The sequence below is a fragment of the Oncorhynchus masou genome, chromosome 7 (genome assembly GCF_036934945.1).
Source record: "Oncorhynchus masou masou isolate Uvic2021 chromosome 7, UVic_Omas_1.1, whole genome shotgun sequence".
NCBI lineage: Eukaryota > Metazoa > Chordata > Actinopteri > Salmoniformes > Salmonidae > Oncorhynchus > Oncorhynchus masou.
In genome coordinates, this window is record NC_088218.1 from 24,445,229 (window position 1) to 24,516,048 (window position 70,820).

At 43.3% G+C, this 70,820-nt stretch overlaps 3 protein-coding genes across 8 annotated transcripts in view; 1 reads left to right on the top strand and 2 right to left on the bottom strand.

Annotated features, from left to right (window-relative positions):
• Positions 1-2,032, top strand: part of LOC135543560 (septin-10-like) — an 8,364-nt gene extending 6,332 nt beyond the window's left edge. For all 3 annotated transcript variants that reach the window (XM_064970931.1, XM_064970928.1, XM_064970929.1), the window contains exons 9-10: positions 102-286; positions 904-2,032. In XM_064970931.1, the coding sequence (XP_064827003.1) occupies positions 102-286; positions 904-919 (201 nt within the window). In that variant the 3' untranslated portion in view covers positions 920-2,032. The remainder of the gene's footprint in view (positions 1-101; positions 287-903) is intronic.
• Positions 1,717-5,421, bottom strand: LOC135543085 (centrosomal protein of 70 kDa-like). The gene is made up of 8 exons (XM_064970170.1): positions 5,368-5,421; positions 4,319-4,485; positions 4,092-4,182; positions 3,818-3,988; positions 3,442-3,591; positions 3,077-3,245; positions 2,491-2,580; positions 1,717-2,434 (listed from the first exon to the last, which is right to left on the bottom strand). The coding sequence occupies exons 1-8, from the start codon at positions 5,419-5,421 to the stop codon at positions 2,355-2,357; spliced, it is 972 nt and encodes a 323-aa protein (XP_064826242.1). The 3' UTR covers positions 1,717-2,354.
• An 8,458-nt stretch (positions 5,422-13,879) lies between these two features.
• LOC135543561 (double-stranded RNA-specific editase 1-like) lies at positions 13,880-47,014 on the bottom strand. 4 transcript variants are annotated; one of them, XM_064970933.1, is made up of 11 exons: positions 46,807-47,014; positions 35,822-35,848; positions 25,144-25,218; positions 22,173-23,146; positions 20,974-21,088; positions 20,501-20,669; positions 20,179-20,333; positions 19,929-20,097; positions 18,836-19,017; positions 15,616-15,794; positions 13,880-15,417 (listed from the first exon to the last, which is right to left on the bottom strand). In XM_064970933.1, the coding sequence occupies exons 1-11, from the start codon at positions 46,913-46,915 to the stop codon at positions 15,241-15,243; spliced, it is 2,331 nt and encodes a 776-aa protein (XP_064827005.1). In that variant the 5' UTR covers positions 46,916-47,014; the 3' UTR covers positions 13,880-15,240. The 4 variants fall into 4 exon arrangements, with proteins under 4 accessions (XP_064827005.1, XP_064827006.1, XP_064827004.1 ...); XM_064970934.1 differs by lacking the exon at positions 35,822-35,848; XM_064970932.1 differs by lacking the exons at positions 25,144-25,218; positions 35,822-35,848; positions 46,807-47,014 and having other exon boundaries at positions 22,173-25,131.
• Between the last annotated feature and the right edge of the window lie 23,806 nt (positions 47,015-70,820).

A 70,820-nucleotide genomic window follows, 5' to 3' on the forward strand; every position in this document is an offset into this window, starting at 1 on the left:
TTTTTGATTGAAGAGATCCTTGTGAGAAGCGTCTTTGGGTTTTAGAAAAGCACTAGAAATTCGAGGTATTAAAAACACTGACGTTTGACGTTTTCCCTCAGTTGCAAGGTAAGTTTGAGCAGCTGAAGAGACTGCACTCGGAGGAGAAGAGCAAGCTGGATGAGAAGAGAAGGTCTCTGGAGGACGAGATCAACACCTTCAGCAAGAAGAAAGCAGCTGCCGAGCTGCTCCAAGGCCAGTCCTTCAACACTAACGCCAACCTCAAGAAGGACAAAGACCGTAAAAAGTAAGATACAAGTTTTGATACTTAATCACACAGGCCTAAATTGTTGCAAAAAGAACAAAGACCGCAAGAAGTATGATATTGTAAAATACGTTTCAGGACGGCTGTTTAATTCCCTTCAAGATGTTTATTCCTGAAATGCTTTGAGACAGCTCAAAGCTCTATTACACATTGTCAATCACATTCAATCCTAAGTTACTTCCCCTATTCAAACTTTATTTCCACTCTCAATTTCATGATGCATTTGCAGACTAACAAAAATGAATATACACCAGAATGATAGTGTGTGGACTGCAGGCGTTATACAGCCATTTTAGTTAATCAGTGTGATTGCATTTCTGATTGACAGGAGTCCAGAAATGGAAGCTAAGGATGTTAACTTGACTTGTGACGAGGCTACTAACCAAAACCACAACTGTTGCTTCAGAAACCTGTGAAGTCAGTGAGATGATAGGGAGGGACATAGGGTATAAAGAAAATGTCAGTATGTGTTTTTAGATAAGAGGAAACTATTGATTTGACAGTTGATAGGAAAGCTTAGTTAAGGAGTATAGATGTGTTGACACATTTTGCCAATTTAGTGATTTTATATTTCCTCTTTCTCGTTGGGTCTCCTTTAGCTCTGGGTTCATGTGAAGAAATAAATGGACAAAGACCCCCTCACATCAGTCAGAAGACAAATAAATACAAAATGGAATACATTCACCGATAGTCATCGTTGTTTGCCTTATTAGTCAAATCACAAAATGTTAGTTAAATTCCAGCCAGAGTATTTGATAAGGCTCTTTAAGACTGGTAACCCTTTTGTATTACTTTACTTTTCACTTCTACAGCTAGAGGGCGCCAAATGATCAAGGTCATCCTTTGAAAATACTGTACTTTACACCAAACAGAAATACAATTTGTTTGACATTCAAGATGTATTTAATTGTCCAATCTCGGAATTTGTTTTCTTACCGGGTTGTCTTGAGTATTCACTTTAAATGTGATATCAGATAATGTTTTGTAAACCTTCACTTAATTCTGCAGATAGCAGAATATATATTTGCATGTCTTTTAAATATGCTATTCACCAGTAGTGTGTGTTTTTATATAGCTTGATATTTATTCGATGCATTATTATTGTAGACTCGTGGGTTTCTGGATGGATTCCATGTTTAGAAATACCTAGCTCTGATCCAGGACATTAGTACACGTTCCTCACCTCATGTTACATTAGTGGAGGAACGCGCACCAACGACCTGGACCAGAGCTAAGTTATACCCACCGCACGTGTTACATTAGTGGAGGAACGCGCACCAACGACCTGGACCAGAGCTAAGTTATACCCACCGCACGTGTTACATTCCAATTACTGAGGTATTATTGATATGACTTTTTATAAACACTTATTTTATGCCTTTATGTGCCTTACTAGTATTTTATTCAAATGCTAAAGAATGAAGCAGCTGCTGACATGGGAATTCATTTTTGAAGAGTGAAACCATGTTTTTTTTGTTGCTCAATGATCTAAATGGAACACTAGGTCAAGTGGTTTTGACTTTGTAAAGAACTGTCGTGCGTGTGGAATGATAATTACCAAACTTTCTCCCCCCCCCTCTCAGAATGGATAGCTTTGAAAATAACTTTTTACCTGCAATATTTTTGTCCACAGCTTTTTTCTTAACTCATATGAACTGAGGTTTGTTCTTAGGTGTGGAGAAAGAAGGGTTTATAATCACTAAAAAATAAAACTTATGTTTTTTCATACATACATGTCATGTTGTTATTTCACTGTACTGAATTGAGATCTTGTTTATGGAAGAGGTATTAATTCATGTTAATTTACACATCAAAAGTAGAACACCATAAAATCACTCCAAATCAAATACACAAAACATAAAGGCATTGTTAATTACAAAGCACCGGTGTTACTCTGCTCTTGACTTTAGTGACCTCAGAACAGGCATGATGTCATCCAGACAGTCAACATCTGTAAGATCAACCAAAATAGATGTACTAATAACCAGATGATCAGTAAACAATTTAAAACAAATGCATTATTGGATGGTAACATTTCCCTACCTAGAGTCTAGAGCAGCTCCTGAACCAAAAAGTGGAATGCAGGGAAGAACACCTCATGTTCCTTTACCTTCAAGATAATACTGACAAACACACATTTAACCCCAGGCAATAGGCACATTTTATGACATTAATAAAACAAATTCTGCTGCTTGTACCTGTGGAGCTTGTGGCCTCTGCGGAGTTGACCAGACTGGTTACCTGGTTTACCACCTCACTAAGGGGTGCTCTGTCATCTGAAATTAAATTGTTAGAAGTGGGAAAGGAATTACATCCCTCAACCATGTATACTGAACAAAAATATAAACGCAATATGTCAAGGGTTGGTTTCATGAGCTGAAATAAAATATCCCAGAAATGTTCCATACACAAAATTCTTATTTCTCTCAAACGTTGTGTGCACATTTGTTTACATCCCTGTTAGTGAGCATTTCTCCTTTGCCAAGATAATCCATTCACCTGACAGGTGTGGCATATCAAGAAGCTGATTAAACTGCATGATCATTATACAGGTGCACCTTAAAATGGGCAGATATGCATCTGGTGGTCACAGATACCTTATCTATATTCCCAGTCATGTGAAATCCAGAGATTAAGGCCTAATTCATTTATTTCAATTGAATAATTTCATTGCATTTTTATTTTTGTTCTGGATAACATGACTTGACCAGTACAGTATGTGCCAATGGTGCTGTAGAATAGCTCATATGAGTTGTAGACAGACAGTCCTACCCAGGGCCAGGATGTCCCTGAGGTTCCTCATAGCGTTGGTCATCTCCCCAAGCCTGGTGTAGACCTTGTTCATACGTGGATACACTCCGCCGAGGGAGGTTATATCAAACAGCTTCTGGAAGTGGGACACCATTGACTGGAGTGTGTTCCTAGTGGGGCTCCTCAGCAACTGGTTAGAGTTGGTTTCACATAGTTCGGCTTTCACATATACACAACTTTTCATACATTTTTTGTAATGAAAAATATCGCTGTATCACAAACACTGTACATGAGAAATGATCTGAGGTATAATGTTTTGCCTCATCTAAAGTTGAGATGTAATTTCCATGGTACTCCATCCACTGCTGTAAGCCAGGACTACCAACCTTATCCTCCCCAGAGTTGGTCTCCTCTAGCAGACTGTCCACCAGTAGCATAAGATCCTCCACTCGAACACTTTCCATAAGACTAGTAGCGCATGCTGGCTGCCATGGTAACAGTCTCAGCATCAACTTACTCAGGGCACAGTGCAAGTCCTAAGCACACAGTGAGAGACAGACAAGTAAAAACTTGGGTCTCTAGACAATGATAAACAGACGTGGTTAAAGAAGCCTATTCTAGCCATACATATCACAGACAACAGATGTTGTTGATATGAAGAGTTCTAAAAGTTTGGCTTTCAATGACAGGGCAAGTTGACACTGGACTATTGGACCTGGCTGCATACATGTTCGATGCGCTTTATAGACAGTCAGCTCTCACCTTCAGTGAAGCCAGTTGGTCAGACCACATCTCCAGAGTGGAGAGGAGTTCGTCAAACTCGACCATCTCTGAGGCCCTGTTGGACAGCGGATGGCTGGTTGATGGCCTCGGTCTATGGAGCCTCAGTGGAGCCCCGGAAGTAGTCAAAACCGCTTTGATGTCATTCAGAACCTGAAAGTCAGGTAAGACAAATAGTCCAGCAAAGTCTGAATCAAAAACGTAAAGTGAGTCGATACTCGCTCCCGCTTTAGACAAGGGGAGATAAACGGAGTACCTTCTCGTGTCTGGCAGCCAAGGCCCTTGCCTTTGCCACCTCCTGGTTACTCAGAGCAGCCCTCCCCTCTTCTTTAAACTCCTGAGCAGACCTGGGGTGGAGGTAAAGGAGATATGACTACCAATAGGACAGGCAGCATTTTAGATTAAGGTGAGGAAGGGGTTAACTAGGAGGTTAAGCTGTGGTGCTCGTCATATCCAAGAAGAATGACAGTCATTTTTCCCCACTTCATGTTACTCTGGTGAATAAGTCTGCCCATGCGTCTCAGTTGTTCTTTGTAGGACTTCAGCTCTTTCACTGTGGGTCCAGATTCCAAGTCTTGCTTCAACTGCTGAATTTCATTCCTAAGCTCCTCCCTCTGAGCTTTGGTGTCCATTAACTGTTCCTGATAGGACTATTAGGGAGAAGTAAGATTCAGAACTAAGATCATGGAATCTTGATCAACTGGGCAATATGAAATATAAAAATCCAACTTTCAATCATATATTGATTCGTCAGATACATCAATAACCTATCCTAGAAAAACATAGTCAAAAACCATCAATTATCTTTCCATGAGAGAAGCTAAAGTGAGGTAGCCTGGAATCCGAACTGATGTTTTGGGAAAAAATACCATATCAGATTGATAAAGAGAGGGTCTCTGACAGACAGGCTTAACATGGTGATAGATTGATGTTCAGGCCAGGTGATCTCCCTCTGTCACGCCCCAATGGTTAACACTTGCTGGCTGACCAGCTGGTGTAAGCCGGCCCCATGTCTACCTCTTACCCCTCTCTGTCTCACTGTATTAGGCTTACTACTCATGTCCACTAAGACTATTGTGTGACAACAGCTGGCAGGTACATGATCATGAGTCTATATTATTGCATATTTCTAATAAATCATATAAGGTGATGGAGGAATGTTTTGAGAGGTTAGAAATAGGATCAAGTAACTGGGGGTTCAAAAATATTAGGCTTCCAAGAAGTGAGATTTCCTACATACTGGAAAAGCAATGTACTGCCTGTACGTGAGTGTCTAAAATTATAAATATAACTAATTAATATTCATTTTATAACTACTTACTCAAGTTGGTTGTTGGACTCGATGAGCTCCTGAATCAAGGTCTGTCTCCTCTCCGAGTCTGTAAGCATCGCCCAGCAATCTAAAGCATTAACACTCCTCCTTATAGACTTGTTCAACATGATCCAAGAAGTGAGTTAAGACATTTAGCTAAGATATGCCAGTTCAGAATGTTACAGCAAGAAGATGATACAAAAACATACTAAACCATTACCTGCAAGGTTCTTATTCGCGACGGGATCAGCAAAGTGAACAGGCTTGAAGCCATGGTGCTGGAGGAGTCTGTTCACAGCATCCCACTCTGTCTGCTCCTGCTGATAGGTCCAAACACACCACATCACACAGTCCATTACAATACAACACACAAAGGATGTAGTATGATGCAGATTGTTCCCAATTATTTAAAAAAATTCATACAATGTTTAATATGAGATCTACCTGAAGGTCCACAGAAACACGCATGTCTTGTCTCTGGAATGAAACACAGCATTTGTGTTCTCCCTATCCATTTCCTCAGTATGTTATACACTTTAGGCTATAATACACACCACCCTGTCTGTTCCTGACGAGATAAAGAAATTCTAAGCGTTCCACTTTCTCCATCTTCTATTTGACAGGAGACTGTCGGTGTGTCAGCCTCCTACTGTACCCTCCCCCCAGTCAACGTTATATGGGGTTATCGAATTACTTGGTCCCCCTTTGAGACCACCATGACAACACACAAACACACATAGTTGTAATACCTGTGCCATCTCTTCTCCACCTGCAGGAGTGAAAATAGGTTAGTTTACTAGCTAGCTGAGATAGCAGTGATGTTGAACACATAGGCTACCTAGATAACTATCTACTGTTAGCTAGCTAGCAATCTACGTTGCTAACTAGTTAGCCAAGTTTAGCATGTTCCACAAAACAAAATATAGATTTCCTACAATAACGTTTGGCCATAACATATGCACCATGTATGTGCTTGTTGTGATGATTGGTTTCTCCCAAAATGTCAGTTCCCAAATTTCAAACCAAACGCGCGGAAGTAAAGTAGTTTATTGTAGACGGTTTCAACCAATAAAATAAAGCAACAAGAAGGGGATAGTTCATGTTGGATTTTGATTGGCGAAGACAGATCTTTCTCAGACATGGGCGAGTTTGGTTTTTGAGTTCCAGTAACCTAACACATCAACCTTAAAAATACGTTCCATATCATTTTATTGCAGTCGAATATGACAAAGAATTGTTTTTGAATTATGATTACTGACCTTTTTACTATTGAAAGCAAGATGCAATGAGCATATTGACCCACGATATGTCAAACTTGCTTCAGTTGAATAAAGCCATCTGCTATAAATCTCAAAATAATGATACACGTTCTATGCAGGATGTTAGTGGCACCTTAATTGGGCAGGACAGGTTTGTGGTAATGACTGGAGCAGTATTATTGGAATGGTATCAACAATATAAATACAACATGCAACAATTTCAAAGATTTTACTGAGTTACAGTTCATATAAGGAAACCAGTCAGTATCTGGTGTGACCACTGTTTTCCTCATGCAGCACGACACATCTCCTTCGCATAGAGTTGATCAGGCTGTTGATTGTGGTCTATGGAATGTTGTCCCACTCCTCTTCAATGGCTGTGCGAATTGGTGGAGATTGGCAGGAACTGGACAATGCTGTCGTACACGTATATCCAGAGCATCCCAAACAAACTCAATCGGTGACATGTCTGGTGAGTATGCAGGTCCTGGAAGAACTGGGACATTTTCAGCTTTCAGGAATTGTGCACATATTGAAACATGAGGTGATGGCAGCTGGTGAATGACAAGACATTCACCAGCTGATGGTGAATGTCTTGAGATAACATGATGTTGTCATGTTATCTCTGCCTTCAAATTGCCATCGATAAAATGCAATTATATTTGTTGTCCGTAGTTTATGCCTGCCCATACCATAACCCCACCATCACCATGGGGCACTCTGTTCACAAAATTGACATCAGCAAACCACTCACTCACACAACGACGTACACGTGGTCTGCGGTTGTGAGGTAGGTTGGACATACTGCCAAATTCTCAAAAATTACATTGGAGGAGGCTTATGGTAGAGAAATTAACATTCAATTACAGTGCATTAGGAAAGTATTCAGACCCCTTCCCTTTTTCCACATTTTGTTATGTTACAGCCTTATTCTAAAATGGATAAAATACATTTCTTCCCTCATCAAACTACACACAATACCCCATAAGGACAAAGCTAAAACAGGTTTTTAGAAATGTTAGCAAATGTATAAAAAATGTAAAACTGAAATTTACAAAATGTATTCAGACCTTTTGCTATGAGACTCGAAATTGAGCTCAGGTGCATCCTGTTTCCATTGATCATCCTTGAGGTTTTTTTACAACTTGATTGGAGTCCACCTGTGGTAAATTCAATTGATTGGACATGATTTGGAAAGGCACACAACTGCCTATATGTAGTCCCATAGTTGACAGTGCATGTCAAAGTAAAAACCAAGCAATGAGGTTGAAATAATTGTCCGTAGAGCTCCGAGATAGGATTGTGTCAAGGCACAGATCTGGGGAAGGGTACCAAAACATGTCTGCAGCATTGAAGGTCCCCAAGAACACAGTGGCCTCCATCATTCTTAAATGGAAAGAAGTTTGGAACCACCAAGACTCTTCCTAGAGCTGGCTGCCTGGCCAAACTGAGCAATCAGGGGAGAATGGCCTCGGTCAGGGAGGAAGCCACTCCTCAATAAAAGGCACACGACAGCCCACTTGGAGTTTGCCAAAAGGCACCTAAAGGACTCTCAGGCCATGAGAAAGAAGATTCTCTGATAAAACGGAGCAAAGTACAGAGAGATCATTGATGAAAACCTGCTCCCAAGTGCTCAGGACCTCAGACTGGGGCGAAGGTTCACCTTCCAACAGGACAATGACCGTTAGGACACAGCCAAGACGATGCAGGAGTGGCTTCGGGACAAGTCTCTGAAGGTCCTTGAGTGGCCCAACCAGAGCCCAGACTTGAACCCGATCTAACATCTCTGGAGAGACCTGAAAATAGCTGTGCACCAACGCTCCCCATCCAACCTGACAGCATTTGAGAGGATCTTCAGAGAAGAATGGGAGAAACTCCCCAAATACAGGTGTGTCATACCCAAGAAGACTTGAGGCTGTAATCGCTGCCAAAGGTTCTCCAACAAAGTACTGAGAAAAGGGTCTGAATACTTTTCTGAAATTTGCTAAAATTTCTAAAAACCTGTTTTAGATTTTGTCATTAAGGGTTACTGTATGTAGATTGATGAGGGGGGAAACGATTTAATCCATTTTAGAATACGGCTGTAACCTAACAAAATGTGGGAAAAGTCAAATACTTTCCAAATGTTTAAAGTGGCATTTTATTGTCCCCAGCACAAGGTGCACCTGTGTAATGGTAATGCTGTTGAATCAGCTTCTTGATATACCACACCTGTCAATTGAATGGATTATCTTGGCAAAGGAGAAGTGCTCACTTACACTGATACAAACCAAATTTGTGCACACAATTTGAGAGAAATAAGCTTTGTATGCGTATGGAACATTTCTGGGATCTTTTATTTCAGCTCATGAAACATGGGACCAACACCTTACATGTTGCATTTATATTTTTGTTCAAACACATGGTTTGATTCCATTCCATTCACTCCTTTCCAGCCATTATTATGAGCCCCCCCCCCCCCCCCAGCAGCCTCCAATGACTTCTAGATATGAATTTTACTCATCATTTCATATACCTAAACACAGTATGGGCATTTGAAAATCACTCTGCCCTAAGATAATAATGTTAGTAAGAAAGAGACTAAAAGGATATCTGTCAACCTCTTACACATGAGCAGGTGCAAGCTGGTGGCATTTGATGTCTTTCTCCCGTCACTGGACAGCCACACTGGAGAAAGGGCAAACCTGTAATTGTCTCAAGAAGGTCAAAATGCAAATCTTAGCCGCCACACTATCACCCACACAGTATACTCGTGAATAAATAGACGGTCTGTTTTTTAATTATTCTGTCTGCTTCTTTTCAGACTTTTGGCCAGGCAAAAAAAAGATGCATATTGTACATTACCTGATGTCTCCCTTATTGGCCAATGTGGTGTTGAAAAAACAGTGTCCAGATACAGTAAACAACCACTTGAGACTATTGGATATAGCCGAACCATCTAAGAAATCACATATGTTATCCCTAGAGTATGTGTGAATGCTGTGAGGCTTTCAAATCCAGCTAGAGAATTTCTGTAGGCCTTATTCATTCTAGGCATCACCTGCCTTCCTGTGGAAGGTAGACTGAAGTTCATACAGGCAGCCCAATCCTGTTGACATAAGGCTGTGTTTACACAGGCAGCCCAATTCTGATATTGTTGGAATAGAACCGAGCTGATCTGATTGATCAAAAGACAAATTAGTGAAAACAAATCTGAATTAGATCCGAATTGGGCTGCCTGTGTAAACGCAGCCTTAGATCAATGATTCATGGTAGATGGGTGGTCCCTATAGAATGATACCTGTGAGCGAAGTGGATACTGGATATTGGATAACCACCATTACCAACAACCGTATAAGAAGACATTGGGCCATATAAATAAATGTCTTCAAATTTCGAGAAAAACAATGTTGTCTCATTAAATAGTGGCTGTTCCACTGATGTCAGAAGGTGAATTCACCAATTTGTAAGTCACTCTGGATAAGAGCGTCTGCTAAATGACTTAAATGTAAAATGTAAGTGTAAGATATTTTGCAAAGAACTAGTTAATTAACCTCATGTTGTTATCTGAAATGTTGTTAAATGCCACGTAATGTCTCCAAACAATTACCTCCTGATTGCAAATGCCAAGAGCTGACATTCACATCACCTCATGCCAAGGTCAGCTCTGCAACGTAGAATTTGGCATCCTTCTTTGTAAAAAAAAAACAACGTACTTGGGGATTGTATAATCTTTTTTTCAATGATGCAGGTTTTTTATTGTATTTTATTGTTTTTATTTATTGTTTATTGTTTTTATTTATTGTTTTTATTTTATTGTTTTTATTTTATTTTATTGCAAGTCGCCTATCTTCAGTTTGTGTCAGTTAATTAATCTAAAGAGCTTTTAATGCTGTCCTTGTATTTTAAATGAAACAGTTTAGTGGCATCTGTTTCTGTGTCCTGATGGTATAAATGTGTTTCTTTCTGCAGCCTCAGCAGAAAGCCTGGCATTGGCTGCGGTTCTTCAAGTCTCAGGAGACTTATTCTATGAAATAAACAACTAAGCAACGTGTAATGTGCCATCTGATATCTATTCTAAGGCTATTTGCATGGCACACTGGTTCATTCTGTTGTAGCTTTCTCTTTTGCTGACCAATGACCAAAGTACTGTATAGAAGTCAGCATTGTATCACCACTATTTGCAGTTGAGAATGAGATGCTCCCAAAACTAACATTAGGCCAACGCAGCAGCATGGTTATAGTTCGGGTGGTATACTGCTGACGAGGATGTCCTTCTGCCCTTAGGAATGCTGCTATAGGAACTGAATGTTGTTAGGAACTCGAGTTTAGTTTTTATTGTGCAGGGCATGGGGCTGGGGCTAGGAAGAGAGGATAAACACTGCTGATGTAGAGTTCTGTCGGTATCCTTACCATCTGTTAAGGACTAGTGCTGGATGTACGTTGGGTCCACCGCTCCATTAGGTGGGTAATGGAGGTTGATCATCATCGTCAGGGCAAATGAGCTGTGATAAATGAAAAAAAGATGTTCAAAAGGATGGACCACTACTGTATCCAAGTCAGGAGGTGGGAAATAAACGGGGGAGGATGTTACAAAAGTATGCACAAGGTATAACAAATATAAATTGAAGCTATATGAACATAAGTTTATGTCCATGTTGTATTATCAATGTCGTGCAATTGAATAGACACAATATTATTGGAAAGCCAAGAAAGTAGCTTCCATTTTGACCGTATTCTACAACCACATAATACTGTATATTTACTGTTTTTAACTTAAGAGCATTGTCTTTTACAATAATATAACTTGATGTATCGTTTTGGACTTTGGAGAAATGTCTCTACAATACCATGAACTGAAATAGACAGGAGAGGGCTACAACAAATCTCCCAGCAGCCACATCTGTCAAGGTCATGGAGGGCGAACCGTTTTATTTTTCACCTTTTAGAGACTTAACTTCCTGAAACATAATTTGCAGATACAACATGAAAGTGGGGAAAGCATGAAGAGCTCTCTCCACTAATCCCACTTCCCCTTGACACAGAGCCACTTCCCAGCATCATTCTTTCATTTGTCAATTTTCATTCATTCATTAATTTACAACTGTAATGGGCAACAAAAAAACAACATATTTGCCACATTTCCATCTAACACACATTTACTTCTGAATTGGCAAGGAAACGGATTCTTGAGAAGGTCTCTCTCACTCTATTTTCTGTTTGTTTTGCTCCCTGTTCAGGCAGAAAGGACAGGTAATCCACGCGGAGATGATCTGGCTCTCATGTAGCACAGGTGCAAGAGGCTGATATGACAGACACAAAGTAGCACCCCAGCACCACCTCACGTGGAGATAGTGTTAGGGATTGTCCAGATAACATTTACAGTCTCTGTCCAGCGTTCCAGATTTCTATGAAATATTTACCTAAAATTAAAGGTCGACTCAATGAAATGACGTTGCCACAAACAGCACTAGAGCTATTGAGATGAGCGAGATGCAACACTTCGCTCTCACACAGTATCTGCGTCTTTGCACGGGTTCGCTTCACACTGTGTAAAGCGTGGTAGCCACAGGACCAAAACAGCGGAGAAATTGAGCCTCGCGCTTCAACGCTCTCAGTTGTTGCAGAAATTGACCCACTATGCAGTTTACTTTCTGCATATATGTCATATCGCCGAGTCCACCTTTAATTAAAATATAAATTAAATAGATGATAAATAAGGATGTTAAAAAAACAGATTGTCTATGTGCCCCTGCTTGGCCTGAGTGGAAACAGAGTGGTTTTGGCAACAACAAAAAGCATACACTTGGATATAAAAGGTAGCTACCAAATCCACATGGGGCAGGGCTGCGCACAGCCTCACTTTACTATAACAGCAATACATGCAGAATGATTATTTTACAAGCGTGAGTCGTTTCCGTCCATTGCTTTCACTATTACTGTATTTTTGTTTGTGGTTTCTAGGCGCTACTGTAAATTAGCTAACTAACTGCTGCTGCTACATATATCAGTCAATCACAGCTACCTAGGTTTCCTCTTGACATCCAACTTTTAACTACAAACCACAGGATTTAAAATAGAAGGGAACGGCGAGATGGTTGTTGTGTGGAGGATCTACTTTGGCGAGCATTCTTGTTGGCTAGACAGCTAGCTAAGTTATTCTCGATAGCTAACGTTAGCATACTCGTTTACCGATTCTAAACAGCCAGCAGGCCAACTCTTACAAACCACAACATTTGAAATAGAAGTGACTGGCGCGATAGTTGTTGTATAGGCGTTTGTCCTGTTTGCTAACACTAGCCGCTTGTGCGCAGTCCCATAGAATTTGGGGGTTAAAAGGAAAAAGCTGCTGGACCAATCACAGACAGGCCTGTCCCGGCCAAGGAGGATGATGTCATTCTCCAAGCAAATTTCAAGCATTTTTTGAGATGGGGTTTAACTGAGTGGGTTTTCTCAAATGTATTATTTGTCCACAACTACAAGGACGAGTCAATAACATTATTTGGGTATGAGCAAACAGAATATAAGCTTTTAAATGTTGATTTTCACTGGACAGTTACTTTAATGCAAACAGAGCAGCTGCCTAGCGTCGTGTTCACACCATTGCTATTACACTATTTTCTATAAAATCATCATAGTGCCACTTTTTACTTTTCATACATTTGTCACATTTTTTAAAAGTAATGTATTGTCAATCTAATTTCTTTTTTTGTATTAAATAAGAAATTACTTTAATGCAGTGAACTTGGCAGAAAATAGTGTATGAAATAAAGGAAGACAACTATATACAACATCTACCTATATTACCATTTATTATATTTCTCATTTATAGGTCTTTTCTCATTTTCTACATGTATCATTTTTGTTTATCTGGTTTGTTTTATTTGATTTTTCCTCATGCTTTATAGCGAGAGCTCATGCATTAGGGCCCTTATTCTAGAGACGACAGTGGACTGGGCACATCAATCAAACGGTGCATGAACCATTACAGGACGGCAAAAGACCCGGTCAAAGTTCACAGTCAACGCTCACAACTTGGTCAGAGAAAGCAAACATAGGTAGAGCAGACCCCTCATAACACCCAAAGGTTGGGAGGGAGTGAGCAAAAGTTCTTCACAATGGTTAACCAGCCATTCACTTCTGATGCAGTTCAAGTTGTTTTTTTTTGTTTTTGTTTTTTTACATCACAAGTTGTGCTTGGTCCCCTTTCAAAAACTGCAATTGCCTTGATTCTTGTGGATTCTTACAACTCTATTCAAAATAAACAAATAAGAAAACATGCCAAGTGCGGATGAGAAGTGTGACAACACAAAAGGGGAAAAAGATTTACAAAATGGCCTTTTTCACGAGAGTTGTCTGATTCCAATGAGTATACTTAGATAAAGTACTGTACATGAACATTTCCGAGCCTGTTAGAAATACATTTTGGGTATATTTTCTTTTTTTGGTAACATGTTAATTGTTAAAAACGACACAGAACAGGTCAAAATGATCTACAGTTTCATACTTTTAAATTGCTACATTAAACACAGGGATCCATTTCAATTCATTCAAAATAAATAGTCCAAAGAGATGACATTGAGCAGTATAAAACACAGGAATCAAAATGAAGTGACCAGAAACTTTGTTCAAACAAACATTACAGATTAAAGAAACAAAAAGCAAATAAAAATCGTCTTTGGTGAGGTAAGGCTCATGATGACAGACAAAGAAAATTAGCTCAAGTTACCTCAACACTCATGGCTAAATATGAGCTAAAATAATTTCAGTCGTTTTTTGTTTTTTTTGTCAAGCTCCCAACAAATGCTACACGGTGATAGCAAAATGTTGTCTGTGTGTTCAAATAAAAAAGCAGTACATAAAGTCCACTGCATCTGTCTGGCAACCACAAGAGTGTGAGCCATTCTGCAATTGCATAGCAAATAACCGCACTGCAAGAATATCCATAGAAATGTACGTTTCAAAAGGCCATATGCACTTTAGTATAATTTACGTCATTCACAGTAAAGGGAAAAAGGAATAAACATTTGTCGGAAGTTAATTAGGCCTACTTCAGATAGACTTAGATAAAAACATGTCATTATCAGAGAGCATTCTCAATCAGATTTTTGGAATCAAAAAACACACGTATCTATCACTATTCAAAAACAAAACGAGCATATCGTCCTCAGACAGTGCAATGCTTTGCATCTCACAGCAGAAACAAAGAAAAGACTGCACATGAAAAGTGCAAGAAAGGACATCAGCCTTCAAGACAAGAGGAAACGGGCACAACACTAATACTTAGGGAAAAGACAGCAAAATAGTTACTGTTATGACCACTACTGGGAGGTAAGCTTGAATGCTTTCTATATATTTGGCATAATCATACAGTGAGTGTAGACAGGGTTTGTCTGTAGATAGCCAACTGATTTCAGTTGATTTTTGCATGTATTGATTTATAAAATGTAATCAACAAAATCCGTTTAAAAAATCCCAGGTTTCCAGTTGTGCAGCTGTCGTATGTCACATGTTAGGTTACTGGTGTAAGTGGAATGAACGACATTAAACTAACAAAACATCAATAACAATCATTCTGTTGACACAAACAATAATGAAAACAAGGCTTTTACAGTAAGTCATTGAGAAAAACAACAAGACAAAATTCAACCAAATTCAATGTCTTAACGGTGAAAAGTGGAGTGATCAGGAGAGGGAACAAGGGTTGGGCGAGTGTCGTCCACACACAGAACAAATAAAGTCGAAACAGCTGGTAGGAGTAGTATCGTCATCTGAGCCTCCCTCTTCCTCCCGTGACAAGAACCATACACATTTTAGAACGACATAGTCATTCTATTTCTATGAAAAAAATCCACTCAGGACTGGAGTGAGAACTGGTCCTGTTCGATAGGCTTCTTGACCCAGGCTCCCAGTCCTGCCTTGTGGAATTCCTTGGTCAGAGTCTGCTTGGCAGCATGGTACTCCAACGCTGCCTGTTTGGCGTCATGGTACAAGCTGGGTTTGGCACCTTTGATTCTCAGAGTCTGTGAAAGCTAAAAGGCAGGAAGAGAGAGGCTTTAATTGGACAAGAATAAAAAACAGTAAGAAATGATTCAACAATCAAGTGAACAAACAGAATGTTAAACCATTTAAATTGAGTGATTGGAACATAATAAGTCTCAACTACCCAGCCATGCACAGCAACAGCTACATGAGAGTATATATGGTGTTGTGCGGGTTAAGTAGCCTACCTTGCAGTATAGGCGCACCCAGCGGCTGTAGAGGGCGTGCTTGCAGAGCCTCGAGGGCCGTCCCAAGTCGTCCTTGCCTGTCATGGCGTTGATAACCTCCAACCCCTGGTCTCCCACAGCCCAGTTCACACTGAAGTTAGGCGCTTTACCTGGTTGCCGTGCTTCTGCGTTGCTTATTCCTGCAGAGAAGAGAAAGTGACATAAAAAGATTCCTTTGTGAGATATACAGTACCTGTCAAAAGTTTGGACACACCTACTCATTCAAGGGTTATTCTTCATTTTTTACATTGTAGAATAATAGTGAAGACATCAAAACTATGAAATAACACATGGAATCATGTAGTAATTTTATATTTGAGATTCTTCAAAGTAGCCACCATGTGCCTTGATGACAGCTTTGCACACTCTTGGCATTCTCTCAACCAGCTTCTTGAGGTAGTCACCAGTAATGCATTTCAATTAACATGTGTGCCTTGGTAAAAGTTATTTTGTGGAATTTCTTTCCTTCTTAATGTGTTTGAACCAAACAGTTGTGTTGTAACAAGGTAGAGGTGGTATACAGAAGATAACCATATTTGGTAAAAGACCAATTCAATATTATGGCAAGAACAGCTCAAATTTATTTATTTATTTATTTCACCTTTATTTAACCAGGTAGGCAAGTTGAGAACAAGTTCTCATTTACAATTGCGACCTGGCCAAGATAAAGCAAAGCAGTTTGACACATACAATGACACAGAGTTACACATGGAGCAAAACAAACATACAGTCAATAATACAGTATAAACAAGTCTATATACGATGTGAGCAAATGAGGTGAGATAAGGGAGGTAAAGGCAAAAAAAAAGGCCATGTTGGCAAAGTAAATACAATATAGCAAGTAAAACACTGGAATGGTAGATTTGCAATGGAAGAATGTGCAAAGTAGAAATAAAAATAATGGGGTGCAAAGGAGCAAAATAAATAAATAAATTAAATACAGTAGGGAAAGAGGTAGTTGTTTGGGCTAAAATATAGGTGGGCGATGTACAGGTGCAGTAATCTGTGAGCTGCTCTGACAGTTGGTGCTTAAAGCTAGTGAGGGAGATAAGTGTTTCCAGTTTCAGTGCTTTTTGTAGTTCGTTCCAGTCATTGGCAGCAGAGAAATGGAAGGAGAGGCGGCCAAAGAAAGAATTGGTTTTGGGGGTGACTAGAGAGATATACCTGCTGGAGCGTGTGATACAGGTGGGAGATGCTATGGTGACCAGCGAGCTGAGATAAGGGGGGACTTTACCTAGCAGGGTCTTGTAGATGACATGGAGCCAGTGGGTTTGGCGACGAGTATGAAGCGAGGGCCAGCCAACGAGAGCGTACAGGTCGCAATGGTGGGTAGTATATGGGGCTTTGGTGACAAAACGGATTGCACTGTGATAGACTGCATCCAATTTGTTGAGTAGGGTATTGGAGGCTATTTTGTAAATGACATCGCCAAAGTCGAGGATTGGTAGGATGGTCAGTTTTACAAGGGTATGTTTGGCAGCATGAGTGAAGGATGCTTTGTTGCGAAATAGGAAGCCAATTCTAGATTTAACTTTGGATTGGAGATATTTGATATGGGTCTGGAAGGAGAGTTTACAGTCTAACCAGACACCTAAGTATTTGTAGTTGTCCACATATTCTAAATCAGAGCCGTCCAGAGTAGTGATGTTGGACAGGCGGGTAGGTGCGGGTAGCGATCGGTTGAAGAGCATGCATTTAGTTTTACTTGTATTTAAGAGCAATTGGAGGCCACGGAAGGAGAGTTGTATGGCATTGAAGCTTACCTGGAGGGTTGTTAACACAGTGTCCAAAGAAGGGCCAGAAGTATACAGAATGGTGTCGTCTGCGTAGAGGTGGATCAGAGACTCACCAGCAGCAAGAGCGACCTCATTGATGTATACAGAGAAGAGAGTCGGTCCAAGAATTGAACCCTGTGGCACCCCCATAGAGACTGCCAGAGGTCTGGACAGCAGACCCTCCGATTTGACACACTGAACTCTATCAGAGAAGTAGTTGGTGAACCAGGCGAGGCAATCATTTGAGAAACCAAGGCTGTCGAGTCTGCCGATGAGGATGTGGTGATTGACAGAGTCGAAAGCCTTGGCCAGATCAATGAACACGGCTGCACAGTAATGTTTCTTATCGATGGCGGTTAAGATATCATTTAGGACCTTGAGTGTGGCTGAGGTGCACCCATGACCAGCTCTGAAACCAGATTGCATAGCAGAGAAGGTATGGTGAGATTCGAAATGGTCGGTAATCTGTTTGTTGACTTGGCTTTCGAAGACCTTAGAAAGGCATGGTAGGATAGATATAGGTCTGTAGCAGTTTGGGTAAATAAACAAAGAGAAACGACAGTCCATCAATACTTTAAGACATGAAGGTCAGTCAATGTGGAACATTTCAGTGCAGTCGCAAAAACCCTCAAGCGCTATGATGAAACTGTCTCTCATGAGGACCGCCACAAGAAAGGAGGACCCAGAGTTACCTCTGCTGCAGAGGATAAGTTCCTTAGAGTTACCAGCCTCAGAAATGGCAGCGCAAATAAATGCTTCACAGACTTTAAGTAACAGACACATCTCAACATCAACTGTTCAGAGGAGACTGCATGAATCAGGCCTTCATAGACGAATTGCTGCCAAGAAACCACTACTAAAGGACACCAAAAAGAAGAAGAGACTTGCTTGGGACAAGAAACACGAGCAATGGACCACCACTTCTTTGTGAGACACAGAGTAGGTGAACGGATGATCTCTGCATGTGTACAGTAGTTCCCACCGTGAAGCATGGAGGAAGAGGTTTGATGGTGCTTTGCTGGTGACACTGTTAGTGATTTATTTAGAACGCAAGACACAATTAACCAGCATGGCTGCCACAGCATTCTGCAGCAATACGCCATCCCATCTGGTTTGCGCTTAGTGGTACTATCATTTGTTTTCCAACAGGACAATGACCCAACACACCTCCAGGCAGCGTAAGGGCTATATGATTTCATGTGTGTTATTTCATAGGTTTGATGTCTTCACTATTATTCTACAATGTAGAAAATAGAACAAATGAAGACAAACCCTTGAACGAGTAGGTGTGTCCAAACTTTTGACTGGCACTGTATGTTGTTCAGGACAGTCCAGGGGCTGTTGTCTGACATAAACTACGTAGGAGGAGGATGTAGGATGAGTAGGACGACAGCCAGACCCCTTACCGCTCAGAAGTGGCCGGTTGAGGTTGAACGTCTGAGGCAGGTCTTCAATGTCAGCGATCCTCTGGTACATGGCTCTGGAGAGGTGGTCTGCGTGGTACAGGCTGCCCAGGATGATGCTGGAGAAGTAGACGGGCTCTGTGAAGTAACACATCAGAGAGCCCTGGATCCCTACGACGTTCCACCTGAGAGAAGGGCGGCAGCGAGAAGTGGTGTTCATAGGGAGGCGCTGCTTTTTTTTTGGGAGTCACATGACCTTTTGAGTCACATGACCTTTTGAGTCTCACCAAAACAAAGCACAGACGTTCCCGAGCGCAAGATATGACTAAGACCCAAGGACATTTCGGATTTTACCCTGAACATTTTGTTCAATCTGAATGTAGAGGTTGAATTTGAAAGTGTCTACTTGTACCAGGTTTTTCACCACCTGATAATGCATCCTGGGTTGAAGAAAATAATATGTAATAGCCTCTCAGTTGGACATTTTCTATTTTTCGAACATTAAGCTCCACTTTTAGTGATGAAGGGTGTTTATTTCCTGGAGTCAGATGCTATTCAAATGATTCTGATTAGTGCATTCCTCAGGCTAGCTACCCTCGCTCAAGCCCCAATCACTTGTGTATCATTCTGACAACAGAGCAGTGCTACAGGTGTGATTATGCTAGAGCCGTGATTAGCCCTTTGATTAATCTCCACGGAAATGGCATCCCTGCTGGGAGTGCCCTGGGAACTGTAACAGCTCGTCAAACTGCAGGTGTGTAATCATGAACAATATTGTTGATTACACACTTTAGATCTCAGTAAAGGTTGTTAGATTGTTCCTTCGAGGCTTGTTCTCTGGGCCTTTTTCTGTCCATGTGATTTGTTCAAGCAAAAGCCTTTTGCAGCTGTCTCTGACTTGTGAAAAGTCATAACAAAGTTCACAATAATGGCATAAATGGTAGATTGACATTATTGGTGTTTTTATGAATATCACATGTAAATCTTCATTCCATGAAAATGACTAGACACCTTCTGTATGGTTACAGTTTGACTGGTTGTCGAACTGTAGACAAAGTTTTAAAAAAAAGGAGGGGTGTCAAAGAGAGACACAGACCTGGCAATCTTGTCACTGCAGGACATGGTGAGCAGCCTCTCTCCCTGCAGTACTCCGTCCCAGGTCTGGATGGTGTTACTGACTTTCACAGGGATGGTCCCCTCCCCAGACTCTATCTTGGTCCTCAGCTGACCACGAGCCTTCCTGTTAGGGTGCCTGTCTCCCTGATCTGTGGATGAAATGGAAAGGGAATAAGAAGAACCATTTTTAAAACGAAGAAGAAGAAGAGCCACCTAGGGAGAAGTCTCACCCTCGAAGGCAGCCTCGTGGGGTGAGAAGATGCGTGCGTCTCCGCAGGGCGACGTGCTGATGTACAGGTGGAACTGCACGTTGTCCTTCAGACGGAAGCCCTGCTTGTTCTCGCACCTCGTGAATATCGACTTCTGCTGCTCCTCTCTGTTGTTACTATGGCAGACGGACAGACAGACAGACGGACAGACGGACGCGTGGTAAGAAAAGGGTAACCGTTTCTCTACATTGGCATTTGTTTCTTCCGGTAAAAATATTTTTGGGGGAGTCTTGTTGACCAGTCAGTTTCTACTAACCCAGTCTCCGTGGTTACAGTGTCTTACCTGAGGAAGTGTTCCAGCTGTGCGTATAGGTACCTAAGGAGGGAACGACGAGCAATGATCTCAGCATGGCAGTCGTTCAAAGCCAGGCCGCGGTCGCTCATGTACTCGCCGTTTATACACTTGGTCCCCGTGGAAACACAGATCACTTGTGCCTCCTTGACATCGGTGCCTGGGTGAGATGCGTGGATTGTGAGACAAAAATGGTTTAAAATGGTATATCAACGACATCGTCTACTGAATACAGTATATCATTTGTTCTTCTTGTTTCATGATGCAGTGATAAAATCAACTAGGAAATGTGAATTGATACCTAATCCACAATGTAAATTACACAAACATCTTTTGTGATTAGTCTCTAATGAAACCACCCGTTGTGATCCATGCAGCAACAGCGGGGCTCTCTCGATTTGACAGAGAGTCAGAGATTAACAATCAGGTTGAAGTTTTAAAAAAGAAAGTTATTCTAACAGTACCTGTTGTCATGACAATGCCTGCTAGGACTTTCCGTCGTGCGTGAGGGGATGTGAAGTTATCCGTCAGCTCACTGAACTTGTCAACTACCAGACCGGACACAGCATCAGCTAGAACCTGAAATAACCCCCAAGCAGAGCATGAGATACCGAGGTTCTGCATCATAACATCCGAAGAAAAACCCAGGCCTTAAAACCAGAGACTAAACCTCGACAGAATAGAAAAGTTTAAACATTACGACGATCACCTTCTGGCTTATCATATAGCTCTGATGAAACATCTATGATCAATTGAAAATCTAACCCAAACCTCCACACGAATGTGTACATTAGAAATCACAAAGGCAATGACAACCCAGGGTACCCCTAAGAGACACTGCTTTCTCAAACTGAAGCTCAGGTTGCAGAACAGGAGACAGGCTCGTGCAGTATAATAGATTCGAGGTGCCTACTTCTTCAGGGATCAGACATACCTACTGTAGATAAAAGGGTTTAGATAGGGATGAGTGACAGACAAGACACCCGGGAGCTTAAACGCTGCAACGCAAATCATCCGTCCGCTTCATTGACTGATCTGTTCTTAAACAGGCCAACGGAGCAGGCAGCTTGTCTGATCAATAGGTATGTTTGAATAGCATTCGGGAGCTGATGTTAATTAAGATTGCAGTTTAATTTACCTTGCCTCGTCAGTCGCTATCTCAGGCAGGAGGGATTAGGGGTACGGGATTAAGTGACGTGTAAATAGATGAGTGTATATAATGCAACGTGGAACGCTCAAGGCTCTAATGCACCACTGTCTCTCAAAGCCTCGTCTCCCTTTTCAATTAAGCCCTGTCAGAGGCTTATAATGAGCTGGTTAAACCATTAGGTCAATTAAACTGAGAATAGTTCATAGGAAGTGAACACTGAATACTGCCTGCAATGCAGGACGAACCAAACTGACATATGTGACCATTGTCCTCTCATTTCATGGGGTTAAACCACCCAGATAGAGTTAAGAAGAGTCTCTGCATACTACTACAATTGTTCTACTGCTCCACAAGATTTTGGATGGGGAGAGGGAGTTTGTCCTGCGTTATGAGTTTACTATGTGCTATTCTGTGCCATAGAGTCAAAGTAAAGCTTTTCAAATAACCATATGAAACAAGCATGTCATCCAACAGTCTCCGAGTGAACGTGATGTTGGGAGTAGTAGTTCTTACCTGTGGCAGGTGCAGTTGCAGGCCCTCTCTGGGTATGGGTTGTCTGGACGGTGTCTGGTCCAGTTGCATGTTAAAGAGGGCAGAGAGAGCAGCCTGCGCTGCCCGGGCCTTGGCCAGCTTCTTATTGCGCCCTGAGCCTTGGAACGTCTGTGTGTCCACCACCACGGACATGGCAAAGTTCTTGGCGTGGCTCTCTCCACTCTCTGACACAAAGTCGTATTTTAGCCCGGGTCGTAGTTCGTTGAGGATCATGACAGGGTTCTTGGCAATAGCGGGGGAGACGAAGGCCGGGACGGAGGCGGTGAGTGGTAGGCCTAACGAGGACTGACTCAGGCCGGTAGCACCTGAGCTCCCTAGCAGGGGGTATTCTACTAGTCCCAGCGAGCTGAAGGAGCCATTGGTACCGTTAGAACCCAGGTAGAAGGACTCCTCCGGAGGGGCCGGGGTCTCAAACCCATTAAACAACATGTCCGGGAAGTCAGCCTGGTCGGAGGTAAAGTCTGTGTTGACCGTTAGCGTCCGACCCATTGCCATGTGCGCCTCGGAGGCGTTGGGGAACTGAACGAACGACCGCAGAGCCTTCTCAGCAGAGTTGAGCTTAGCCTTCTTCTTGGTGGGGCCGGCGCCCTCGAACAGCTGCCCATTGACCTCGACAGTCATGACGAACACGGGCGCGTGGACCGGACCGGTCTGAGACAGCAGCTTGTACTGCAGTCCAGGCTTGATCTCATTCAGCTGCATCAGGGCATTTTTGGGCAGAATGGGCCCGGGCATTTTCTTACGCTTCTTGGGCCTGTACTTGTTATTGTGATGCCCGTTATTACCCTCTTCTAAGGGACGCTTCCTGCCCCCTCCACAACCTGCACTGCCCCCATTAGGGAGGTGAGCTGCCCCCTCACCCCCCAACCCCTCCTTGGAGGAGGAGCCCACGTTGTCCAGGTTGCGGTTTTCCTTAACGTCGGTGCTGCTGGAACCTGCGGTGCCCAGAAAGAGTAACTTACAACGCCTTCGTTGCAGGATCTTGTAAATGTAAAATTTATAGATTCCTTTATTTCTCTTTGTAACTGGACAAGTGATGTGTGTTCCTTTGTACGTTAGACTTTCAAAGCAGTCATTACAGAAAACAGTGTATGTTAAATACACAGTAATATTAGTATCAACATTAACCTTCAATACAATCCAAGGGGGGCCTGAAAAAAACTTGAGGAAAGGACAGATTTCTGAAATCTTCATAGTTTTTTTCTGTATTTTTCAGAATAAGCACTACCACAGACATGGGCAGTGTAAATACAAAAGTAGCCCCACCAAAATGTCAAAACATTTCAGTGTTAATCTATTCATCTGTGTTATTGAAGAATGGGCTGAAAACATCTAGAAATGTCCTGTGAAGGGCTGCATGACCAATTTAACTGTAAGGCTTGTATTAATCATGGTATCAATAAATTAGGTGTAGCTGTGGTTGAGGGAACACATATCGCCACGTCCTGATTATAAAGCTGATGGAACTTGGTGTAAATTTTCATTTATAACATCCTCCAGCAAAAGCTCGATAGGTTACTCCTTTCGGCGCTCAGGGATTAAATACATCCTTGTACAAAATGCAGGAGGAGAGAAGAAGGCAGCGACAAGGGGCTTGGAAAGAAGAGGGACAACATAAGGATATCGCCACCTCCCCAAAATGGAGACAAACAAACAAGTGTTTTCTGGGATTTTCATGCTCCACCGCAGTCAAAAACATATTCAAATAATAATTTTATTTTCATTTTTACTTAGCTCTGGATCAAGTTGCATATCATCATTTTCTAAAACAAAGTTTACAGAGTGTATATATATATATATCAGATTTTTTTTTTGTATGACTAGGCTGGTGGTTGTGGTAAAGTAAATAACAAGCATGCAAGAGAAGAGCATACAATGCGGCCAACGCCCTGTGCAACAGGAGGGGAGTAGTGATTACAACCCCGTTGGGAAAGAGATTTTTAAACAACCGAGCATTGTGATTGATCACGCCACGACAACACTGTCCGTCGCCAACCATGCTCAGTTCTGACCCAGACACACATGCACACAAACACATCCACCAGAAAGCTCTTGAGTAACCTTGGCAACATATGCCCGTCGGCCTGCCAACAACCCTCCCTGCAGCGAGGACGTCCCTGACCAACACAGTAATCCAAGTGAGCCCCCGTCTGGGTTGGGCTTGGTGTAACAGGGAAGCGGGAGGATTAGGGTTGTCCTAACGCATAACATGTCCTAACATCATAACTGTCAAGTGTGTAATGGGATCCGCATGATGTTCCTGGGCCAAAGTACTGAATTCAACATCTGCTCCATACTGTGGGCATAGATACATAAAGCCCCTCACTCTCTCAGTACCTTATAACATGAGAAAGCCTCATTGGGCTTGGGGAAAAAATGTTTTGTTGCCAAACCCTGTACTTTGACTATAGAAAGAGCAACCTTTCCTCAATAACCCTCCCAGGCTTGTTGCAGGCAGTTTAAGGGTGAACTATAACTGCTCTCGGAACCTAAAGGAGGTACTCCGTGGGGTTTTAGAAGCTTTGAGAAGAGGAGCAGGGGGTCAAGCTTAGAATCCTTCTCGTAAAATGGTCTGAAATAACGCAGGAGATATCCCCTCATCTCCCACTGAATGGGAGATTTGAACTCTGACCCTACCCTCCTGAGCCTGGAAACCCAGTCTGATGACAAGTTCTCAAGGTCAATCCCACACAAACCAATCAGGAAGAGGAGATGTAATACATCTATAGGCCTACAATTCTCCTCCCTGGATTCCTTCCAATAATGTGGTGTTACTGGTAGCAGTATCCAACTTGAAAACATATAACCAAGTAAATCATTTTGCACAACTAGGGATATTCTACTATTAGTATGTGTAAGCACTTCTCAAGCAAAACAACATGACAGCAAGTAGAGGGACCCGTGTAGTGAAATGGTGGGGGGGGGGACTCACTCATGCTCTCTTCTTCATCTCCCTCCATGGTGAAGAACCTTGGCTGGTTACGGGGCTGCTTCACACCAGCTCGACCTGTAAGGCAGGCACACACACACACACACACACACACACACACACACACACACACACACACACACACACACACACACACACACACACACACACACACACACAAGAAAGGAATCAGCGCATTCAGACCAATTGACTTTTTGTTCCACATTTTGTTACATTCTGGACTTATTCTAAAATAGATTTTTTTTTCTTTCTCTCATCAATCTACACACAATACCCCATAATGACATAGCAAAAACAGTTTTAGATTTTTTTTGCAAATGTATTAAAAATAATAACTGAAATATCACATTAACATAAGTATTCAGACCCTTTACTCAGTACTTTGTTGAAGCAGCTTTGGCAGCGATTAGAGCATTGAGTCTTCTTGGGAATGACGTTACAAGCTTGGCACACCTGCATTTGGGGAGTTTCTCCCATTCTTCACTTCAGACGCACTCAAGCTCTGTCAGGTTGGATAGGGAGAGTCACTGCACAGCTATTTTCAGATCTAACCAGAGATCAATCGAGTTCAAGTCCGGGCACTGGCTGGGCCACTCAAGGACATTCAGAGACTTGTCCTGAAGCCACTCCTGTGTTGTCTTGGCTGTGTGCTTAGGGTTGTTGTCCTATTGGAAGGTGAACCTTCGCCACGGTCTAAGGTCCTGAGCGCTCTGGAGCAGGTTTTCATCAAGGATCTCTCTGCACTTTGCTCCATTTATCTTTTCCTCGATCCTGACTAGTCTCCCAGTCCCTGCCGCTGAAAAACATACCCACAACATGACGCTGCCACCAACATGCTTCACTGTAGGGATGGTGCCAGGTTTCCTCCAGATGTGATGGTTGGCATTCAGGCCAAAGAATTCAATCTTGGTTTCATCAGACCAGAAAATCTTGTTTCTCATGGTCTGAGTCCTTTAGGTGCCTTTTGGCAAGCTCCAAGCTGGCTGTCATGTGCCTTTACAGAGAAGTGGCTTCCGTCTGGCCACTCTACCAAAAAAGCCTGATTGGTGGAGTGCTGCAGAGATGGTTGTCCTTCTGGAAGGTTCCCCCATCTCCACAGAGGAACTCTGGAGCTCTGTCAGACTGAACATTGGGTTCTTGGTCACCTCCCTGACCAAGGACCTTCTCCCCCGATTGCTGTGTGGCTGGGCGGCCAGCTCTAGGAAGAGTCTTGGTGGTTCCAAACTTCTTCCATTTAAAACTGACGGAGCAACTGTCTTCTTGGGGACCACCAATGCCTCAGAAATGTTTTGGTACCCTTCCCCAGGTCTCATAGCAAAGTGTCGTTATACTTATGTAAATAAGGTATTTCTGTTTTTATTTTCACTTTGTCATTATTTGGTATTGTGTGTAGATTGATGAGTGAAAACATGTATTTAATCCATAAGGCTGCAACATAACAAAATGTGAAAAAAGTCCAGGGGTCTGAATACTTTTCGAATACACTGTTAATAGAATTTATTCCACTGTACATTTTACTGCTTGCTTTTGGAAAATATATGTCTCACAGCTAAATTAAAAAACACAAGATGTTACTAGAGGAAATGTACTCTTCCTTTAAGGTTAATCTTAGAGTATATATTATACATACAGTACCAGTTAAAAGGGTTTTTCTTTATTTTGACTATTTTCTACATTGTAGAATAATAGTGAAGACATCAAAACTATGAAATAACACATATGGAATCATGTAGTAACCAAAAAAGTGTTAAACATATTTTAGATTTTAGATTCTTCAACAAAGTAGCCACCCTGTGCCTTGATGAAAGCTTTGCACACTCTTGGCATTCTCTCAACTGGTTTCATGAGTAATGCTTTGCCAGCAGTCTTGAAGTTGTTCCCACATATACTAAGCACTTGTTGGCTGCTTTTCCTTCACTCTGCGGTCCAACTCCTCCCAAACCATCTCTATTGGGTTGAGGTCGGGGGATAGTGGAGGCCAGGTCATTTGATGCAGCACTCCATAACTCTCCTTGGTTAAATAGCCCTTACACAGCCTGCAGGTGTGTTTTGGGTCATTGTCCTGTTGAAAAACAAATTATAGTGCCACTAAGCGCAAACCAGACGGGATGGTGTATCGCTGCAGAATGCTGTGGTAGCCATGCTGGTTAAGTATGCCTTGAATTTAAAAAAAATCACAAACAGTGTCACCAGCAAAGCCCCCCTACACAATCACACCTCCTCCTCCATGCTTCACGGTGGGAACCACACACGTAGAGATCATCCATTCACCTACTCTGTGTCTCATAAAGACACGGCGGTTGGAACCAAAAATCACAAAGTTGGACTCATGAGACCAAAGGACAGATGTCCATTGCTCGTGATTCTTGGGCCAAGCAAGTCTCTTTTACATATTGGTGTCCTTTAGTAGTGGTTTCTTTGCAGCAATTCAACTATGAAGGCCTGATTCACACAGTCTCCTCTGAACAGTTGATGTTGAAATGTGTCTGTTACTTGAACTCTGTGAAGCATTTATTTGGGCTGCAATTTCTGAGGCTGGTAACTCTAATGAACTCATCCTCTACAGCAGAGGTAACTCTGGGTCTTCCTTTCCTGTGACGGTCCTCATGAGAGCCAGTTTCATCATAGCACATTATGTTTTTTTGTGTCTGGACTTGAAGAAACGTTCAAAGTTCTTGAAATCTTCCGCATTGACTGACCTTCACGTCTTTAAAGTAATGATGGACTGTCGTTTCTATTTGCTTATTTGAGCTGTTCTTGGTCTTTTACCAAATAAGGCCATCTTCTAAATACCACCCCTACCTTGTCACAACACAACGGATTGGCTCAAACACATTAAGAAGGAAAGAAACTGAATGAATGAGTAGGTGTGTCCAAACGTTTGACTGGTACTGTCCATATTCAGCATCTGGACTAATCCTGTCCATGCTGACTGACCATATAGGTCTGGTCAGTCTTTAGTGACTTTAATATCTGTCCCATTATCGCTTGGTTTCGACTAGCTCATTGCGCTTGGTGCATAGAGCCGCTAGACGCAGTTGTAATAAACAGAGAAGTTCCTGTTTCCTTCCAACAAATGTGTCTCTATCTTTTAAAACCGTTTAAAGCTAGAAAATATTATGACCCAGTCCCTGAAAGGTAAGACTCTCAGGAACACTTAGTTGTCTTCTGTTTCCCTCTACAAGCCGCACAGGACTCTGAATGGACCGGACCCGAAATCAGACAGCGAGGAAAAGAACGACGCATTCTTTCCTACACAGAAGATCATACAAAAGTACAGCCTGATGATCTTCTGAACTTCCCAATGCCGTTCTGGTGCAATTCAGTCACTTCCTTCAGATTGAAATATTGTCAAAAGTACTATCAGACTGATTTGTAATGAACTGTCATAGCGCCCCCCCCCCCCCATTTTTTTTTTTTTAAGTAAACATTAGCTGTTGATTACATAACTTGGTGGGGTCACAAACACTTTGTGATATGTAAATGGGGTCGTGGGACCAAAAAGAGTTGGGGAAACCCTGAACGAGCTCTTCTGGAAAATGCTGCATTTCACACACTACACAGTGCAGTAGCCAATGTTGTTCATTTGAGAACACACAGGAAGTCCTCCAGAAATATAATACCTCAATTATATTTCCCCAGACAGCCATGAAAAATAATGTAATGTTAAAAATACAGTATCAATACTACAGTGTATAAGACTGAAACCCACTGACGGACAGGGGCGGCAGGGTAGCCTAGTGGTTAGAGTGTTGGACTAGTAACCTGAAGGTTGCGAGTTGACAAGGTACAAATCTGTCGTTCTGCCCCTGAACAGTTAACCCACTGTTCCTAGGCCGTCAGTGAAAATAAGAATTTGTTCTTAACTGACTTGCCTGGTTAAATAAAGGTCAAATAAAAAAAATAAAAGGAAGCAACGGGGCCAAGCGATATACCCCTGCCATCGGGAGGAAACTACTGTTCGTGGTGTTAATCTCAGATACTATATCAACCCACAAACAGACGGAGCAAAAAGTAACAGAGAGGAGAAAGGAGAGAGAGTAAATCAATATAATAATCGTAAAACAGAGAAACAGCCTTAAGCTAATCTAACTCACCTGTTCAATTTTACACTAGGCATTTCTCCAGCCAATCAACCCTACAGTCACAGAGCATTAATAAGGAAGCTGTTGCACATATTCGTTTGCCGAGGAAATCATATAACAAAATAGTGACTGAATCTACAGTTTTACACGTCAGTCAATACAAGCTGTATTGTATCGGGCATACTGTCGTTTCCCCAATACTCATCTCCACAATCTATCTTGACCAAAGCCAAGAAACGTGGAAAAGTAGTCACCTATTCTCTCTATTCCTCTCTGTGGGATTAAATAGGGTGTTAGATTTGTATTCTGTCCCCCCCCCATAGGAACACTGAGGGGGGAAAAGCAATTGCATTGGCGGGCCACAGAAACTCAGTGTTGTCCACACAGCTCTTCTTCAGAAGAGAGGGGAGAGACCCTTGAAGGACAATTGCAAATAGGCCCGGAAAGAAGCAGAGATTTCTAATGCACATTTTCAGAGTTTCAGAGAGTGGATATATCCAACTAGGACCACAGCAGCACCTATTGCTCAAACATACCATTTCAAAACACTACTGGAGTAATCTCGTCACACGTTATTTATTTTGAGGGGGAAATAAATGACTGAGGGTTTCAAATAGAAACAATAATATTTTGATATAAATACTTCACATAGACCGGGACAGTATAATTGGTGTCCCCTCTCTCAAAAGGAACCAAATGCTAAGTCCTCCTGCAGATGAGAGAAAAGGGAGGGAATTGAATGGAGATGATCTGTGATTGCCGCAGAAGCATTTATCTGGTGCCGTTGCCTTGAAGCGGTTGCATTTGATAAGCATTCCCACAGAAAAGCAGCCTGCTAAATCTATCCAATCAGGCCAGCCACTACAGGCGGAGTGATTGAGGAATACAGACTCCATATATCCCTTCGGTAATGACACTTTCAAGAAGAAGCGGGTGCAGACACAACTCGATATAGAACACATCAAAAATGTCCAACTGAAAAGTTTTTGCTTTTTTACAACTTTTCTCATTCAATGACAATGAGAAAAGACAATACTATTTGGGAGCAAACGGGCACGTTGGTTGTTGTAGTCAACCTGAAAGCAGAGTAGATAATAGTAGATAATAGAAACCGTTCACTTAGACAGCGCTTCTGCAACTGCCACCTTATTGAGTCAAATCAAATCAAAGTTTATTTGTCACGTGCGCCACATACAACAGGTGTAGACCTTACAGTGAAATGTTTACTTACAGGACCTCACCAACAGTGCAATGTGTAAGTTAAAATAGGTATTAGGTGAACAAAAATAAAAGTAAAGAACTAAAAAAATAACAGTAGCGAGGCTATATACAGGCACCAGTTAGTCAGGCTGATTTTTTATTTATTTTAATTTTTTTTTATTTTACCTTTATTTAACCAGGCAAGTCAGTTAAGAACAAAATCTTATTTTCAATGACGGCCTGGGAACAGTGGGTTAACTGCCTGTTCAGGGGCAGAACGACAGATTTGTACCTTGTCAGCTTGGGGGTTTGAACTCGCAACCTTCCGGTTACTAGGCCAACGCTCTAACCACTAGGCTACCCTGCCACCCCTGAGGTAGTATGTACATGTAGGTATGGTTAAAGTGACTATGCATATATGATAAACAGAGAATAGCAGTAGCGTAAAAGAGGGGTTGGCGCATGGTGGGACACAATGCAGAAGTCCCGGTAGCCAATGTGCGGGAGCACCGGTTAGTCGGGCTAATTGAGGTAGTATGTACATGAATGTATAACTAAAGTGACTATGCATATATGATAAACAGAGAGTAGCAGCAGTGTAAAAGAGGGGTTGAGAAGGGGGAAGGGGGACACACACAATGCAAATAGTCCAGGTAGCCATTTGATTACCTGTTCAAGAGTCTTATAGCTTGGGGGTAAAAACTGTTTAGAAGCCTTTTGGTCCTAGACTTGGCGCTCTGGTACCGCTTGCCATGCGGTAGTAGAGAGAACAGTCTATGACTGGGGTGGCTGGGGTCTTTGACAATTTTTAGGGCCTTCCTCTGACACTACCTGGTGTGGAGGTCCTGGATGGCAGGAAACTTAGCCCCAGTGATGTACTGGGCCGTACGCACTACCCTCTGTAGTGCCTTGCGGTCGGAGGCCGAGCAGTTTCCGTACCAGGCAGTGATGCAACCAGTCAGGATGCTTTCGATGTTGCAGCTGTAGAACCTTTTGAGGATCTGAGGACCCATGCCAAATCTTTTTAGTTTCCTGAGGGGGAATAGGTTTTGTCATGCCCTCTTCACCACTGTCTTGGTGTGTTTGGACCATTCTAGTTTGTTGGTGATGTGGACACCAAGGAACTTGAAGCTCTCAACCTGCTCCACTACAGCCGCGTCAATGAGAATGGGGGCGTGCTCGGTCCTCCTTTTCCTGTAGTCCACAATCATCATACGTTGAGGGATATGTTGTTATTCTGGCACCACCCGGCCAAGTCTCTGTCCTCTTCCCTCTATAGGCTGTCTCGTCGTTGTCGGTGATTAGGTCTACCACTGTTGTGTCATCTGCAAACTTAATGATGGTGTTGGAGTCGTGTCTTGCCACGCAGTCGTGGGTGAACAGTGAGTACAGGAGGGGACCGAGCACACACCGCTGAGGGGATCCAGTGTTGCAGATCTGTTGCTACCTACCCTCACTACCCGGGGGTGGCCCGTCAGGAAGTCCCAGATCCAGTTGCAGAGGGAGGTGTTTTGTGCCAGGATCTTAGTGATGAGCTTTGAGGGCACTATGGTGTTGAACACTGAGCTGTAGTCAATGAAGGGAAGTGAGTCTAAGCTATTAAATGACATCGCTCACATTTCTTCCTATACCCCTTTTGCTTACCCCTTCCTGCCTGCCTGTCAGAGAGCCATCACTTCCCTAGCAACCCCCCCCCCCCTCCCCGTCTTAAACTGTAGCGCTCACCGTGAGACAGCAGCGCTCGCCTTCCAGGACGATAAGGGACGCGACGCTGCGGTTATTCACATTAGGTTAATCACCAAACTGCCACTCTACATGTCATCCACCAGGCAGGAAACATATGAATGAATGAATGAATGACCAGATAATTATCATCGCTGCTTTCTGGGCTGAAACAAACGTTGACGGGAAGGTTTTACTGTGACACTCTTAGCTAGGGATTAGGGACCTTGCTTTCCTGGCTGTAGGGGGTGGTGACTGAACGGTCAGTTCCTGGAGAGTGGCCTTTCCATGACAGGGGTCCGAGGTCAAGGGAGAGGAAGTGTCATATTTGCATCACTGAAGATTAATGGAGGTCTGGGTTAAGTTACAGTCTTACTCATTACTTTGTATAAATGTCATCTTTGTTTGGTTTGCTCTCACTTTCAAGCGGACAAATGCTGAATGAAGCACCAGGTCTATGATGTTTCATATTGCCTTGACCCTGCATGAACAGATCAGTTTAGCTGAGTGATGAAGCATGTGTCAGCGCCAAAATGAGCTCTCACTGAAACAAGGTGTCTGTAGCTAGTGATATCCAACCTTGCTATAATGGTATCATCCATCCAGACCCCTTACAGCCACCCAGCTGCACCACGTCCTATTCCACTAACATGGTGCTGGAGGCAACTGCGTGGCTGTTGGCTCAACATGTGTCAGATTCATAATGGTCAGGCGCAGGGAGCCAGATGGGTATTAAAGAAAGGGCAGCGGCCATGGCTGCCATAGCCTCCAGAATAGGTTTCATTAGGAATATAGTAGCTCTTTGTCAGCAGTCAGCACCATGGACAGCGCTAGTGCTGCACAGCTCCTAGCACAGCAGGCCACTGAATTGGCCAGAACCATAGCAATAAGCATATGGTGTGGTAATGTGCCCATTGCTATATTTCTCCTAGGCCACATACATAGCTGTAGACTGCTAGTGGCCACAGCTGAGCTAATATTCAATGTAGGGGAACAACAACAACCAGAATCAGCAGGTTGGTCAATGCACATTCCAGGAAGAGAAATCATCAGGACATGAATGCTGCTCTTAGTGTTAGGCGCTGGTGGACAGGGCTGAGAAGAGGGTCTTCACCTTCCTTTCTTTGACACATATGGTATTGCACAGTGCTACATACAGAGTGCTTTTGTTAACCATATGCCTCCTATATTCTTTATGGCAGTCAGCTTTCCCAGGGTTTTTTCTAAGACCTGGTTTTAGAGTCTTAGTAGGACGACACACAAGAATTATACACACAACAGTGAACGGTGCACACCATAATAAGTAAATCACATAAGTGAACCAAGTAGAACCAAGAAAGCCTTGTTGTTAAGTGGCTTTGGTTGTACGAAGACCAGAGCTGGCTTTTGTGTTAACCAAACCAGCCTCTCTCTCAGCCTGAACAGTGTAATCTCGTCTCTCCGCGTGACAAGAAGTGGCCTTGTACCCCCTGCCGCCACTCAACTCCTTCCTCCCGAACATTAGCGCTGACAATGTTATCAGGCCGCCGAGCCCTGGCGCCTCTCTGGAAATGCCGGCTGCGTGCTTTGTGTGTGTTGGATTGACGGAGACCAAGGCTTTAGGTTGTCATTCGCTCACAAAGATAATGGGCGACAGAATTTAGCGAGGGCGGGAATGAGAAAATGTCAACAAATGTAGTTATCTGTGAGTGAGTTTGTGGACACACGTTTGAAGAAAAAGGAAGTAGGGAGACAGAGTTCAAGGATTTGGAGTGGCATTCTGTTGACTGTCAAAGCTCACAGATATCAACACTGGATTGTATCCACAGCCTGTATAGCCTCTGTTAGCCATTCATGTTAAAAGGTTTCACATTAAAACACAATTGAAGTTTTCTTGTAAGAACTTTAGCTAGCATACAGTTGAAGTCGGAAGTTGACATAACCCTTAGCCAAATACATTTAAACTCAGTTTTTCACAATTTCACAATTTAATACTAGTCAAAAATCCCTGTCTTAGGTCAGTTAGGATCACCACCTTATTTTAAGAATGTGAAATGTCAAAATAATAGTAGAGAGAATGATTTATTTTAGCTTTAATTTCTTTCATCACATTCCCAGCGGGTCAGAAGTTTAGCATTTGGTAGAATTGCCTTTAAATTGTTTAACTTGGGTCAAATGTTTCGGATAGCCTTCCACAAGCTTCCCACAATACATTGGGTGAATTTTGTCCCATTCCTCCTGACAGAGGTGGTGTAACTGAGTCAGGTTTGTAGGCCTCCTTGCTCGCACACGCCTTTTCAGTTCTGCCCACACGTTTTTAGACTTTGATGTACTTAAGCCATTTTGCCACAACTTTGGAAGTATGCTTGGGGTCATTGTCCATTTGGAAGACCCATTTGCGACAAAGCTTGAACTTCCTGACTGATGTCTTGAGATGTTGCTTCAATATATCCACATAATCTTCCTGCTTCATGATGCCATCTATTTTGTGAAGTGAACCAGCCCCTCCTGCAGCAAAGCACCCCTACAACATGATGCTGCCACCGCCGTGCTTCACGGGTTGGGATGGTGTTCTTCAGCTTGCAAGCCTCCCCCGTCCACAATTAATTTCTGAGGTCTTGGCTGATTTATTTTGATTTTAAAATGATGTCAAGCAAAGAGGAACTGAGTTTGAAGGTAGGCCTTGAAATACATCCACAGGTACACCTCCAATTGATTCTAATTATGTCAATTAGCCTATCAGAAGCTTCTAAAGCCGTGACATAATTTTCTTGGATTTTCCAAGCTGTTTAAAGGCACAGTCAACTTAGTGTATGTAAACTTCTGACCCACTGGGCTTGTGATACAGTGCATTATAAGTGAAATAATTTGTCTGTAAACAATTATTGGAAAAATGACTTGTGTCATGCACAAAGTAGATGTCCTAACTGACTTGCCAGAACCATACTTTGTTAACAAGAAATGTGGTTGAAAAACTAGTTTTAATGACTCCAACCTAAGTGTATGTAAACGTCCGACTTCAACTGTATGTTTACACGGATATGTAGCATCAACACATCTGAGCATATTGCTATCCACATTCCCTATCCCTCAAGTTATCAATGTTGGGAATCTTAGGACTATGAATATCAACCAATCAATGCGAGCACACTATTTCATCCTAAAGACCAACATGTCAAAGCCATAAAGGTTGCTACAGCCATATTTACATTGCTGATCCACCATCAAATATGTGGTTCTCCTGTACCGTATCCATAGCAGCGTATGCCGTCTGTGTGGTGGAGACATGTGTTTAATAGGAAATCCAGGAGAGTCTGGAGCTGTATGTCTGATACATAGATCTGTATGAAGCCTGTCATTCACGTCCTACGGAGAAACAGACAGTATCTCACACAGCCTGGGCCCCAGAGACCAACACCTAGTTACCATGTCTGTGCCGATGTCGTTCGCCTTCAAAGAATACACTCGTGTCTCCGACATACATAGACATTCACGCATCACCGCACACAGGTACACAGGCGGAACATATCTTACAACTCTTGTTATGTGCTCATAGTATCCTGTACACACAAGCAGGCTTGCAGGTGAGCGCACACACACACATGCGGTGAAATGGCAGGACAACATTCAAGTGTGTTGAAGGGGCATAGAACGAGACAATATGAGCAACATACCTTCTGTCATTGCTTTGCTGACAACACCTATGAAAATAAGAGAAAATAAGAATATTATTATGGAAATTTAAAAACAATATTTCCTAAAAATCTGAGGTATTGTCCCCTGATAGGATAAACCCATTCCATGCTTTCGGGTGATGAAAAAGAACAACTTGAATTTTTTGTGAGGGAAAATGTGGAAAAATGAAATGTAATGTTATGAAGTTCACCACAATATGTATTTAACCACCTGGTACCCTGCTCTCAATCATCAGTCAACCATCATCAACCCTTGTCAAGAGCTGGTAACACACTCCATAAACCGCTGACTCAAATCCAATCAGAGAGGAAAACAATGCTAAACTCATGACGAGGATGATGGGAGACGCTGTGAGGAAGACACCAGCCAGAGGTGTCAGAGCTAACCAGACAACCCATGAGGAGACACTGATTAATGGAAAGTTGGGGAAAGTTCTGGTTCTAGAATTGGAATAGTACCACAGCTGGAGGGGAATTCTGAAACCAACTGTCAGAGCCACCCCTCGGTGGTCTAATGCAGATGGATCGATCCACAGGGTTTGGGCGGACTGGGGGGAAATAAGGTGTTGCTGCTGCCGGCAATGTTCAAGGAAGCTTTTTGTGCCGGCAGCAGCGGCAGCATATATTTCTCTCTCACACCCTCCATTTTCTATCCGTGAAATATCATTTTAGACACGCTGGATAGGACCCTCGACCAGGCACCGTCAAGCCACAGGCGTGACTTATCGATGTGCCATGGTGAGGTGATGAGATGGTAGAAGGGAGACGGAGGCATGTGAGAACGGAAAGGAACAGACTCTGTTTAAAAAAAAAAATTTAACCTTTATTTAACTAGGCAAGTCAGTTAAGAACAAATTCTTATTTACAATGATGGCCTGCACTGGCCAAACCCGAACCCGGACGACGCTGGGCCAAATCTGCGCCGCCCTATTGGACTCCCAATCACGGCCAGTTGTGATACAGCCTGGAATCGAACCAGGGTCTGTGACCCCTCTAGCACTGAGATGCAGTGCCTTAGATGGCTGCGCCACTTGGGAGCTGTCTGTACCTCACTACTTTTATTTGCCTTCCTACAACAGGTTGAGAGAGACAATCCAAACATAAGATGTATCAAACTGGAAGACCAAACCTCCAACCAAATCATCAGAGTTCCTACTGTACATAGTACCTGTTCCTAGAGTTCCTACTGTACATAGTACCTGTTCCTAGAGTTCCTACTGTACATAGTACCTGTTCCTAGAGTTCCTACTGTACATAGTACCTGTTCCTAGAGTTCCTACTGTACATAGTACCTGTTCCTAGAGTTCCTACTGTACATAGTACCTGTTCCTACTGTACATAGTACCTGTTCCTAGAGTTCCTACTGTACATAGTACCTGTTCCTAGAGTTCCTACTGTACATAGTACCTGTTCCTAGAGTTCCTACTGTACATAGTACCTGTTCCTAGAGTTCCTATTGTACATAGTACCTGTTCCTAGAGTTCCTACTGTACATAGTACCTGTTCCTAGAGTTCCTACTGTACATAGTACCTGTTCCTAGAGTTCCTACTGTACATAGTACCTGTTCCTAGAGTTCCTACTGTCCATAGTACCTGTTCCTAGAGTTCCTACTGTACATAGTACCTGTTCCTAGAGTTCCTACTGTACATAGTACCTGTTCCTAGAGTTCCTACTGTACATAGTACCTGTTCCTAGAGTTCCTACTGTACATAGTACCTAGAGTTCCTACTGTACATAGTACCTGTTCCTAGAGTTCCTACTGTACATAGTACCTGTTCCTAGAGTTCCTACTGTACATAGTACCTGTTCCTAGAGTTCCTACTGTACATAGTACCTGTTCCTAGAGTTCCTACTGTCCATAGTACCTGTTCCTAGTACCTGTTCCTACTGTACATAGTACCTGTTCCTAGAGTTCCTACTGTACATAGTACCTGTTCCTAGAGTTCCTACTACATAGTCCATAGTACCTGTTCTGTACATAGTACCTGTTCCTAGTTCCTGTACATAGTACCTGTTCCTAGAGTTCCTACTGTACATAGTACCTGTTCCTAGAGTTCCTACTGTACATAGTACCTGTTCCTAGAGTTCCTACTGTACATAGTACCTGTTCCTAGAGTTCCTACTGTACATAGTACCTGTTCCTAGAGTTCCTACTGTACATAGTACCTGTTCCTAGAGTTCCTACTGTACATAGTACCTGTTCCTAGAGTTCCTACTGTACATAGTACCTGTTCCTAGAGTTCCTACTGTACATAGTACCTGTTCCTAGAGTTCCATAGTACCTGTTCCTAGAGTTCCTACGGTACATAGTACCTGTTCCTAGAGTTCCTACTGTACATAGTACCTGTTCCTAGAGTTCCTACTGTACATAGTACCTGTTCCTAGAGTTCCTACTGTACATAGTACCTGTTCCTAGAGTTCCTACTGTACATATACCTGTTCCTACTGTACATAGTACCTGTTGTTCCTAGAGTTCCTAGAGTTCCTGTACATAGTACCTGTTCCTAGAGTTCCTACTGTACATAGTACCTGTTCCTAGAGTTCCTACTGTACATAGTACCTGTTCCTAGAGTTCCTACTGTACATAGTACCTGTTCCTAGAGTTCCTACTGTACATAGTACCTGTTCCTAGAGTTCCTACTGTACATAGTACCTGTTCCTAGAGTTCCTACTGTACATAGTACCTGTTCCTACATAGTACCTGTTCCTAGAGTTACTGTACATAGTACCTGTTCCTAGAGTTCCTACTGTACATAGTACCTGTTCCTAGAGTTCCTACTGTACATAGTACCTGTTCCTAGAGTTCCTACTGTACATAGTACCTGTTCCTAGAGTTCCTACTGTACATAGTACCTGTTCCTAGAGTTCCTACTGTACATAGTACCTGTTCCTAGAGTTCCTACTGTACATAGTACCTGTTCCTAGAGTTCCTACTGTCCATAGTACCTGAGTTCCCACTGTACATAGTACCTGTTCCTAGAGTTCCCACTGTACATAGTACCTGTTCCTAGAGTTCCCACTGTACATAGTACCTGTTCCTAGAGTTCCTACTGTACATAGTACCTGTTCCTAGAGTTCCTACTGTACATAGTACCTGTTCCTAGAGTTCTACTGTACATAGTACCTGTTCCTAGAGTTCCTACTGTACATAATACCTGTTTCTAGAGTTCCACTACCTGTTCCTAGAGTTCCCACTGTACATAGTACCTGTTCCTAGAGTTCCCACTGTACATAGTACCTTTTCCTAGAGTTCCTACTGTCCATAGTACCTGTTCCTAGAGTTCCTACTGTCCATAGTACCTGTTCCTAGAGTTCCTACTGTACATAGTACATGTTCCTAGAGTTCCCACTGTACATAGTACCTGTTCCTAGAGTTCCCACTGTACATAGTACCTGTTCCTAGAGTTCCTACTGTACATAGTACCTGTTCCTAGAGTTCCTACTGTACATAGTACCTGTTCCTAGAGTTCCTACTGTACATAGTACCTGTTCCTAGAGTTCCTACTGTACATAGTACCTGTTCCTAGAGTTCCTACTGTACATAGTACCTGTTCCTAGAGTTCCTACTGTACATAGTACCTGTTCTAGAGTTCCTACTGTACATAGTACCTGTTCCTACTGTACATAGTACCTGTTCCTAGAGTTCCTACTGTACATAGTACCTGTTCCTAGAGTTCCTACTGTACATAGTACCTGTTACCCTAGAGTTCCTACTGTACATAGTACCTGTTCCTAGAGTTCCTACTGTACATAGTACCTGTTCCTAGAGTTCCTACTGTACATAGTACCTGTTCCTAGAGTTCCTACTGTACATAGTACCTGTTCCTAGAGTTCCTACTGTACATAGTACCTGTTCCTAGAGTTCCTACTGTACATAGTACCTGTTCCTAGAGTTCCTACTGTACATAGTACCTGTTCCTAGAGTTCCTACTGTACATAGTACCTGTTCCTAGAGTTCCTACTGTCCATAGTACCTGTTCCTAGAGTTCCTACTGTCCATAGTACCTGTTCCTAGAGTTCCTACTGTACATAGTACCTGTTCCTAGAGTTCCTACTGTACCTGTTCCATAGTACCTGTTCCTAGAGTTCCTACTGTACATAGTACCTGTTCCTAGAGTTCCTACTGTACATAGTACCTGTTCCTAGAGTTCCTACTGTACATAGTACCTGTTCCTAGAGTTCCCATAGTACTGTTCCTACTGTCCATAGTACCTGTTCCTAGAGTTCCTACTGTCCATAGTACCTGTTCCTAGAGTTCCTACTGTCCATAGTACCTGTTCCTAGAGTTCCTACTGTCCATAGTACCTGTTCCTAGAGTTCCTACTGTCCATAGTACCTGTTCCTAGAGTTCCTACTGTCCATAGTACCTGTTCCTAGAGTTCCTACTGTACATAGTACCTGTTCCTAGAGTTCCTACTGTCCATAGTACCTGTTCCTAGAGTTCCTACTGTACATAGTACCTGTTCCTAGAGTTCCTACTGTACATAGTACCTGTTCCTAGAGTTCCTACTGTACATAGTACCTGTTCCTAGAGTTCCTACTGTACATAGTACCTGTTCCTAGAGTTCCTACTGTACATAGTACCTGTTCCTAGAGTTCCTACTGTACATAGTACCTGTTCCTAGAGTTCCTACTGTACATAGTACCTGTTCCTAGAGTTCCTACTGTACATAGTACCTGTTCCTAGAGTTCCTACTGTACATAGTACCTGTTCCTAGAGTTCCTACTGTACATAGTACCTGTTCCTAGAGTTCCTACTGTCCATAGTACCTGTTCCTAGAGTTCCTACTGTCCATAGTACCTGTTCCTAGAGTTCCTACTGTCCATAGTACCTGTTCCTAGAGTTCCTACTGTACATAGTACCTGTTCCTAGAGTTCCTACTGTACATAGTACCTGTTCCTAGAGTTCCTACTGTACATAGTACCTGTTCCTAGAGTTCCTACTGTACATAGTACCTGTTCCTAGAGTTCCTACTGTACATAGTACCTCATTGGCTATGAAATTAATCACAATCAACTACCAGATCAAGAGGGAACTGAGCAGTAGGCTAGTTCATAGCTTTTCCTCAGCAATAGTGTACAAACTGAGGGAGCTAATTGAAGATGTAACAATGACATGTTATTAAAATTCCACAATTGTTGACCTTATAATGCAATTGGGTAAATCAACCTTTTTGGATGACCTTTTTCAGTTTGTCAGTTACAAATGTTGTGGCTATTAAACTGAAAGTTCCAAGGGGGGGAAAAATCATTTTGCAGGAGTCGATGGAAATGTGACATTTAGGGCGTAGTCACATGAAAATCTCAAATGAAGAAAGAATACCTGTCTAAACCTTGAAATGGGCTGAACCTGAACTGCACTAAATCAAAAAGCATTTACAGTATATATCAATCTGTCTGATATACAGTACCAGTCAACATTTTGGACACACCTACTCATTCAAGGGCTTTCCTCTATTTTTTACTATTTTCTACATTGTAGAATAATAGTGAAGACATCAAAACTATGAAATAACACACATGGTGTCATGTAGTAACCAAAAAAGTGATAAACAAATCAAAATATATGTTATATTTTAGATTCTTCAAAGTAGCCACCCTATGCCTTGATGACAGCTTTGTACACTCTTGGTATTCTCTCAACCAGCTTCATGAGGTAGTCACCTGGAATACATTTGAGGTTTTTTCCCCCCAACCTTCTTAGTAAGGGTGAGTCCTGTCCATTTTATTGTAAATGGTAGTCTTAGCTAATATAGATCAGTGCTCCCATTGCTACACAGCTAATAAAATCTCTCCTGGTCTTCAAGGTCTTCGGTCCCTTTACCATTTTCCCCATAGGAACTAATGGAATCTTTATGATGGCACAGGGGACAACAGGGAAGCTGTATATATTCTACACACTAATCAGTGTCACTTAACAGGCTAGGGTCAGGGGGAGGGGAGTCAGCCTCCCCTGTGGGTCTTCTCCAATGGGAGAAAAGTCTCCAGATCTATGCTGATGACAGCCTGGCATTCATATGCAGTATTCAGTCACCTCTCTCTCTTAACTCGCACACACAGGCACAAACACACACTACGCCATCACCTCTCACCTGCACTCTAAGGGCTAGGCAGAGCAGAGGGTCTGTCACTGTCATGCTCAAGGGTTAACAAGGGTTAACAAGGGTTAACAAGGGTTAACAAGGGTTAACAAGGGTTAACAAGGGTTAACCTTAGGCTTATATCTCTCAGCCTCTGGTCTGCAGGCCTGATGACGACAAAGGCAGAACACACAATCATAATCACAAGTTGACATTATTGGATCTTTCTGGGAATACCAGGTCAGACTGGAAGCCAATATTCCTGTTAAATTCTTCTAGCTGCCCCGAGTCCTGAAACCTTGATGCAACCCACCGAAGCTGTCCCTCATCCTTCCTAACCAGCTGGCTGACTGCCAGTTGGATCAAATCCATTTAACGCCATCACGGGTTGCCCTGTGGTCCCTGGCCTCCAGTGCTGAAAATTGCTACTATTGTAAATGCCCTGCATGTGACGGTCCAGCTGTGTCACATGTAGCCAGTTACCTTCCTAGACTCAGGCAGGTGATTTTGTACTCTCTCCCACACCGTACATTGAGGAGGCACACCATTTTCTTTCAGGTGCTCAGCAGGTAGGTATACGACAGATGAGCGATTCCAGGTTCCTAGCTCTGCCTAGTTCTGCCTTAGCTCTCTTCCCATCCCCAGCCATTCTCTCCGCACCACTACCCCCGTAGCTCACAACAGATGACTATCGCTGTCTTCCCCCGCTGCCGCTGCCATCAAGGCCGGGCCAGGTGCTCCTCTATCTCTGGGTGAGAAGGGAGGGAATGGAGAGAAGGGAAGGGTAAGATGTTGAATTTCACACCTCACGGCTCCTGGATTAACCAGGTCTGGAGGTAATGTTGACAGACAGGCCGACTACCCAGGAGAGGGGCGAGGTGGGGGATGGGGAAGGAGAGGTGGCCACTGTTTGAGAGGGTCAGCTGCATGTAGCATTATAGTTCGTGGTGTAGTGGAGGATATATCCGCAGTGACATGCGCTAAATGTGTATTTATTTTTCAGTGGGCATTGCGTATGCTCACTTCTTAAGCTCCAGGATGCGTATCATGGTAGCGTGGTGGAGGTATATTCCGTATCAATTAATAAGGCTGATGGATCAGAATGTTTCGCTTGAAATGTTGATAAACTACTATTTCTTCAACATTTTCAGAAAACACATGTTCTAAAAGTGGTTCCAATAGACGGAAATATCCATTCGAAACGTAGAAAGAGGGGAGATCTAAAGATGCAACAACTATCACGGGCTGCTAATATGACGAGGATAATGCCTTCTGGACAACGAAAGAAGGTTTGAAGAAAACCAACAGAACAGGAGAACGCAAATGAGGCCGTCTTTATAAAATAATTGCTTCCGCGCTTCTATGGTGGGATTTACTTTGACGTAAGATGTCTTTGTAAGATAATCTGACGTAAAACGGCCAGGTTTCAAACAATTAAGGAACAGGCAAAATAGCGACGCTAATGACAGGCCCTAAACGTCTTCTGGTAGATGAAAGTGCTTTCCCAAAAACCTTCTCAATTAAATGTGAACTACAAAGTAGCCTATGCCTACCTGGCAGAATGATATCCCCATTATTTGCATTAATCCAGTGGCCATTTGTTGTACAAACTCGATCTCATGTGCAACAGTGTTTCCGCTAACCAAACAGTGCGAGGTGCCTGCACACTTCAATGAAAGGGTAACGACACAAAAAATTCTGACCTCAAAGGTCACTTTGAACATCCGCTTATGTTGTTTTTCTATTGAAACAGTGTGACACCTGCGTATATTCGGACTCAGTTGACAGCCTCATTTATCTATTTCAATAGCAGACCTACTAGTAGCCTACTTGCACAGTACAGCTTGGGTTGGCCTGACTGTTAGAGACCAATATGGGGTTGATCAATTTAGGTCATGTCACTGTATGCACTGTTTCTCATCGAATTCTTCACACAGGGTGCCTTTCCTTCGCTGGATGGGCCAATTTATTTTGTGTGTGCAAAATTGGATTTTACCCACTGATTATAGTGGCGCTGGTACCAAAGCTACAACACAACCTAGGTTCATTAAATCATATACCTAGAACCACCTAGAATGGAACGCAAGCTATCTTAGGGTTCATAAGGTACCAGGATCATCTGGATACAACACAGCCACTTATCAAGTATCACTATCAACCCCCACCTATCAGAGAAGAGGATACTGCTACGTCTGACAGACAGACTGACAAGAGGCTCATGGCGTACGGCTGAGGCAGACACATCCTTTAGCATCCCAGGGCAGCCAGGTAACGTCTCACAGAGCAGCCGCGTGCCCCGTCCGTCCGCTTACCTCGTCTGGAATTCACTTAGTAGATTCCACTCAAACTTCACCTCACCTCGCCGCACACCAGTTAGCATCAAGGTTCAGCGGAAATGACGGTACGCATCGCTTCCCAGTGTGCAGGGTGTAAACAGTGGAAAAATCTTAGTGATATTTATATATATTTTTTTTAAAACTATTTACCTTTTTTACAATGGGTTAGAGCTACATTTATGTATTTTATACATGGGACAGAATGAGACCAAAGTAATTGCTGCGTTGCCTTTTGAGTGTTTCAAGAAGACAGGGAATCTGCATTCAAATATTATGTGAGATTTGTGCTGAGTAAGCGTCAGAGTTATTTAGGCCCCGAAATATTAGCAGCCATTGGCAATCGTGTCAAAAGCCAACGAAGCGAGGATATTACGAAAATGACTTCAGCAGACAGCACATTACAGATAATGCGAGACAACAATATCTCCAGTCCCAAATATACTTACTAAATGTTCCACTACAATAGATTTGATTTACTCATTCAGTCACAGGAGGTGGCTTTATGCCAGAATATTAAACTTGTCTAATAATTAAAAGCTTCTGCTGAACTACCCTTTAATTCATTCATATGATTAATATGCCAAGGTGGCAGCTCATTGTTTACCTCTTGACAGACTATTATAGCAACAAAGCAATAATCCCTACTGGCGTCCTTCCTCGTAATGCATCAACAGATTATTTTGTAGCTCTGAGGAATCAGACCAAGCACTTCCAAGAAATCATTGGAAGACTGGGGGGAAACTCGATTCCTCTAGTTCCTTATATAGTTAGACATTGTCTATAGCGCTCGCCAGCTTGTCGCCCTGAGCAAGGCAGTTAACCCACTGTTCCACGGGCGCCGAAGATGTGGATGTCGATTATGGGAGCCCTCCCGCACCTCTTTGATTCTGAGGGGTTGGGTCAAATGCGCAAGACACATTTGAGTTGAAGACATTCAGTTGTCCGACTGATGAGGTATCCCCCTTTCCCTTTCCTAAAAAACGGAAACGATTTACCTCTGGTTTGTTCAGACATTCCTAAGGGGAAAATGAACGGAGAAAGAATGGGGCTTTGGCGTAAACGCCAAAAATAAGGCCTGAGATTGACACAGCCTTATGAGATCTAATACGTTTTGTTCTATGAGACACTATCTGTCAGTTAACATGACTTTATGAATTATGAAGCCTTTATGTTCTTTACGTGCTTTTTTAAAAATGACATAAATGACATAAATGCACCATTAGCTGGTGAAGATTATCTCATAGAACAAAACATAGAAGATATCCTCAGGCTTTGTTTACCATAAACCTTATTTTTAGCATTTACCCCCCCCCAAAAAAACACATTAATTTCCCCATAGGCTTTGACCAACGAGGCATGGCGGAGAGACACTACTGCTATTTCTGTCTATACCTTCCAGACTCTATACAGGGTGAACAACTGAAGAAACAAGTGCACAAGAGTTCCTCCTCATCAGGAATATTATAAGATGTGTATTTTTATTAATCAAACACATCAGATACATATATATATTTTATTTTAACTTAACCATCACATTCCTCATCTCCTTTCAGATACTCCTTTCTCTCGTAGAGCTTTGGATCTCAAAGACTGGGTATGACGGGGACACGTTACAGTATGCAAAGAGACAAAACTGCCTGTCACCATGGTGTATCCCCGCTCCAGAGATTAAAGCCCAGGAGTGGAAGGAGGGTTTATACTTTCCGCATGGACACGTCTCTGAATTGAAGCTCCTATCTGCTCGTCTTGCAATAGAATACCGGTTCCCACCATCATTGCAGAAAGTTAATATATCTGCCTATTGCCATCACCCAAAGCAAGGGGCTGAGCCTGTATCCTGTCATAGAAAATGACAGAATACATAACCTGTACTGTATATAGTGTGTGAAGTCTGAGTGGCACTGACAGTACTGTTCAGAGTTGAATGTACGACAACAATAGTGCTGTTTAAAGGGGAAAAGCTAAATCCATAGAGAAAATGACAGATGTGTGGCCTGAGGCCGGGCCGGTCTGCCACCCTAGCATGACAGAAAACTGCAGCCGCTACTAGAATAGTCCAAGTAAGCAAGATTATATGTGACATAAACACAGTTCTTGATCCCTCTAACACAAATACCACAACACAAATAGATGTTTCTGTTTCTGTGGAAAATAAGGTAATACTATTCTACTACAAATACAGGTTTGCCTCAAAAACTTTTAACGTGCATTTGAGGCACTCAACCACAACATTGTTCATTTCTATGCCTGAATTCTCCACCATATTGTTATCACAAACTCAATGGCATATTTCCAATATCTGAAAACTGCCGGCATCTTTCTCAGACACAACATGTGCAGTAATAACGCTCACAACTCCGTAAATACCAAATACACAAGCACACAAGAGCAATCCTTGCATTCGTCAATCAACCAATAGTACATCAATGTTACGTAGTGACATAAAAAAAAAATCACAGACCTACAGATACACACACACACACACAAGTCCACACGAGCACTCCCCTCCACACACACACAATGCCTATCCCTCCTGGAGAGGAGTACCTTTGCGCTCGGAGCGTTTCTTGCGCCTCCTCTTGAACCTCCTCCGGATCAAGCAGTAATAGGCCCCCACGGTCCCCATGGACTGGGAGCCATCCAGAAACAGAGCCATGCCAAACAGGGCTCTTCTGTTGCCTCTAAGCAGTCGTTTTGCCCCTTAGGCTGCCCTGTTGCCCCTAGGCTCTCTTTAGCCTGGAGAGTCTAGGAGGCACTGCACTTCCCCTCCCTCTCTCACTCCGCTAAGTACTGTACAGGCGCCAGGCGCAGACCCTCCCTCCTTCCCCTCACACTCAACTTTGGGAGGAGGAGGAAGGGTGAGGAATAAGTGGAGGAGGTGCAGTCAGGCTATGACAGTGGAGGAAGAGGAGGAGGGTGATGTCTGGCATGTTGATCCAGCATAGTAAACAGCTATCAAATGAATATAGCAAAATATGCCTCTCTTTCTTGATGTCATGAGCTTTGCCAACCAGTACTTTTATATGAATGCTGTAAAACTAACCAACGTCACTCCAGTGGTGGCCAATACTCGCCCTCTCCTTACGGACCCCCGTGATCTGAGGAGACACATGTCACAGTCACGTATGTCACATTCAAAGGATCTATATTGTCCCATTGCTGTCATGGTGTCACAGTTACCCCAGTGTTACATTCAGGTATCGCCTGACACCTGTGCCCCATCCAGACCTCTCTAATCCTGGGGGTAATTATTGTCCTGACATGCAACAGTGGCTCCCTGGCTGGGTCTCTGTAGAAGCGCCACACCACTTAGTGTCCATGTCTACTATCATTCAGGCATCAGATAAATCTGGCCTGGGGTTATTATGAAACTCCTCGCCCTCATAAAGAGAGGGAGATGAGCTGTAATTGTATATTAATTACACATACAGTAAGAAAATACAAGTAGTGCATTGTGGGTTTCGTGACAACACAAAAAAGAGGGTATAACTTACTAGTGGACCTCTGTCTCCCTCCAGTGAACAGTGAACGCGATCCAGATATTTTGGAACCAAAACCTGACATGGTATCACAGAGTTTCTAAACCCAAGAGGTACAACATCGCGAGACTTCCGGGAACGCTTGCGAAACAGACCAAACAGACCAGGTTGGAGTTTTGGGTTTGAGAAGTCAATGAGAGAAGTGAGGAATTCTAACTTGAGTTGTTACTTTTCTCGAAATCTAAAGGCACAACCTCGATTATAGCCAATGTCTTACATAGTTGAACATGCTATTACTCCAACCTCGTGAAAGTGACAAACCAACACGTTTTCATTTTCGACAAAAACAACTTCATATCGAAGGAGTGCCTTTTATTTGACGGCCTGCACATGCACAGTTCGACGCGATGACGTGCATCTACTGATAGTATGCTGTACCAACGCCAGATGAGAAACAGGTTCTCATGCCTACACTGCCCCCCTGTGGCATGTCTTGGAGTGGTGTAATCACCACAAATGAACCAAGCCCATTTTTGAACAACATCATAATAGACCCATTTCCCTGGCCGCGTCATGAAAAGGTGCACGCCGTTTAGAATCAGAAAGGGGCTTGTTTACATTGAAGGGAATATGAACACATACATAAAATGCATCTGACGTTGTCAGTTAATATACTTGTAACTGTACACGGGTTGAAAATGGCAGATTTGGGCATTAATAAGCGCCTGAATTGGAACACAGTGGCTGTACAGTAACATACTATCATTGACGTCAGATCTCAGGCTCTGCGATTCACAGCATTGTATGGGTTTTGACTGACAGACGTTCTAAACTTGTGCACCCCAGGAAGAATTTGCCCCCCCCCCCATCTCTTCCGCTAATTGGGCAACGTTTGCTAATGTTTTGTTGTCTGAGTGATGGAAATGCTGTATATTAAGAGGACTCGATGTCATTTAAAAGATGAGACGTTGACGATTATAATAAATACTGCTTTGACGTCATACAAGCAAGGTGCACTTCACATTTCCAAATCATGCAACTCATGTCAAATACAGTGTCAGCGTTCATGATCCGTATGTTTGATGTACAGTTACAAGATGACGTGGCGTCATACCCTGGGTTGTTCTGAACAGAATGAGCCTGGGTTGGTCTATTGTGAAGAACACGCACCTGAATGCACTCATGGCTCCTTTCTATGCGCACCAAAATGACAATTTGTTTCTCTGAATTGCCTCGTGGAAAGCCTATCACTGTAAGATTATATTTTATAACTTAACTAGTCATGTAGGCAATAGAACAAGCTTTCCAATGATGCCCGCCTGAGCCAGATTGCGATTTGTAATGGGCCGTTTTTCGATTGCGTGAACAACAACAGTAATTGTGTGATGGGTCGGGGGGGGTGCAGGGTTGTCTTCCAAACAAAACAACTACAAGTGTGCTTGCTCTAGTTCCTCAACGGCACAGCTAGGAGTCCCCAAAAAAAGCACCGGAAGACTATTCTTTGAGTCATAAAAGTGCATTTAAATGACATAGGAACTGTGCACACTTTGGTGAGGTGTGTGGCCACGTCTCACTGAAACCCTTTGTCTTCTCACTCAAACCCTTTGTCTTCTCACTCAAACCCTTGTCATTTTTTTGTTTTATGTTGCACCTACCCCACATTCCCCAGGAATACTCTTATCATGTTTCTGAATGTATCCAGAGCATTTTCAGATGTTGTTATCAACAATGAGTCTCATGTGTGTCCTCAACTTTGGTCGAATCATTTTCCCGTAATCTCCGAACGGTTCCCTTTCTATTGTGTGCTTGCTTATGCATTTCATATTTCTTCTGTAAGAAACATTTCAATTTATCCCTATCCATATAGGCCTTAAAGGGTTAACAAATACGCAATAAGATGGTTATCCTCTACAACATTGCAGATCACAACGGATGATTGATTACCCAGCAAGCCAAGGTAAAATATCACAAATTAGAGATAGATATAGCCAGAAGAAGAGCATAGCTAATCAGTCTTGTGCGTTTACACAGCAATCATTCACTCACTGCTAAGTTTGTCAATGTCCGGACATCAGCATATAGCTATTCTGCTACAGGGCTTTTTGATGCAAGCATGCACACGTATGTATCACTTAACATGACATTTGCTTGTAAACAAAACATTTCTCTATAGAAGTTGGCTATACAATGCCAAAGTCGGGACACAAATACTTTTTTTATTATCCATTTTGTATTTATAGATATTTTTAACGCCTGCTATTTTGTTAATCCATAGAGAAAATGACAACAGGTGTGTGGCCTGAGGCAGGGACGGTCCTGGGCCTTCTGCCACCCTAGCATGACAAAAAACTGCAGCCACTACTAGAATAGTCCAAGTTAGCAAAATTACGTTGAAAACGTTGTAGTTAGGTTCAATTTAGGTTCTAAATGAAAGATGAAAAGACGTCTTTCCCGGGCATTGAAACCAGGTTCATTTTCGGTTCAGAATGAAGTTGAAAAGACGTCATTTATAGACTTCTATGCTTGAGCCAAATCAAGGCTGGTCCAGACCGGACAAATACACGTCTATGATTGGTTCAGATTTGATCTGGACTGGACCAAAAACCAACGTCCTTGGACGTGCAAATCAGGGTCGGTCTGGACTGCACCAAAAAAAGACGTCAGTATCGGCCCGTGCTTACTGAGGTATAGCCTACAGTGTCGCCTGAAATGGAATTTTAGGAATGCCCATCTATGTGGTAGGCCTACCTTCTATAAAACACAACAACAAAAAGGATGGCCGATCCGGTCAGGACCAAAAAAAAGACATCTAAAAGACGGAGTGTAGTCTACCATATTGGCCACAGTGGAATTTTAGGAATGTCCATCTATGTGGTAGGCCCTCCGTTTGTATAACAGGCCGTTGCCTTGGCTTTAATCAATTTGGCTATTTAAGCTCTGAACATCAGCTACATGAACATATTTGCAATGTGTTTACACAGCGGGAAATGTAGCAGTGTTTTTTTTTCTCGCAATGATCAGCTCGTAAAAAAACTTGAAACTTGAAACCCCTGATCACGGCTATTTAGCCCACGGGATCAAACTCCTGGACATCAGTTGTGAGTAGCCTGCTTGTCCAGTCCATATTGTCCATTTCACTTTGACCTGTCCTGTTTTTAGGATATACTGTTTGTTAACATGTCAGCGTAATTTTTTTATTTGATTGAATAGGCGCCATTTTAGGTTCGGCAATTTGATCTGAGAAACCTACATGATGTTAACGTTTCTGTCTCATTACATTGTCATCCATTTTATCTCCAGCCTGAAGGCTACAGAAAAGGCCACATACTCTTTCTACCATATGCTTCATTTGATACATGATTTACGTTCGATTGTTTTTCTGGACTAAATGGTGGCGGAGCGCAGCAGCGATGCATCCTTCCAACAGCTGCCACAGGCAGTCGCCTAATCCTGCCTAACGAGCGGGCCGGCCCTGGGACTGAAAATCAAATGAAAAGTCAATCAAATTAGAAAATGGGTCACCCACCTGATTTATACCTGCTGATGGCTCTGGGTGTAATTGGTGGATCCAGTGATCTGAAAAAATATATATATAAAAAGAGTAAGTAAAACCACCTGTACAGTTCATCATGCCAAGCCTTTGCAGTCCTCTGGCTGTGGTAACAGTGGACAATCATGTAGTAGCATCAAACACCCACTAGATGGAACTCTTGAACTACTCACATTTTAGCTTTCTATGACATTTTGGTATATCACATTGAAATGCAGTGGTGTGGTGTCTGGAAGCCACACAGGGCACATTCATTATAGCCCCACACGACAGTAGGGTCATTTGAGTGGCTGCCCGATCCTGTTGAGAACACACGGTAACAAACAGAGTGCACGTGAAGGGGTGTGATGATGATCAGAAGTGGACGCACTAGGAGGGTGTGTGTATGGGACTCCGCTCACTGCTCGGTTTGTCAGTGTGCCACAGGGCCGGTCTGACTTGACAGCAGAGCTGCCTCTAACCCCAACCTGAAACTACAGGCCAGAAATGAACTAAGTACTGGACAGAATGACACTCTCCCCTTATCTAATATCAACACAGTTACAGCCTACTCTGGCAGCCCACAGAACTCAAAGTCAAAGTAACAGTTGCAGGTGCAGGGAGCCAGGGCCGGGCCACATTCACCCGAAAACGAGAACAATTGAACATAGCATTGGTATCGCTACGGTAACGGGGTACCGTCACTCGTGTTCTGCGAAGAAGTCGAACGCAGTGCGTGCTCGTTACTCCCGTGAATCGAGCAAAAATAAGCGCACGCGCATCTTATTCACAACATCTGCATTTAACTCAAGGGCACAGATGCTGCCTGCTGGACAGCACAGAGAAGCACTTCCTTTGACACATCACCACTTCCTCTACAGACAGCTGTAGGCATTCACGGCTCCAGAAGAATGCTAACGAGGTCCTCCGGTCCTTCACAGGTCTACTGCATACCCCATTCCAAAGCTGCAGCTTAACTTTCGGCATCGTGGTTTGTGCCATGGTTCAGATGTTTAAGCAGGACGCACTCTCGTGTTCTCTTGGCCCTTTCAACACCAACATGTATTAATTGCTTTACTTAAACAGCTCCGAATCTCTTGTTTGGCTCGATTTTCATCATAGACCACTCCAGGTCATTCCTCAAAACAGTTATTCATTATAAAGCCATGGAAGCATTCTGGGATGCATTGCACAGAAGGTAATCTGCAGATAAGTGGTGATGAAGAACAGGCACTCTATAGCAAACGGCCTGCTCTTTCCCCTCCTTCACTATCCTATCTGCATGCAGGTCTCATCAATACCTTGACAGGTTAATCAGTTGCTGGTGTCAGCTGCATCATTTCTCTCCCCCTGCACATCCAAATGCTAGGGACTAAGGAGAGGGGAGAGGGGAGTAATCAGCCCATTCAACATCCAACCTGCTGCGAGGCTCTGGGGGCCTGCGTCTCAAACGTCACCTATCCCACTCCCTACCCAGTGCACTAGTTTTAGCTTAACACAGGTTTCTTGACCCCCCGCAAGGTTAAAGTACGCGAACAATACACGTTAAAGTACGCAAACAATACACGTTAAAGTATGCGAAAGTACGCGAACAATACACGTTAAAGTACGCGAACAATACACGTTAAAGTACGCGAACAATACACGTTAAAGTACGCGAACAATACACGTTAAAGTACGCGAACAATACACGTTAAAGTACGCAAACAATACACGTTAAAGTACGCGATCAATACACGTTAAAGTACGCGAACAATACACGTTAAAGTACGCGAACAATACACGTTAAAGTATGTGAACAATGCGTGAAACTCTCGGCCGGACATGTGCTTTGGAACCCGTGAGTAAGCGCCACTCATTCCACTGGCACCGTCGTAGCCTTTACCACGGCATTTGTTCACCGATATCCCCTTTACTTTCAATCAATTATTTCTATTTCAAGGCCTGAGGCACTTTGATCAGTCACATTCTTGAAGCCCAAGAAACAAATGCTTAAGCTTCCTAGCGCATATGGAAATTAAAAAGGTTTATGAATGACTTTTTTGAGGATAAAAAAATAAATAAATAGACATCGATGACAAAATGTAATTTGGTGCACCAGTGATTCCATTTGATGCTTTATGGTGCCTGCTGTTTAGGGTAATTTCCCTGTGCATAGAGAGACTGTGGTCACGAGTGACAATGGTTTAAAAACTCAGTGTGTTCGGCAGAGTATTGGTACAGTTTACAGAGTCCATGGTGCTTCTAATTGCCAAGGAAATATGACACAAAAAAATTATAATTAGAGCACATTTTGTGGGAGCCACATGCAAATAGCACCTGCTCTAGCTCGATTAAAAAAAAGAAAGAAAGACTGGATATCTCCTCACTGAACCATGCAGAGAAACCAAACAGTCCCAAAGTCTGTTTGAGAGGGTCTCTTTCTGAAGGTGGCCCTCGTAAAGGGGCTGATAGAGCTATCATTGTCCACAACCAGACCACAGAATGACAGTGAAGGAGAGGAGGAATACAATGTTGTCAGGGAGAAGGTTGCAGCTAACAACGCACCATGCATATAGTATTGTGTGACGATGAGCCCATGGATTTTCCCCCACCTTCCTGAGGGGAGTTCACTTCCTCACTCGTCTGTTCCGACCCCTTGGCCTGTACGCCTCCCTCACGGTCCAGTACACTTGTCCAAACTCTCCCAGTTGTATGCCTCTTGAATGAGCAGGGCAAGCCCATCATCACAACTCATGTATGGAAATCAAAACCAATTCCTGTAGTACAGTAGTGAGACGGGAGCATGGAGTAAGCAACCGGTGATGTTGACTCACTGTCAAGAGTGCTTTGCTTTCGGACAATCCTGATGATGAGCCGTCCCCGGTGGCTCTTTTAAACATGTGGGTTTTAGTGTATATACGGCTATTTCATTACAGTTTCACTTAATGGAATTCATGTTACATTAATCTTACATTGACGCTACATTAACATTACATTGACGTTACATTGTGATGAGCGATTTTTTTTCACTGTTAAGTATTGGTGCGTGAAACTTATACAGTAGCCTATGTACGGTTCATTTACAAGCAGAGAGAAACATTAAAGGCGTTCTCTGGTACTTTAGCGACTGAGAAAGCAATTTGTAAACCTCCCGCTTTGGGCTGGATGTGTCAATGTGTAGTTCATACATGCATAATCTACGAGCATGATTACTGTCGTACCTCAATTAGCGACCGTTTTCTTGAAGCTGTGCCATGCCATTTTCCCTACATTTCTCTCCACCTTGGCAAGCCCTCTAGCAATTTGAGTTCTATCCAATGAGGTTCAACCCCTCGCATTTAAGCAACAGCTGGCAAGAGGTCTGCCCAGCGTTATCCAATGAGGAGAGGAGAGGAGAGGAGAGAGAGAGAGAGAGAGAGAGAGAGAGAAGAGAGAAAGAGAGAAAGAGAGAAAGAGAGAGAGAGAGAGAGAGAGAGAGAGAGAGAGAGAGAGAGAGAGAGAGAGAGAGAAAGAGAGAGAGAGAGAGAGAGAGAGATGATGTGGCACACATATGATGTAGTACGCAATTTTCGGGGACCACTTTTGGCTCGTAATTGCTATTTTCAGAACTACTGGCTAAAAAGTATACAATAATCTTTTTACAGGGAAATCTGCAGTTAAGTGGTCGCCCACCAGCTCTGATTTGGCAAACAGATGAGGGATGGGACTGGAACATTTTTACCCCTTTAAAATTCATAGACAGAGCTATGGATGAAAGGACTGCCCATCTGAGATGAATATGATAGTTTTAACCATGTTTTAAGGCTATACAGTGGCGCAGTGGTCTAAGGTTCGAATCCAGGCTGTATCACAACCAGCCGTGATTGGGAGTCCCATAGGGCGGCGCACAATTGGACCAGCGTTGTCTGGGTTTGGCTGGTGTAGGCCGTCATTGTAAATAAGAATTTGCTCTTAACTGACTTGCTGAGTTAAATACTTTTTATTTGATTTTATTGTTTACAAACAAAGGAGTAAAACAAGCTTGTATTTTTGGATTCTGATTGGGTAAGACAACTGAACTAAGCTTATGAGGGATTTACAAGTTTCATTCTTCAAAAGTGTATTCTTCAAAAATATAGTGGAGAAAAAAACGAAGCAGCAATCACAGATTGCACCTTTAACAAATCGGGTTTACGATACTGAGCTGAGGCGCAGGCTCCAATAAATCCCTGAGGTGACAGTCTCTGCAGAGAATGACTCCCTTGTGACCATCAAACCAGTTTTACTGCTCTCAGCGGTGGAACGTACATGACTGAATGTTACGGAGTAAAATCCCTATTCATCTATTCACCGCCGGTAACGTCCCTTTGAAATGACGATGGCGTACCGATGGAGATGAATGGCAATACATATTCTGCATACCCAAAATATTTCTAGGTTTTATTGCCACATACACTGGATAGGTGCAGTGAAATGTGTTGTTTCACCGGGTCAGCCATAGTAGTACAGCGACCCCTAGTGCCTTGTTCAAGGGCACGTCGTCAGATCTTTCACCTTCGTCGGCTCGGGTATTCGAAACCAGCGACTTTTCGGGTTGCTGGCCCCACGCTCTAAAGCTTCTAGAACACCATTATATTGTCATTGATAATACACTACCTCTGTGTGTGGTGTGATCATCATAGAACAGGCCTACATACATAGCCGACTGTACACACGATACATGCCTCATCGATTGTTCATCCACTGTAAATTATGGTGCATTGTGGGAAAAGGTTGTGGGCGGGGAAAGAATTGCTGTATCTCCAATGGCACTGTAATCAACCCCACAGAATACAGTGTCCCGCACCGTATCTTTGTCGAGCCAAAAACCTTTTGACCACTAGTAGTTGCATGGTTTGTTGTTTCTGGCTCATTATTAACATATTGTGAGGTGTGCCTTGTAAGAGGCTATATTTGTTGCACCCGTGAGTGAGAATTCTGTAACCAATTTAACTCATGTGGTTATAGTGCCCCATCAATTTGTATAGGGGACAGAATGGGGTGGCAGCAAGTCTTAAACCTTAAATGGTTGAGCAAATTCCCATGTCCTTTTGTTCTGTTTTACCCTGTAGTTGCTGCCAAGATGGAAGCCTTAAGGCCTCTAGAAGTGCCACCGAATGTTCATTAATATGGTGTAATGTGTAAACCCTTTACCTAGCAGCCAACCTGCTTGCACCAACCGCTTGTAATTACAGTAAAATATTGTGAAATACAAACCCTCAATGAATCTCATCCATTCATTCTGATTAAGGTAGCGTTGACTTTTTTACAGTAGAATACAGTACATTTTACGGTATTGTGTCATTACACAGTACTTGCTCTGATGCCGTATTTATATTACAGTAGGTGTACTGTAAAATGAAATACAGAATTCTACTTGCCACCGAGCTGCCTGTAAGCTACTGTGAAAACCATGGTAACCCCTTTAGTGTAGGGATACATACATAACCGATTCAAGGCAACACAGTAAGGGTGATGCCTTCCCTGCACACTATATCTCTATAGTGCACAGATCAGTCTGTTCCTATCAGGGTGGGGCCCACGGAGCCAGATGGCGCCTCTCCTGGTTTCTCTGCATTTAATCTGTTTTCCCAAAAATAATTTCCAAGAGAGGAGATTAAGATTCAGGGGATTATATTACTGGGCCTACTGTATGAAGGATGAGCACCTGCAGTGGGGGATGGCAAAAGAAAATAATCCACACAGAAATAAATCATTTGCCCTTGAAGAAATAATAGAGAGATCCAGGAGAGGATGCCCGCCCCACTGTATCAGAATACTTTAACATCCTTTGTGTTGCTCATATTTAAATGATTATGTGGAAAAAGGTGTAGCCAATATAGCCATCACTCCTAATCTGTGATAGCCGGAATAATGACCGTAGGAACTGAAGCATGGTTTCCTCCTCGAGCTCGTTTACACAACACCAGAAAAGCCTCACAGACAGGCCTCTGAAATTATGTTAATGTCACCTTTCTGTGTTATTCCCTGTCTATTTCCTGAGTTCACTAACCATCAGGGGGGGGGAAAAAAACAAGTCCTGTAGGGGCAGGGAGTACAGTACACATTCTTCTTCACCTCACAGGTGGTGGAGATTTTTCACCTTTAACCTTTTACTGCAGTGGGCTAAATCAGGGGCACACAGAGTGTTTCTCGGTACTCTTGAACAAATACTTTGTAACAAAAGTATAAACCTCACAGACATGGTTATGGGCTTAAAAGCCTGTGCCATGTCAGATAAGGAGTTGAACTGTATTCCATTTTGAGTTGGCGTTGCAATATTACACTTTGTATACATCACAGAGGACTGAAACATAACAAATATAATATAACAAAACCGTTTGACATAGAAACACCAGATTTTCATCGTCATTTCTTTTTGTTTTGTTTATTAATTATGAAATTATGAAAAATATGAATAACATTCCACCTATGAGGCCACTAGAGGGTGATTTGGTCATTTGACAGTAGGAAAGGGCTACTTTGTGAGACAAGGTACTGACTCCTACTGACCTATCTTCTAACAAACATCATGTATTATGGGAGGTCTGAGTTCTTGGTCTGTATTGACACTGTCTAATGCTGTGTTTACACAGGCAGCTCAATTCTGATATGTTTTTTTTCCTTCTCACTAATTGATCTTTTGACCAATCAGATCAGCTCTGAAAAAGACCTGATGTGAAAAGATCTCATGTGATTGGTGAAAAGAGCAGATAGTGGGGAGAAAAAAAAATCTGAATTGGGCTGCCTTTGTAAACGCAGCCTAAGAGTACAGCTGATCTAGGTCAGGTCTCCCCTGTCCAGATAATCTTATTAATTGTTATCTAAATAGTCACCACTCCTACACTTTATAAATACCTTCAGACTTGTGCTCCTTCTCAAAACCAGAATCCAAAAGGCAGCAAAGTGTCCCTTTGGAGTCATTTCACTCACTTCTGTCAACACAAACAACAGTGCTTCCACTGAGACAGATGGTTTCTGATGCATTAAGAGACAACGCATCGAGCGGTCCCGGTCTCCATGTAACTCTACCGTACTCTGGGGACTCATTCACCTTTAGTGGCCCTAAAGAGAAAAGCTCAGAGAAATGAAAGCGAGATTTCGCCCTGTCTTGGGACCACGAAGAGCCAGGCCATGAAATCTGCCTTGCTACAGATGTAGGGTCTTAATTTGAGCCAGTTTGCTACAGCGGGAAAATAATCCTGCAGCGTCAGGAAACGTGAATTATTATGTGGATTATAGTTAATTGACTTTTTTTTTTGTAGGGGTTGATACATTTTTCGTTAAGGGCAAATCAAATCTGAAATGTCAAAGCGGGAAATTACCAACTTTAGAAGCCTTCTTTTTAATTTTTACTCTTAAAACACTACAAACGTGCATTTCCTGAAAAGAGGGATCAAATTAAGGACACAAGCAGAGCCGTTAACTTTGAAAAACCTATGCCACTTAGCAGATACTTTCTTTATCCAAAAGCAACTTACAATAAGAATAAGATTCTAGAAAAGGATGTGCTCCCATTGCTGGGAGTGTTAAGCAATCATGCAAACACGGCCCTGGACCAAAAAACATAAATGTAACCTTTATTTAACTAGTCAAGTCAGTTAAGAACAATTTCTTATTTACAATGACGGCCTACCGGGGGAACAGTGGGTTAACTGCCTTGTTCAGGGGCAGAACGACAGATTCTTACCTTGTCAGCTCGGGGATTCGATCCAGCAACATTTCGGTTACTGGCCCAACGCTCTAACCACTAGGCTACCTGCCGCCCCCAAAGACCCTATCCCTTTTTTGATTGAGCTTTTCTAGCAGGTCGGAATTCAATGTTCTTCTGGACAGACTTAAAAGCTGCTAAACACACTCTCAAGGACACACGCCTGTAGAAGCAGGCAGTACATTTGGCTACCAAGCAGATCAGGAAAAGACCCCAGGGTGACACCACCACACCTCCAAGTTCAAAATGTCCTACAGCTGTGAAAATAGCACATAGTAAATATACAAACCATGCGGAGTGAGTGTAAAAAAATCATGCTGAACCGATACCATGTGTGGTGTGTTATAAATCAGAAAGGAGTGGTGAATGGAGCAGCAGAATCCCTGGCGGACAGAGAGATGTCTGGACAACATACACACCCGACACGAAGCAGCTCAGGCTGGAAGAAGAGACTAACGTCTGCTAACGTACTGCTCGAGACACTATTTACTATTTATGTCGTCTGTCTGTCTGCTGCCACGGCCCACATCTACACTGTATTTCACGGACACATGCACGTTCGCAAGCGCACACACACACACACGCTGGAGGCGGATGATCGTGATCGACAGGGCAGCAGTGGGATGCAGTGGCTCACACCCTCGGAAGAGCTCCAGTCCCAGGCCTGTCTAGTCCACATTGCCTGCAGTCATTTGCCAACGGAGGCCGCAGACAAACAGGCCTCCGACACACTGACAGGGAGAGAGGGGAGCGAGACAGAGAATGGCTCTCCCCTCAGGTGGCGCAGTGAAGCAGAACCACCGTCAATCCCTGAGAGACAGGAGAGTGAGGTAGAGCGTGTTTTGTTTGTGAGGATTCAATCTGTTCTGTCAAAGCAGTCCAGCCATGTCCAGTCCAGCGTGCCACTGGACAAATGAAAGCCGACAGAGAGCAGTAAATAAAACGCTGAAAAAAAAGTGTTATTGTCACATGCACAAGTACAGTAAAAATGCCTAACCTGCGAGCCCTGCCCAACAGTACAGTATTCAATATCCAAATAGTATAACTATAAGAAAATGTAAATGCATAAAAACACCAGAAATACACCATACTGAATATACATGGGTATGTGGACACCCCTTCAAATTAGTGGACTCGGCTACTTCAGCGACACCCATTGCTGGCAGGTGTATAAAATCGAGCACACAGCCATGCAATCTCCATAGACAAACATTGGCAGTAGAATGGCTCAGTGACTTTCAACGTGGCACCGTCATAGAATGCCACCTTTTCCAAAAAGTCAGTTCGTCAAATTACTGCCCTGCTAGAGCCGCCCCGGTCAACTGTAAGTGTTTTTATAGTGAAGTGGAAACATCTAGGAGCGACGGTTGCAACATTCACATTCCCGAGTTCCAAACTGCCTCTGGAAGCACAAGAACTGTTCGTCGGGAGCTTAATGAAATGCCTTTCCGTGCCCGAGCAGCCTCACAAAAGCCTAAGATCACCATGCGCAATGCCAAGCGTCGGGCTGGAGTGGTGTAAAGCTCGCCGCCATTGGACCCTGGAGCAGTGGAAACGCGTCCTCTGGAGTGATGAATCACGCTTCACCATCTGGCAGTTGCGTTTAAATTGTTGTTCAGTATATATTCAGGGTTAGTTCCAACACCATATTTACAATGTGTAGGGATAATGGATCGATAGAAGTAGATACGGTTAGTGGTAAGGTGAGTAGCAACAGCTTGTATGTTAGTGGGTGTGCTTGTGTGTAGAGTCAGTGTAAATGTATGTGCATATTACGTGTGAGTGAGCAGGTGATGGAGTGAGTGAATGTGTAAGCATGTAGGGCGCTGTGAGTGTGCATAGAGACGAGAGGTTGACCGATTATGATTTTTCAACGCCGATACCGATACCGATTATTGGAGGACCAAAAAAGCCGATACCGATTAAATCGGCCAATTAAAAAAAATATGTTTTATTTGTAATAATGACAATTACAACAATACTGAATGAACACTTATTTTAACTTAATATAATACCTCAAGAAAATCAATTTAGCTTCAAGTAAATAATGAAACATGTTCAATTTGGTTTAAATAATGCAAAAACAAAGTGTTGGAGAAGAAAGTAAAAGTGCAATAAGTGTGATGTAAGAAAGCTAACGTTTCAGTTCCTTGCTCAGAACATGAGAACATATGAAAGCTTGTGGATCCTTTTAACATGAGTCTTCAATATTCCCAGGTAAGATGTTTTAGGTTGCCTCCCGGGTGGGGCAGTGGTTAAGGGCGCTGTACTGCAGCGCCAGCTGTGCCACTAGAGACTCTGGGTTCGCGCCCAGGCTTTGTCGTACAAGGATGCCTGAGGCACTTCCTGTTCTTACACCCAATAGCCTTGAGTTATTGTGACAGTAGCCTAATTCAAATGAGAATCCACACCACGGAAGATGAAAAATAACACTTTTTTGGTTACTACATGATTCCATATGTGTTATTTCATAGTTTTGATGTCTTCACTATTATTCTACAATGTAAGTTGGGTGATGCAACAGGACAACGACCCAAAACACAGAAGTGAATCAACAACAGAATGAAGAAAGAATGGAAGAAAGAAAGAAAGAAAGAAAGAAAGACAGAAAGACAGAAAGAAAGACAGAATAAAATATGCCTTCTGGACAGGCCCAGTCAGAGTCCTGACCTCAACCTGATTGAGATGCTGTGACATGACCTCAAGTGAGCGGTTCACACCAGACATCCCAAGGACATTGCTGAACTGAAACAGTTTTGTAAAGAGGAATGGTCCAAAATTCCTCCTGACCGTTGTCCAGGTCTGATCCGCAACTACAGACACATTTGGTTGAGGTTATTTTTTAATTTTTTAAATGTTATTATTTTTTGATATCCTTTTTCTCCCCAATTTTGTGGTAGCTACTATCTTGTCTCATCGCTACAACTCGTATGGGCTCGGGAGAGACAAAGGTTGAAAGTCATGAGTCCTCCGATACACAACCAAGCCGCACTGCTTCTTAACACAGCACGTATCCAACCCGGAAGCCAGCCAATGTGTCAGAGGAAACACCGTGCATCTGGCAACCTTGGTTAGCGTGCACTGCGCTCGGCCTGCTACAGGAGTCGCTGGTGCGCGATGAGACAAGGATATCCCTACCGGCCAACCCCTCCCTAACCCGGACGACGCTAGGCCAATTGTGCGTCGCCCCACGGACCTCCCGGTCGCGGCCGGTTACGACAGAGCCTGGGCACGAACCCAGAGTCTCTGGGGGCACAGCTGGCGCTGCAGTACAGCGCCCTTAACCACTGCGCGGGAGCTGGTTGAGGTTATTGCTGCCAAAGTTGTTAAAACCAAGGGTTCACATACTTTTCCCACCCTGCACTGTGAATGTTTACACGGTGTGTTAAATAAAGACGTGAACATGTATAATTGATTGTGTCTTATCAGTTCAAGCAGACTGTGTTTGTCTATTGGTGTGACTTAGATGAAGATCAGATCACATTTTAGGACCAACTTATGCAGAAGTCCAGGTAATTCCAAAGGGTTCACATTCTTTTTCTTGCCACTGTATGTGTGATGGTGACGAAGATACAACTGTGAAGCGCCCGTACTATTCTCGCCGGACAGCCTGTATTGAGTCAGGACCTTAACGATCAGCATTAAGTACTAGCGGGTGATGGCATCTGAAGCCAACCGCTCAGTTGAGCTCCTGCTCGCACTTTTTTTCAATAACCAACCTGAATAGAAGGATAAACTAATGATTGTAGACAGCAGAGAACGTTATTACTAATGACTGTGTAGGCCTATATTAGTCATATTGGTCAGCCAATCAGTGGCTTTGACACAAGGATGCCTGAGGCACTTCCTGTTCTTACACCCAATAGCCTTGAGTTATTGTGACAGTAGCCTAATTCACATGAGAATCCACACCACGGAAGATGAAATACGTGTCATAGGCACTTAAGCTGTCGAGGTGTTTCACACTCATCACAATTCTCACCAGGAAGGGAGAAAAACGTGCAGTGAAGCAAAACCTGCTATGGATGGTTGCTGACTTGCTCAGATTTCTAGCCTCATACAGTTAAAGAAGGCTATCAACACTCTTAGAGGATGACTGTCAGGGACACTGAAATGTGCAGTAAGCAAATTGCTACTTTTGTAAAACAGTCTGTCTTAGCAACTCCGGTTACATTACTGCACTATAGAATTCAGTTATTAGTTTTAACTAGATGCTTTACCCGAAATGACATTCAGAGGACTCATAACTCACAGCCGCGTCATTAGGCTAAGTCCCTTTGTTGTACTGCAACGTTTTCAGCTGGGGGACAGAGCCAGCGGAAGAATGTGACCAGTCAGGTTAGTGTGTTGGTGGAGAATAATGACTCTACCCAGGCCACCACTGAGTAACGCCACACAGCGCACACGAAAACTCCTTCTCTCCACCCCTTTCTCCTTCCCTCCCTCCCTCCCTTTCTCCTTCCTTCCCTTCCTCCCGCCAGAGGGCTAGGGGTGCGGCGCAATGACTCAGCGCCATCCAAATCGGGGTAGGGAGGTCGGGGGCAGGGGGACACGGGGAGTTTGACTCAGCAAGTCTAGCATTCTCCAACAGGGCAGAGCAGAGCTGCACGCTACCCTGTCACGTGTCTTATTCCCCCTCTCATCTGAGTCCCACTGGTCTGACTAAGGGGACCGGGATACGAGGCTGCTCTGGCCACTGGTAGCCCTCAAGGACCCTGTGTCTAAGTAGAGGAACCCTGGTCACGTGGGGGGGCCCTCGTGGTGCCTTCAGCCTGGTACTGAACCACAGTGGTACCAGATAAACGGCTATAGGAGGGTACAGAGCCACCCACGAAGATTTACTAAGAGGTGTAAACACTGAGAAACAGGGTATTTAGACTCTTCCAAATGTGCCATGTCTAAGGGGGCAAAGACAACAACAGATTTGTCTAAATAATCCATCACCAAAGTAACCCCTGTGCGACGGCACATTCTCATAAACCAAAAAGCAGGGATTTCTTCACTTCATCACAGGAAAGCAATCTCATTCAACAGATCCTCAACAATTACAATGGAATTACAGGACTCCATTCTGAAATGTATGCATTTGCCACAGACATTTAACTAGAACCAAGCAGCTCCAAGCAACCACCGTTCTATCTTACTGCTACAGTATCTTACTCTCAGACTCTCACAGTCTGAACCAGAGATAATAACTGTCGGTTATGAATTGGATTTTTATGTTCTGAAAAGCCTTCATGAAGCCACAGATGATATCTTAGCTACTCACAGTATATTGGAGAAGAGAAGCAGGAAGTAGATCAGGGTCAAGGGTCATCAATCAGTTTACTCACTGTTCTGCCAGTTCAGTTCATCCCTGTAAAAGAGCAACACAGCAATGTTAAGTTAACGGCGTTAGTAGCCAGCTAAACTAGAGCCTCTGACCTATACAAATGTAGGATCTTAATTTGAGCCAGTTTGCTACAGCAGGAAACTAATCCTGCAGCAACAGGAAATGTGAATTATTATGTGAATTATAGCAAATTGACATTTATTGTAGGGGTTGATAACATTTTTCATTAGGGCAAGTTTGCATTTCCTGCTGCAGGAAAATTCTCAGCAACAAAAGAGGGATCAAATTAAGATCCTACATCTGTATGAGAAATCAGAGAACACTGGGGTTGCTGGGTAGAACCTCCGTCGCCTGTAATGCCCTTAAGCATGGTGGCCAGGCTCACTCAGCTCAGTTTGTCAAAGAGGGTTTTAATACAGATTGGTAAAGTAGGGCATGGTAATGAGAGAATAGTGCCAGGCTAATACTCTGATAACTCTGCTGGCCACTTCACATCCCCCTCAAGGGAGGTACTAGGGAGAGTGCAGGTCTGTAGAGTGGGACTAAAATAACCACTTTAGACAGGATCGACACTCATGTCAATGTTCCCTCTAAATTTCTCCAGCACTGAGCATATTTCAGGTCTACTGAGCTCAAACTTGAACGTTGTGAAAATTCTGTGCAAATTCCAGTGTGTGCTTACCGTGGACACTGAGGCTGTACCCGCTTTTAAAGTCACCGTTTTGACAAGTTGGCTACCGTGGCTATCTGATCCTAATGTAGGCCTACCAGAGTGGCCTACCATCAAAAACAATGGAGAAAAGCCTTCCCATAACTTGGAAATAGCTTTTCTATCATTCAGCCTACAGTAGCAGCCAATGTGTGGTGTTCAATGTAGGCCTTACATTCCATGAGACGTTTGAAAAAAAAAAAACATGGAGGGCTTGACATGAACCTGTTTATCCACTTGTCCTTCAGACAAGGAAGTGACTGAAAATATTGTTGTGCTGTTTGATGCAAGAAACCACGACCGTTTTTACAGAGAATCAGACAAATGATGCTACCTTCGTAGCTTATTCTCGCCTGCCTCAAAAGACAACGCGGCCCCTTTTAAGACAAATAAAAGCGGCTTTCTGTTCTACCTGATAATGAAATTGCACTGAACCTGGTGTCCCAGGTCTAAATGAGCCCCGATTAGAGGGGAAGAATGGAAAAAAAAGCAGTGGAACTGGCTTCCAGGACCAGATTAGGATTTGATGGATTTGATGGACATAACAGCAACCACAAAGACAGACACACAATCACCAAGTCCAGTGGGTCTACTACTCTCTTTGCCGACGTGATGCCCGGCACCGGTACAGCACTGACGGGTCAGACTAGCGGCAAACAAAAGACCGATGTTCTACCTTGTTGAGCAGCAAGCCCAATCAGAGACACATCTGGCTGGTAATGTGACCGTGATGAAACCCTGACGACGGCAGCTTCGCTGTCCAAACGTTGATTGTTGTTTATTATATCTACTGCGTCGGTTGCCAAATGAGAGGGTGTTGCCTAACTTTTCGGGGAGTGCTACTGTGTCAGTCATTCACCCTCTGTGGATATATGGTGGAGGTATGGAGTATCCTGGCTGATTCCCTCCCAGGAAACGGCACCGCCAGCTGAGCACTCAACCTGACCTGGCTCTGCACTGCACTGCACTGCACTGCACCTGACCTGCAGCGGTGACGACACTGCACCAGTCCCACGGTACAGTCCTGGTCACAGTGACCTACATCTCTGCACCGCTCTCTATTTGAGCATGATGGATGTAGCCCTGCACTAGCACAGCGGCAGGCAAGGAAGAACTCCCTAGACGGAAGAAACCTCAGGCGGAACCAGTCTCAGAGGTTCACTCTTACAACAAAAGGTGCTATCTGGAACCTAAAAGGGTTCTTCGGCTGACCTCATAGGAGAACCATTTTGAAGAACTCTTCTGGTTCCAGGTAGAACCCTTTTAGGTTCCACGTTGGACCCTTTGAACGGAGGGTTCTACGTGGAACCCAAAAGGGTTCTACCTGGAACCAAAAAGGGTTCTCCCTGGAACCAAAAAGGGTTCTCCTACGGGGACAGCCGAAGAACCCTTTTGGAACCCTTTTTTCAAAGAGTGTAGACAGTGGTGTCTTATCAGCCATTCATCTCCCTGTAATGGGGATACATCAACCAACATGTCCTCTGATACCATACACTGTCTGTTTGAAACAGGGAGGCCAGACAAGCTGCCTGCCACAGACTCAAAGGCCTTATTAATACCAGCCCAACATAATATATAATTCATTGAGGCTGAATGGCTACAAGTGCAGGGGCAGCTGTGAGGGATCTGTACAGAACAGGAGGCCATCGCTCTCCCCGTGTCACAGAGGATCCGGCTGGGCTAGCCTATAATACTTCATCTTCTCAGTCAGCGCTGCGGAGAGAGAAAGGGAGAGAGAGAAAGAGAGAGAGAGAAAGAGAGAGAGAGAGAGAGAAAGGAAGGGAGAGAGGAGAGGTAGAGAGAGAAGAGAGAGAGAAAGAGAGAGAGAGACAGGAGAGAGAGAGAGAGAGAGAGAGAGAGAGAGAGAGAGAGACAGAGAGAAAGAGAGAGAGAGACAGGAGAGAGAGAGAGAGAGAGAGACAGAGACAGAGACAGAGAGAGAGAGAGAGAGAGAGAGAGAGAGAGAGAGAGAGAGAGAGAGAGAGAGAGAGAGAGAGGCCAGACCAGAATGCTGAGACTGAATTATAGGGAGACCATCCTGAGGATAATTTATTAACGGCTTTACACCACATGTGATATACAGTATACAGATAGCAGGAATTTGCACATGCATGTCTTCCATTGTTTGTTCTTATTCCCACTCCCATCACAAACAAAGCCAATGGCATGCATGCACATACACAGACAGTGTGAGGAACACCTGCTGAGATGCTAGGGAATCACACCGTGTTGATCTGAGCGGTGTGTGGAGGACCTGTTTTAAGAGCACTGTGTCTCCTGGCCTGTTCACCGCACGCACACACACACACACACACACACACACACACACACGCACAGTCTTCCGGCCTGTTCACTATCTCTATTAAAAAGAGACCGGTTATGAATCATTAACGGACCACAGCACCATATTACAGACGCGGGCACGACCCCTGTGTTAGAACAATAACACAGGGGACAGACAGGAAGTGAGCAGCACCGGCTCCGTGTTACAGGAGAGGAGGGAAGAGATGACGCAGGACACTCATTTGCTTGTCTCATTACGTGAAGGTGGGCAAATTATGCATGCATGATGTCGAAACGGAACATATTAGTCCCCCCCAAGACAAAAACGACAACGGCGTGAAAGGAATAACGTCGAGCCTATGTTCGCTCACTAAACTACTGTGACGACGTACTGACGCCATGCTATTTGTTGTCTGTAGCAGGTGCTGGTTTGGTAATAACCGCGGTGGTCAAATGAGAGGTAGAGCGGGATCCTGTCTATTGAAACAGCATTAAAGGCATCCTGTGGTTTCTTGGCTCTGGGCCAAGCATCTCCAGCCGGCAGGGATAACATTTAGGAGTCTAGTAATGAACCAGTGTCCTTTGTTCCCCGGGTTGATTTGAGTGTTGGAAAGAGATGAAGGCGGAATGGAGAGAGAGAGAGAGAGAGAGAGAGAGAGAGAGAGAGAGAGAGAGAGAGAGAGAGAGAGAGAGAGAGAGAGAAGAGTGGGACCACAGCCGGACTTCAGAGAGAGGCCTCCGAAACCCAAGCGAGCTGGTGACTGTTGGCAGTAACTCCAGTCCTCAACCAAGAGGAGAACAGTGGACAACAACGTACTACACAGTGACTTCTATTATTCAACTTTTTTCTCACCAGGCACTCACATAATCATCACTCACAAAACGATCACTCACATAATGATCAAATTGCCCTTGTGGATCAAAGTGTTTTTCAGTCATTTCCGGTAGAATATTTTCAAGGTTACTTGAAATTCAACGTCTTTTTAAAATGTCCCACAAGCTGTGTAGCCTGGTAGAGAATTACTGGATCAACTCAGCCAGTCAGTCAGCCAGTCAGCCAGTCAGTCAGTCAGTCCGTAGCTCTGCGCCTGCATCGTTCCTCTGTGTGATTGCCTCAAATAGAGAAGAGCCCTCGCTCCCTATTAGCAAGTTAATGAAGTCCAGGGTACCGGAATAGCGAAGCAGTTTGTTTGGAATATAAACTGAATAATACAAACAGGAATATTTGCATATTGGTTTAATTTTGCCTTTCAGTAATCTAGACGGTATGAAAAAAAAAAAGGATTTCACTACACCAGCAATAATATCTGCTAAATATGTGCGTGACCAATAACATTTGATTTGAAACATTTTGCCGAATGAGCACCCGTAGCTAGTACCCGTAGCTAGTACCCATAGCTAGTACCTGTAGCTAGTACCCGTAGCTAGTACCCGTAGCTAGTACCCGTAGCTAGTACCCGTAGCTAGTACCCGTAGCCAGTACCCCTAGCCAGTACCCCTAGCCAGTACCCCTAGCTAGGCCTACATGTATGTGAAGAGGGACTTGAGTTAAACTAGAAAGGTGAGAGAGGACACTGGACAGAAGCTCAGGGAGGGATAAAAGTGAGAGGCTGTGTTATGTTGACGACAAGGCTGAGAGTCCAAGGGCTGGGAAGGGACACAAGCACCGCTCTTTTCTTTGCTGCAGTGGGGAGAAACTTTCTGGTGAAGGGCAAGAGGTTGGGAGGTCTACACTGCTCCTGTCCTGAGAGGGTTATATGATCACCCCGTCTCAAGCTCTGTCTAGTCCACCGTCCACAGCACTGATGATACATTGTTAGACTAGCCAGTTGGCCATTTTAGAAAAACCCTACTAAAATGTCACACAATGGGCATCTGTCAAATAAATCTTATTTGCCATTCGTTTACCCATCAATGTTGGTGTACCTTCCTCTCATATCCTGTTAACATGGCAGCCATATACGATCATAGATATTCCACAGATAGCAATAGAACAAAGTGGCCACTATCACTTTTAATAAGTGAAGTGATGGCATTCTCTCTTTGCAGTGGCAAGTGATGGTGTTTATCGGAGAAAAAGGAGAGGAGGATAGATAAAGAGAGAGAGAGCTTGGATGATAGAGATAGAGAGATAGAGAGAGAGAGGATAGATTTAGGATAGAACAAATTCTTATTTACAATGACGGCCTACTGGGGACCAGTGAGTTAACTACCTTGTTCAGGAGCAGAACAAAATATTTTTTACCTTATCAGCTCAGGGATTTGATCCAGCAACATTTTGTGTTACTGGCCCAACACTCTAACCACTAGGCTACCTGCCGCCCCTACAAAGCTAGCTAGAGAGAGAGAGAGATAGAGAGAGAGAGGGGAGGAGGGAGAGGGGGATGGATAGCTAGAGAGAGAGGAGGAGAGGGGGAGTAGTGAGAGACAGACAGAGGAGGAGAGAGAGAGGGGGGAGGATAGATGGAGAAATTAACCTGGAGAAGAGCCCCCTGAGCAAGCTGGTCCTGGGACTCTGTTCACAAACACAAATAGACCCCACAAAGCCCCAGGACAGCAACACATTTAGACCCAACCAAATCATGAGAAAACAAAAATAAAATTACTTGACAAATTGGAAAGAATTTACAAAAAAAACAGAGCAAACTAGAATGCTATTTGGCCCTAAACAGAGAGTACACTGTGGCAGAATACCTGACCACTGTGACTGACCCAAAATTAAGGAAATCAGCGAGCATAGCCTTGCTATTGAGAAAGGCTGCCGAAGGCAGACCTGGCTCTCAAGTGAAGAGCCTTTTGTACTTTAACTATTTGCATTACAAACTGTATATATACATAATATTACATTTGAAACGTCTTTATTCTTTTGGAACATTTGTAAGTGTAATGTTTTACAGTTAATTTTTTATTATCTATTTCACTTGTTTTGGCAATGTAGACATTTGCTTCCCATGCTAATAAAGCCCTTAAATTGAATTGGCAAGGCGGTATAATGGAGGGAGGCACATTTGATTCGTTATAGAAAGAGGCAGTGAGCCATGCTGTAGAACAGCACAGAACAGCCCTGCAGATAAGCAACTCTATTTGTACAATATTACGACTGTAAAACAAGGCAGACAGGCTAATATGCTAACAAGCGACACTAATCTTCATGAGGCTTAAATTGATTCCTTTACAACAGATCTGTTGTTGTCACCAACACTAACTCACACCCACCCACACACACAAATCCCCAATTACAATCAAATGGAGAGAAAACAAGTCACCCTGATTCTAGTAGTATGACATTAAATTATTAACAGTGTATAACAATGAAAGAGTGAATGTTGCCTTAAATCCCTCCAAAACACAATGAGAAATGATTGGAAGAAGCCTACAACACTGTGGCCTGATGCTGAGAAACATGACCACGTTGAAATTCATAATCATAGCCCTTGGCCTAGATCCCCCCCCCCCTAAAAAATTGATCCAAGTATTTTCCTTCGCACAAAACCCCAGCTCTTATCAGTAATTACAAA

Excerpts from the sequence above, each read along its gene's own strand:
- LOC135543085 (XM_064970170.1), bottom strand. The coding sequence starts at position 5,421 with ATGGCTTCAAGCCTGTTCACTTTGCTGATCCCGTCGCGAATAAGAACC. Across the intron at positions 4,183-4,318 it reads ATTCACCAGAGTAACATGAA|GTCTGCTCAGGAGTTTAAAG; the intron begins GTGGGGAAAAAT and ends CCTCCACCCCAG. Across the intron at positions 3,989-4,091 it reads TGGCTGCCAGACACGAGAAG|GTTCTGAATGACATCAAAGC; the intron begins GTACTCCGTTTA and ends CCTGACTTTCAG.
- LOC135543561 (XM_064970932.1), bottom strand. The coding sequence starts at position 23,405 with ATGAAGATTTCAGAAATCTGTCCTTTCCTCAAGTTTTTTTCAGGCCCC. Across the intron at positions 21,089-22,172 it reads TGCAACTGCACCTGCCACAG|GTTCTAGCTGATGCTGTGTC; the intron begins GTAAGAACTACT and ends GGGTTATTTCAG. Across the intron at positions 20,334-20,500 it reads CAGCTGGAACACTTCCTCAG|TAACAACAGAGAGGAGCAGC; the intron begins GTAAGACACTGT and ends CGTCTGCCATAG.